At 43.7% G+C, this 72089-nt stretch overlaps 1 long non-coding RNA gene across 1 annotated transcript; it reads right to left on the bottom strand.

Annotated features, from left to right (window-relative positions):
- Positions 1-21716: 21716 nt before the first annotated feature.
- On the bottom strand, positions 21717-45984 carry LOC149863612 (uncharacterized). Its single transcript, XR_016442509.1, has 4 exons — positions 45916-45984; positions 26116-26245; positions 25057-25759; positions 21717-23671 (listed from the first exon to the last, which is right to left on the bottom strand). It is a non-coding gene; the product is annotated as an uncharacterized LOC149863612 (long non-coding RNA).
- Positions 45985-72089: the final 26105 nt, after the last annotated feature.

Here is a 72089-nt window from a genome sequence, read left to right as displayed (position 1 = left end):
GCCAGATGTTTTACTCACCACAAGCATCAACATTTTGTCTATGTAAGAGGAAATTTGAGACATTTGTCTGCCTACTATTGTTGGGTCAAGTTGGACCATCCTTTCTTAGACAAAATTTCCACTAAAGTTGAACTCTGACTGCAGGATTTGACTCACAACTAATTATGCTGCAGTGACTAAGAATAGAGTGACAAGTATTGTGTGAAGACAAGGCACCTTGTAACATGACTTGTCTCAAGGATCATTAGGAGTAGCAGCTTGGAAAATCAGATCAAAAGAGAAGCTGAAATTTCTGGAGATTTAGATCTTCCTTTACCAGCACAGATAATGGGTTTTTTTCTCTTCAAAAATAACATTCAGTGTCAATATAACTGTGCGTAATTAGACTTACGCCAACGGAGGTTAAGTTTAAAAGTACTGAGTCCTCGTGACATTTAGGCAATAGATAGGCAAATCCTACAGTGTGGAACAACTGAGGTATGTCCTTTTTCTCTTCTGTTGCATTCCTTTTGCTCCTCTGAAGTTTTTGCAGATCACTATAAAAAAGACAGGCACTGTTCATGCTGCCTAGTCCCTACTTTGGCCTAGTCACTGCTGTTTGGAGGCCAGAAATATATGAATCACACACTGGAGGTATTTCCTTTATTTGTACACACTGCCTACCTTCAGCGTTTAGCTTCAAGCCACCAAAAATAAAATAGTAAGCAAAAAGAAAATATTTATTTACATCATTTAAAAGAAAGGAACAGTTTGATCCTGAAATCTTCATTTAGGGAAGTAATCCAGGATTTAGGTACCACACTGGTAAATACACTGATAGTAATCCCATTGAAATAAATAGGGCTGGTACTGAGAGCAAATGAGTGCTCTTGGAAAACTGAAAAGTTTTTGTTTTACTTTGCATAATGGAAATGTTGCGTAAGAATTATTGAGCAATCTCCTGTAAGGAAATTCCTAATTATAAGAAGCCTTTCCCTAAAGAATTTTCTGTGTTCTGAAAGATGGTAAGTGCTTTGGTTAGGGTGGAGTTGAAATCCTTGGGACTTTGGTGGGGGGTGGAGGGCGGTTATTCTCCCTCTTCTTTGAAGCACAGTAAGGGAATCTCATCTTAAAACTGGAATTATGCAACTAGAGTTGTCCCAAAACAGAAATAGCTCCACCATACTTATCATATACCCAGCCACGCTGATGACCTGAAAACAGTCTAATGTAAATATCTGTTCAGTTCCAAATGTCAACCTTTCTTAGGATGCTCATTGGAATTGATCCAAAACTCAACAAAAAATCTTTTCACAGACTTTCATGGGCTCTAAATTCAGCCCATTAAGGTATTCTAGTTTGACTCCATCCTCCACACGCCTCAAAAATTTAATCTCAGTGTGCATATTGGCAGGAAGGTTGGAGATTACAGCTACTAAAATACGCTGCTTGGCTTGAGAATGATATTGCCAAAGTTAATAGCTTTAATGGTAAACCAACTAGCTCTTTTGGTTCAGGTCCATCTGAGCAAAGGCAGTACTTCTTAATTAGTTCACATAAAACAGGATGAAATTTAGATTTCATTGCTCTACCCCTTATTTTAAAGTGCTAATCATTTGGTTTCCTTTCAGTGACTTTTACTTCCATGTACAGCTTGTCTGATTTGTAAGTGTGCAATAAAGAATGCACATTTCAGAGTTGGTGTGGCCATCCACAAGACTAGGATAGTTTATTCTTCATCTACTGTATTTCAGAATGAGAGTCCTGTTTATTGTACTTTTATAAAAGACAATGTGGTGTGTACTTATGGTTGTATAAAAAATGACAAGCTATTTCTGGTCTCTATTTTATAAGTTCTTTCCCCTAAAAATAGCAAAAAAAGTTGGTTTAACTTCCTATATTATCAATCTCATGTAAATGGTACACCAGTTATTAGAGTGCTGCCACCTTTGGTAGACAAGATTCTTTGGGTAAATCTCATATCTTTTATTAGACCAACTCAGATTGTTGGAAAAAAGTCTTCTTTGCAAGCTTTTAGGCACAAATACCCTTCATCAGGCTGAAGAAGGCACCTTGGTTGATTTTTTGCCACAAAGTCTATTATTACCAATTGTTTTCAAAGGTTAGGACTAGGATTGTCTCTGCACATTGCAACAAAAACATGAATGTCTTAAGAATGAGGATTACCACTAGCAAACAACTTTTATACAAACTATAACAGTTCTCAAGCAGTTTTAGTGTGACTTTATAATAAATAGTCAATACGAAGTGTTGGTCTAGGAAGAAAAATATCAGAAGCTTTGAAAACATAGTAAATATCAACTTTTTAAGCTCATGACTCATCAATGAACGATTTGAAGGCTGTGTTAACATATATATTTAAAAGTCTTTGTCTTCCAGATGCTCATTTGTTAAATCTCATTGTTTCTATGAATACTTTTATATGTGTGTTTTTCAAAAATTCTAGAAATCCATCTTTAAACTGTTCCAGACAAACATGCATTTGCAATCTCGAAATCTGAACTGTCAAAACCTTGAGTTCTGTGGATCACCTAAGCTAACTGATAATGTGTAGCCTGCATTAGAGAATAAACAGACTTTTATTTTATTTTAGTAAAATAAATATTTTACTAAAATTGCAAAATTTTATCACTGCTTCAAGACACAGCCAGCCTTCTTGTACCCAATAGCCCCATACAATTTTGTTTAGAAAACCAGAACATACACTATGCACAGCATACTGCTTATAATCAATTTAGTGGCTGAATGAATATGGCTCCCATGTTATCTTCCCAGTTGGAGTGCCTCATAAAGCAGGTTACTGCAGGAAAAAGTAATACATACTTGCACATTTTTCTTCCTTTAGTTGATTATTCACTTCTTCCAGTTGAAATATTGGGAGAAAAATAAAGACAGCCACTTAATTCTTTCCCGTTCTTTAACAAGCAATAGATAAAAAGCTGGAATATCAAACCTTTGGCTACCAAGACTGCATGGTTGTACTCTACCGCAGTCCATCTGTAGTTAAAATGCGACAGCAGTGGTGATGAGAGAGTTCATATCCTCCTGCTCTTAAAAATAAAGATTATCTGTGCTTAAGATGACAAACTATCAAAAAATATATACCTATCAAAAAATACATCGGCATTTCTGATTCATCCCAAAAAGTACAGTGGCACATATACACGCTTGCCAGCCCATTAAAATAACAGTGGAAAATAATGTGTGGCCATTTCATGTCCTGTACACTGACTGAAGAGTTGAAAGGAAGAAAATGCACCTGGCAGGCAAGTGAACATCAACTGGGACATAAAGCCAAGGTATTATCTGCCCTGTTCATAAGAAGGTTTAGCACTGCCAGAGGCACATATATCTCCTTTTTAAAACAATGGGAGGATTGGAGAACTGTTAATGTTGCTATTCTCATTATTAAATGTATACGGTACAATAGTGCCCAAAGGCATCAGTCAGAAAGAGTGTACATGCTGGTGCTGTAGGAGCCCAGAAAGACAACCTATGCCCTGCCAGATTAACAGTCTGTTTATCAAGATATTCTTGTTTCATTCACCAGGCTACAAAATGTTATAAACCTACCAGTCCCTTATTCTATTATACATCTCTATTAAGGCTGTGCGAAGCTTCAGTAGCTGATTCAATTTGGGGGAGATTCGGCCCAATTCAGCAGCCGAGTCCCTGAATCCAAATCAAATTGGATGACCCATTAAAAGGTCCGAATCGAATCAGAAGCCTCCAAATTGATTTGGAGAGATTCAGAAATTTGGAAGGCTTGCAGCAAATAGAAACTGAGAAGAGGAAAGGGATGGGGTGATTTTCCATATATGGAAAAGGCTGCGGGGGTGGGGGGAACAGCTCTGATACTGACATCTACCTGCTCTGATATTGACATCTGTAGCTGGCCAGTGACTCTGATCTTTTCCCCCAACACACAACCAGCACTGGGAAGGCCCCCTGTTACAGGCTCTTTTCATCCCACTCTGCCTTAACACACACAAGTGATACCAGTTTTGCTTTCAACAGTTCTAGGTGCACTTTCACAGAAACCCCTGCACCTGAAACCAGAAACCTGGCAGGCTTCACGCTCTCAGAAAGGGGCTAACATCCCTGATGTTTTCAGACAAATCTGCAAAAAAATGATAGGTATAAGTATTTTAGTGATTCCCCATTATAGTCCCCATTATAGTCTATGGCCAAAACTCTGAATCGGCCCTGAATCTCCAAATCCGGATCACCAAATCGAATCACTGTCCCTCCAAATCTGAAGCAAATACTTGTTGCTTTGCACAGGCCTAATATCTATGGGGCTCCCTCACTGGTGCTTTTAGATGCCAGGTTCAAAAGATGTGACCTTTCCTAAGCACTTAGGATACCAGTGTGATGTCACAGTATAAATAGCTGAATAGAAGAAAGTAGAATAGGTGTTGTAGACACCAAAATAAGGTAACAGAAAATTATCTTATAGTTGCAGGAATACATATTTATAAATCTTATTACTCAGAATTCTATCCTCTGTCTTTAAAAAGTAGGTGAGTAGAATTAACTCAGCCAGTCCATTGAAACAAAAAAAGTCCATCTGAAGTTTCCAAGAATGCATCAGATTCTAGACCTGATAAATTTTATACGATCCACCTTCAAACCTCCAGATGCTAATTGCATTTAAATCAGGACATGATGTTGCTTATTTAAGAATACAAGAATATATATCTGAAGATATATTCGACTGCACCTGTGAAACACCCCAGATAGTTGCTTCCTTGCTTGCTTGTCAACATCCTCATCTATTTGGCTTGCAAATACTACAGTGCATTTGCAGAACTGGCAATTAGAAGGGAACATTTTTTACAGTTGTCATCTAGGCAAATGTTATATTCACTCACTGAGATACAATAAATAAGGATAAACATAATGGCACTTCCATAGCATCACCTCTCAGTGTACAACCACATTTTAAATAATTTAATAAGTTAAAAGTTCTGCAAGTGAAGCGAGTAGAAAGATTTGATATAGTAGCTAGTACAGAATATACACTCTGTTCTCGCTGTCAGACTGAGATATGTTATTACACTGTGTCACATTTAAAGAATACAAACCAGACCTATTAATTTTAATTCCACACAAGAACAAAAGAAGTTCTCTTCATAAGGAAAAAAAATGCTTACTTTTATTTTAAGGACCATATGTTTAAAGGGATTTAGACACCAGAAGAGGTAAATTGACACAAAAGCATTTTTTAGAAACACTGTAGGCTCCTAGCTATATTTTAGCACAAAGCACTTTTTAAAATGTGGCCCTGAGTTTAAAACACTGTTACTTTCTAGTGAAAGAGATGGAATTTGTTTTAATATAGAACAGGGTACATCTGAATTTATTTCAGCTAGACCCTCTCTCAAGCTTTGCAGATTCAAATCTCTGGCCACCATCAGTGGGAGTTCTCTGTCCATCTTGAGGGTGGTACTGAGCCTGAGTTATTTCTGAGACCAGAAATTGTGAAATACTCGGGCAACCACAACTTGTGACTGCTCAAGCACTGATTATAATAACTGCTCTTTACAGTTGTTTGACCTATAACTGCTAAAACAGCAAAGCAAAGCTCCTAGTTAGTGAGCCATTTCAGATCATATTATGCTTGACTATTGCTGTAGCTTAACATAGTGCTGGCCAAAGAATCCAGTAAGTGTAGCACAAACCTGAGTTTATATGGGGGGAACCAAAGGAGCCAAAACTGATGTACCCCACTGTTTAAAGCAGATCTTAAACCATATTTTCTTTGTATGGCCTCAAAAGGGGACTGGGCCTGGTGCAGCAGCCAGGGATTGTAGAGTGTACTACAATTCAGGCACATGCTTTTGGCCTTTCACTACACGTCTCTGGGAGGCTATGGGATGGAGATGGGATTGGTACTTATTACACCAAGTCTAAGCCATGTAGAAATTACCCACTCTGAAAGATCTGCCAGTGTTCCAGTCCCTCCATGGCAGTAGAGTGTCACATTTAACTTCACTCCTAAGAGACCTTGCTGTCCACACATCCTTACCATCAAAGCAATGGCCTTAGATATACTACCATCTCAGACTTTTCCTGACACTATTCTCCTTCATGTTATCTGATTAGTTAGCATTCCTTTTCATGCAGCCATACTTGGCATTTGCTGACTAGATCATGCGGAAGACCAATATCCTTGGCATTTCTTGTGTGTATTTCTCCTAAAACAAAAGCTCTGTCATTCAGAAATCAGAATCTCCCACTTTTTCAAGGAGTTAACTCTAACCTATGATGAGGGTCATAAAGGCAATAATGTCCTGCAATAAATCTTACACCTGCTCTATGTATTAACATTTTCTGTACAATGAAAAGCTTTCCTGTAAGAGGCATTTGAATCTCAGAAGCTTAGTTTCTTCGTGAAGTACTTTTTTCCCTAGAAGAAGGAAATTCAAGATGCCTGGGAAGAATGAGTTTCTGCTACAAAATGGGAAACTAATAGTGCTTTGTTTTAATGTTCACATACTTCACCAAATGTAGGCAAACCAAAACAAGCCACAAAGGAAAACTGTGCGCATAAAATGTCTCTGCTCACAGAAGTAAAGGACCATGAAGAAAAAAGGAAACTGCCCCCTAGAGCCAGGATGGTTCCAGTTAAATGCCCTTTTATACGGTTTCGTGTTTGGGGGGAGCTTCTGCCCAAATTAAATGTTTCCTTTTGCTAGTTACCTGTATAGTTTAATAAATATAAAGATTAAACTTTAGAAACTTGCTTTTGATGAATATTTAAAAACTCACATGCTTATTGTAAAATGGCAATACTTACAATTGCAGAAGAACAGAACATCTTAAAACTACAGAACTCTTTCCGAGTAGTGTTGAAAATCTCATCTCCTAAGATGACAGAGTGGTTATGTACTGGTGTTTATACCAGTGGATTACTCAACCCACTGCTTATCTAACTTAAAGTACTGAAAGAAGTACCTGGAAGCTGGTAAAATACAACCTCAACATTGCAACTGACACCCCTAAAGTCTGTGGCGAAGGTATTTCAGCGGCTGCAGATAGTCTTTTGACTTGAATTTTACATCTTACTGGGTGCATCTAAAGTGCACTTTACTGTGGAGTTGACCAATTAGCTCTGCAGTAAAGCATCACCATCCACATATGTGCACCTATTAGGGAACAGTAAATTAATTAACTCTGCTGTAGGATAGTACAGTCTGGGACAAGTTATTTACTGCACCAAAATGCACATGTAGACAGTGACAGGTGCTGGCTTGGGCATGAGGATGCTACAAAGTGGGGGCTGCCTGCCAAGCTAGCTGTGCAATTGAGCACCCTCATGCCCCAGCCAGCCCCTCCACAGCACGTTGAGCTGGGGCAGAGCAGCTCCAGGCTGGCAGGCTGGCCCCCAGGACCCTTTGCCAGCTGGGGCTGCTCCACCCCGGCTCAGTATGCGGCACATGTGTAAACGCTGTACCCAGGAGCAATAAACTCAAGCATGAACTGCACCAGAGTTTACTGCTATATGCTAGTTGCACTTGTGGATGCACCAATGAAATACAATGCATCTAGCTGAAGTTAGCCAAAGATGACACTGGGCTTGAGCTCAGTGCTGACTTGGAGAAATCCATGGCCACTAGCTAACTTTGTTCTTAAAGATCTCGCATCCAGATATTGATCAGTTCTGACTTTATTTCCTTTTGGAAATCCTAGCCTGAAGTGATACAGTATAAGAGGCAGAACTGTTACATCAAGCTGAATTCTGCATTGATTTATGCCCCAGGCAGCCTTACTAACTAAGTGGGCTTGGTCCTCAACTTTTTAAAGCTCTGTGGTCTGCCAAACCAAGCAAGTCAGTGATAAAAAAAGAAATATCAATGAGGCTGCTCAGGATGTTATTCAGTACAGAATTTAAACCCCACCGGGGATTTTTGTAATGGTGGTTACTGTTGTCATTGATGTTCTTGTTGTTCTGAAATTAATTTTGGAATGAAACCATAATGATGAATGTAGAGCATCACAAGTATCTCCATGGCAACTGGCAAACATCATTAACACAGGAATAGGACAAAAATATAAGAAAAAATCTGTGCTTCAACCAAGAAAATATAGGAAAAAAAGTTATTGTCAGAATATAACATATTTTGCATCAATGAGCCAACAAGGCAGTTTTTCTACATAAAGCGTCATTTCTTAACTTTCTCTCAAAAGCACCTTAAAGAGTTTTATTAATGGTTTCTGAATTCCCATTATGGTTCATTCAAGCTGCTTCAGTCCCCAGGATAAGAATATGGTGCAATGGAGCTGAATTCAAAAATTGGGACAACAGAAGAGGCGAACTTGAGGTAGGAAGTATAGCAACTATCATACCAGGCATTTGGAAATTCTGGGCTCCAGAATAACTCAAAGGTATTCAGACTGCCTTAATTAAAATTAATCTATTGTCCTGTTCTAAATAAGGCCAAAGGCTTAGGCAATAGTCCAGAGGCAGTTAACAACCTGAGAATCAAAAAAACAACTTAAAGACTACCTTAAGAGGCATAGCACTGGCCCTATACATTCCAAAGGTATTAGTGACAGCGTACAGAACAACTTAGTATTGATGGAAGAATTTGTTTTACCACTAATGCATGGAATGAGGAAAATGTTTTAAATACAAAGCATCTCATGAAAACTTTCCATTTTTGTGGTACTGATGAAATGCCAGTCTAATATTGTAACATCTTGAGAACATAAATCAGGCACACTGAGCTAAAATGACACAGCTTGTTCTACTAACATCTTCATATAAAAGAATCACAGAATCATGGAAAGTGAGGGTTTGAAGGGACCTCAGGAGGTAATCTAGTCCAACCCCCTGGTCAAAGCAGGACCACCCCAACTAGATCATCCCAGACGAAGCTTTGTCTAGCTGGATTTAGCAAACCTCCAAGGATGGAGCATCCACCAGCTTCCTGGGTCACCTGTTCCAGTGTTTTACTACCCTCCTAGTCAAAAAGATTTTCCTAATATCTAACCTAAACTTCCCTTGCTGCAACTTGAGACCCCTGCTCCTTGTTCTGTCATCTGCCACCACTGAGAACAGTCTAGCTCCAACCTCTTTCAAACCCCACTTCAGGTAGTTGAAGGCTGCTATTGAATCCCCTCTCGATCTTCTCATCTCTAAACTAAATAAGCCCAGTTCCCTTTTATACTGTCTGATATATAGCTATTATTGCTTCCTGAGGACCAATTCCTAGTGTTCTTACTCACAATCAATAGAACTTATCCCTACACACAGTGCCCTTGATTTCACAAAATACAACTCAACATGAGTTTGGGTGGCAGCATCTGAATATAATCTGAACTTTCTCCTTATCTGGATGCATGCTTCATCATTTTTCGTGAATGCAGTGGGAGGAAAAAATCAGGGGTCTAGTTCTTTCCCTGTTAACCCAATTTCAAACATAGAATTTACCATTAATTCCCTTCCTTTATGACAGCAGAGTCGCATTCAACCATAGAAAAGTCCCAATTCTTTGTTATTCTGCACAACATGCTATCTGTTACACTCAATGCAAACTGACCACAAAACTGGTATAAATTATGATCCAGTTGCATTTTACACACATGCTATTGTACACAATTGCACATTTTTAACATGTGTATATAACATGACAGGTATATAGATATTCAGGCCCCCAAATATCATGTAACTAATTAGGCAAGGATGCACAAAAAATAATTGTTTTTTTTTTAAAGGTTCATAATTTTCTCTTCATCATAATTTCATAATCATAGTTTCCAAGGGTTCACAGTCATGGACTCGTGGACTAAGGTCTGGATTCAAACTAATCAATTTCCTTAAATTTCACTTGAACCAATAAGCACAGTTTGTTTCTTTGCATCTGTCTTTATGTATATACATTCAGGGGTCAAGCTGGATTTGGATCAGCTGATCTGTGATACAGAAACCATACTATAGATTATATACAATATTCTAAGAAAGATAGAAGACTATGACTAAGCAGACTTCTATATACCTTTGCTAAAAATTTTGAGGATACCTCAAAATGACATACAAAAGCTGTCTTAGAAAAAAATTCTAATTCCATGTCTTGTTTTGAACACTCATGTCACTCATACTAAACATTCTGCCTGGTTCTTCCTATAGTCCGAAAAACACCCCAGGTCAAATGTTTTAAAAGGAGGTTTCTAAAGCAAAAATGTGGGAGCAATTACTTGCATATATTTGGTATGAAATGCCATGTAAAGAGAATGACTCCATATTCAAATAACTGGCTGCACATGTAACCAATAGGGGTGTATAAAATGGGCCCTATTCGATTTGGATTTGGCCCAAATCAGCAACAGTGATTCCATTAGTTGATTCGGATCACTGTCCCCGATTCGATTCGGCCAAATCTGAATCTGAAGATTCGATGCGGATTTAGAGAAGCAGTGATTCGGACCTATACGCAGCTTTAAGTGTTTTTTCTACATACCTCAAGGTACCAGGCGTGGCTCATGAATGCTGCAATGCTGGGGTGGATGGAGCATCCCACAGGAGTGTGGGGGGAGCTCCCATGTGCTTGGCGGCAGACTCAGAAGTGGACTGGAAGTATTTCTGGTCCACTTCCAGTCCACCTGGGAGCGCAGCCTCCCCCCCCCCCCGTGTCCCTCCAGCTCAGCGATTGGCCATGAGGGGACCCCAGGTGCTCCCTCAGACCCAGGAGGTACCAGTTGCCAAGACAGGGGGAACAGGGGACCCTCCTGCGCTCTCCCCAGTGTACCCAGAAGTGGACTGAAGTGCTTCTGGTCCATTTCTAGGTCTGCTGGCAAGCATGCTGGGGAGTCCCCTATGCTTCTGTGGGACACTCCATCAGCCTCACCATCACAGTATTGAGCTACCTGCTACCTAGAGGAATGTAGAAAAAACATTTGAAGTTGTGCCTATGTCTGAATAGCTGAATCTTTCCCAATCTCTCCGAATTGATTTGGAGGGTTCCAATTCAATTTGGAGAGATTAAAATGTCCTCTGATTCAGTAGAGATTTGGTGATTCAGCCATTGAATCAGGCCAAATCTCCACCAAATCAAATCAGGGACCGAAACTTCGCACAGCCCTAGTAACTAATCACTTGCATACATGATTGTGACAACTGTGTTTGCAGGAACAAATGAGATTTTGAGCATAATGCAAAAAAATTAAGCACTGGTCATGAAAGAGCAAGCTTCCCTTTTTGAGGTGATGATAGAAAAAGGCAAATGGGTCATGAAAAACAGTATTCACCACAAGCATAACCTCAAAACTTAAGATAAAATAAGTGACCGTTTTTGGAAATGAATGCAGCTTGGTGAGTCTGATACTTACAATAGTAAAACAGACATCAGACAGATTCTGCCTTACATCAAGAACCATGCGTCCCATCTGTTCACTGACAAAAAATCAATAGAAGTATTACATTAAGGTAAAGCAATTTGCTCTGTAAGTGAATAACTTGCACTCTAGGACTGAAACTGCCCTATTTTGTCAAAATACATCCCACCTGGAGAATCTCCAAGTGCAAATGAGGATAGATATTCTGCCCTCACATGTTTTATTAAACAACATCAGAACACCCTAGCAGAACAGTATTTCATACACAGAAGGCAATCTGTGCCACAAGATGACCTGCACTCTCAGACACCCATGAATTACCTACACCATACACAGTGATTGTGCGGTGGGCAGACTAATTAACAATGTCACTTATACGACATGCAGGACATGTTGGTTTTTAGCCAGACACTCTCTCTCCAACCAGAAGTGCTATGCAAGTCCACGCAACATGTACGTTTATGACACAGGAAGTTTATGAAAAAAGGAAGAAAGAGTCAACCTGTCACCATAAAAAAATAAAATTCCAAACTCTGCACATCGTCCATTCACAGATGCTGATGTTGCAGTTAAGAGTCTAGATGAAGATTTCATAGAGGTACACCTGGAAGAGGGCTCTGAAGAGACTCATTGTTCAATTCTCCTTTATACTTTCTACCACCCACTTGGCTTGATGTACTATTCTATTTCCTGCCCACCAAACCTGCCCCTCCAAAACCTCTCTGGATACTTCCTTCTTAACTTTTCCTCATTGTCAGTGCAATGTAAGATTGCCCACACTGACAGTCTGAAACTACCTAAATCAGCAAAAGTTGAACTGATCAGAAATGCCTTTTGCTAAGAGTAGAATGAATAAAAGATTAAACGGTATCCGAAAGCAGCCCTTTAAAAGATTTTTAAAATTTGTTTAATGTGTCTATTGTGCATTAAAAGATTCACTAATCATTCTGGATGGGTAATTTTCAGAATAAAAGTTCCAAACAAAGCTTTAATAAATAAACTGGATTTCTTTCATGGGGATATAGCCATCTTTTTGTTTCAATTCAAGCTTGTTTATACCCAGGAATTGTAAACTGAAATTTTGGTCAGAACAACCTAGAACTGAAAGAAATTATAACTGAAACAGTTAGATTTTAGTTTTCTGTCTAAAAAAATATTTTTTAAATCACATGAATCTACTAATTTACAAATTGTTTTTACTGGAAGTCAGAAAACACTATAGGTTCATTCAAAATTAGAACTAGACAAACCAGAATGTTTGTGAATCCTGGCCAGCCAGGCACTTGGTATATATTTATATTAGGCTCAGAGATTCTCAGCCTTTTCCATATTGTGTACTACAATTTGATAAAGAGACTGTCTTGACAATACTTCTGTTTCTCCTCAGTCTTGTTGCAGGTTCAGTGGCAACTTTTTTTTTTTATTGAAAAGTACTTCATATATATTTTATATGTCTTTTTAATGCTATTTAGCACTTAGAATCAAGGATAGGGAGTTAGTACCATATGTCCTGATGGCTCTCTGGGCAACCATTGAGGGAGCTGTTAGGTTCTGCTTTGTAGCAAAACCATAAAACAAGCAAGTTCTGACTGTTTTTGCAGTTTTATTTTATAAGTTTTGCATAGCATTAGGTTAAAAAAAATGTTGATACAGATCTTACAAATATTCTTATGCTCAGATGTCACAGAGTTTCTAAAAAAATGTTTATGAAAAAGTGACATTTAAGGCATAATAGGAACTGCTAAAATATCTGTGGGATCTATGTTGTGGACTATGAAGAAAAGTGACCTGAGAGTGCTAATAAAAATGGGCATAGGAGTTCAAATAAAAGCAGGAGCAGCACAAAACACTGTCAAAACTCAAATTTAAATCTGAAACAAAACCTTTTTGATGGTTTAAAAATCCATGTTTCTTACTATTCGGGTCTTCTATTTCTTCCTGGCTCTAGTCTAATCTACATCCCAAAACTGTATAAGGGAGATTGTCCTCATGGACTTTCTGGCTAGTAGCACTAAGTGAGATGTCACAGAAAAGCCTGTTACAATAAAAAAGCCAGTCCAGTTTGGTAGTAAGGTCCAGAGAAGATTTCAAATTTTGCCTGTGTGGTCCCTTCTTTAGGTCTCATTATCCATACTGACATGAGAAACAAAACTATTCATTTCTAAATTCTCATTCCAATCAGTTCATTCCATCAATTACAGGAAAAAACATATTAAGAACATTATTATTATTATTATTGTTCTTCCTTGCGGGCTGAAGAGAGGTCAGCACTTCTATACACACCAGCACTTCCACGATATACAGCAGGACGAATTCCTCCTGGGATGTTTGATTTTTTTTTTCCAATAACCAACTGAATCACCAAATAGGTACCACATTAAGTTTTCCAAGGAATGTTTCTCATGCTTTGAAATCATCATTTAATTGGTCGTGTAACCAAAGAAATATGAGGCCACCCAGATGTGGTGGCCTGAAACTGAGCAGTGCTAGAGGCCATTCCAAACAGATAAGAATGGTATGTCTGCACTGTGTCAAATGATGTTAAGGTGTCCCAAATGCTACAATGAAAACACTCTGCCCACTTGATCCCACTCCTTTCATATTGAATGGCAAAAAACCATCATGTAGCACACCCAAGACTCAGAGCAGCAGTGGCCAGTAGGGCTGTGCAAAGCTTCAGTAGCCAATTCAATTTGGAGGATATTTGACCCGATTCGGCACCCGAATCTCCAAAACAAATTGTGAGACCCAGCATCCAAATCAATTCAGAAAAGATTCGGAAAGATTCAGAGATTTGGAAGGCAGGCTTGCAGGAGGCAGAAACTGAGAAGATGGAAGGGGAAGATTGGGGGAAGGACTGCTCTAATGTTGACATCTGTAGCTGGCCAGCGACAGTGATCTTTCCCTGAGTTCCCTTTCAATCACGGTGCTCTGGGAGAGGAACATAGAAACAACACATAAGGCTATGTGTAAAGTGATCTGTGCCTTTTTTGAGCTATGTCTCTCTAGGACCTGCAGCACCTGAAAGGCTCCAGCTTGCTATCTAGTCTCTTCGTAGGTAGCTAGTCTCTTTTTCTGTGTTTTCCCTGACAGTGTGTCATCACTGTGCAGGAAAGCACAACATGTATTACAGACACACACACATTTTGCAGCACACCAAACATTATGAAGCGTGCTGGAAAGGCAGGAGTCAGGTCTTGTGGCAGGTGATGGAGAAGGGGCAGAGGGAGAGCTACAAGTCCCCCTCCTCCCCCAAACACATATTAACCTTCTTCCCTGGCAGCAATGAATCTTCTGCTGCTATTGGGAGCAAGAAGGTGGGAGCAGTGTCTGCATCTGCACCACCTCCACTAAAGCCAGTAATAACCACAAGCACCAGTATGACAGTTTCCACCCCAATTTCAGTTTCCAGTGTGAGCCTTCCAGTGCCAGAGGAGGAGCTGGATCTGGAAGCACCAGAGCTGAGTGCCATAACTAAGGAAATTCTGGGGAAGCAGAGGGAATCTGAGTTTGTTTTCCATACCCCTCAATGTTCCCCTAGAGGCAGGTCTCTTCTGGAAGGCACTTTGGAGGAGGTTGTGAGGGCAGGTGGCTCAATTCCTCCTGTTGTTGTGCCTCTGCCTGGTGAGGAGGTGGATAAGGCAGGGTCCCAACCCTCAACCCAGAAGTGGGTGGGTAGTGTAGTGTGAGATCATTTTGAGGTGACAGATATTCCCAGGTATACTACCTGCTAGCACTGCCAAAAGCAGATCAGCCGAGGCAAGGAGGTGAAACAATTCACCATCACAGCAATGCTGCTGCATCTGAGGAGGCAGCACCCCCTTGCCCTTGTTCTTCCTCAGCCTGGCACCAGTGGGAACATGCTCAAAAACAAGTCCCCCTCTTGCTCCAAAGCCCCAGTCCCCAAGAAACTGAAGCAGGCCACAGTGGAACAGCGGGGGAAAGTTGTATACAGGGGGATGCATTCCCAAGACAAGTAAGGTCACCCAGAGCATTAGAGAGATGCTTGCTCTGGATGGCCAGCCCTTTTCCTTTGCTGAGCTCCCAGGGTTCAGGTGGCTCATGGCGTTTGTGGCCCCATCCTACTAAGTGCTGGTACGCAACACCTTTAGCAAAACAGTGGTGCCCTCCCCATATGAGGTATGCAGAGAGTACTTGAGGGAGGAGCTGTGGCAGGCAAGATCACAGGTAGCTTTGCACTTCACCTTAGACATCTGGAGCACCCAGGATGGTGATTGTGCCTACCTCTCCCTCACAGGACACTGGTGCAATCAGTCAGGCCACCGGTGGGCTCTCCTTCAAGTGGAGTTGATGGATGAGTCCCACATGGCAAGGGAGGTCATGGTGTCCATGAACTGCATGGTGCAGAGATGGCTCACTGGGCAGGGCAAGCTCACCTGTGGGTTCAAGGTCACTGCCAGTGGCGCCAATATGGTCAAGGCCATGCATGATGCCAACTTCGTTGGCATCCACTGTGTGGCAGGCAAGTTCCACCTCATAGTCAGGGACACCTTGGAGGGGGACAGGGCTCCCAGTGACAGTGCCGTCACTACCACTACCAGCATTTCAAAATGCAGGAAGGTGGCATACTACGTCAAGGGGGACAAGGTGCTGCGAGACAAATAGGCAGAGCTGAGCATCCTGCAGCACAAAATCATGCAGGATGAGGAGACTTGGTGGAACTCCACATACCTGATGCTTGAAAGGTTGGTCAAGCAATAGAAGGCCATCCGTGAGTGGCCTTGGTCAAGGAGATTGGGATCAGTGGCCAACAAAAACAGAGTTTTGGTATCCTACTCTGTAACAAAACAGAGTAGGATACCATCTCCCAGATCTTGGTGATCCTCAAGCCATTCCAGTGCTGGTGATGCCCTCCTTAGCCAGGTGATCCCCATAGTGAAGGAGCTTGAGAACCAAATGGAGAAGTTCCAGGGGATCAATGTTCCTGGCTGGGGCAAGTCACTTTCACCAGAGGTGCAGCCCCAGGAAATGCCAGGACTGTGAACCTCCCTGGTGAAAGGTGGGTAGGGGGTGCCTGATAGCCTCCACATGCATGCACAGTCCTGGCTGGGGAAAGGCCAGACCTGTAAGATCTTGGAGAGGCCTGAGGCTTACTGGTTGCAGTGGAATTGTGAGGGTGAGAACAGGCAAGTGGCTCAGATGTAACCTGAGGTACCTTTGATTGGTCCATGCTGGGGCCAGGACCCAAAGTGGGGTTGAAGGGCCAGAGGCCCACCCACGAGGAGTGCTCAGAGCAAGAGGCTCAGGATTCTCACTGGCCTGAAGGTGGGGTCAGGGCCTAAGGGGAAGCCAAATGTCCCAGAGAGAAGACCACAGCTGGAGGGGGTAAAGGATGCAATGTGTGATGCATGGGTTGCAGTGTAGGAAGGTACGGAACTGTGGAATGGGTATCACCCCTAGATAACAGAGGCCTAAGTGGGCAGCCTCCCACCTGGGTAACATCTGAATCAGTTTTCCACCAAGGCATGGCAGGTGAAAGAGGGGTGGGTAGTTGGCCCAGAAACAGATGGGAGGGCCAAGATCTAACTGGCACCGGGAAGGCCTCATTACAGGCAACCATCCCTGCTGCATTCATCCCGCTCTGCCTTAACACACAAAAGGCAGACAAGGTTCTTTGGGTCAATCTGTTATCTTTTATTAGACTAACTGAATAGTTGAAGAAATATATCTTAGCAAGATTTTGGGTTTAAAAACCCTGCATCAGGTTGTAGAAGCATCTGCAGTTGGTGTGTGCTCTTCCTGGATGGAATAAATAGTAAATAAGACAGAGGCTCATATGCATGTAAGAAAGCCAGTCAGTGAAAATATAAAATTGATGAGTTAGGGGGTGAGAGACAAGCTGGTGGGCAGAGGGTAGGGGGATGTAGCAGGTATAGTAGAGAGGTACCTGGGGAGTCAGATGTCAGGCAGGTTATAGTGCGTCATAAATCCAATGTCTATATTGAATCCATTACTTTTTGTATCTAGGAGGTTGATGAAGTGAAGTTCTTAGGCTCATCTGTGAAAAGTGTTTTGTGGCAGGGAGCTGGTGGAAGTAGTTGGATCACTGACAGACACGCTCACTTGGGTAACTAGGGCCAGCTAGGGGCAAATTAGTCTGCCTGAAACCAGAGTCAGGGTGACAAAGTCCCAAGGCCTTTTTGCACCAAAAAGATACACTGATAACCCACTTGTGTTCTAAAAGGATACATATAGTCTCATTATACCATCACACTGGGCACATCTATATGTGCATTAAGGTGCTTTTTCTAATGTACATTAAATTTAGTACCTCCAATGTGAGATACAAAGGAAATGTGCATTATGCTGCCTTAATGCACAGTAATGAATGTGCATGGTCTTTAAGTGATGTGCAATGCGCAGTAGCCTATTTTACTAGGCATTAGTATAATTGCACTTTTTTATGATGCTTTAATATACAATAAAATAAGCTACTGTACATTAAAGTGCACATGTAGACATGTCCTTTGTTTGACAAATATCCTTTTGCATTGCTTTGCTATAAACTATATTATACAGATGAAATTAATGAAATAGGATTTTTTTTTATTAGGAAGCATGGAACTAATTTCAACTGAGAAAATATTAGCTTAGACAACAAAGTTAAAATCTGTATTTCAAAGGAATATTAAAACCAGGCAAAAGTTAGTTTTCTAAGAGGGCCTTAAAATGTCATTGAAAAACAAAGGCTCATCACTAAGATGTTTTACAAAGCATGATCTAGAAAGGCACTTAATCCATTGAAGTGATTTCCCTAGGACTTACCCTTTGTGAGTAACTAGTGGGGGGGCGTTATTCTTGAATCAGGACACTTATAGGCCCAAAGGCCAAATTCAACAAAAATAATCCTCTGCATCTTATGCCATGCAAAGCTGAAGAAGCTGAATTTCCATGGCTCTACAGATTGCATAAACAGAGAAGAGGATTTTTATTCCTGAATTCACCCTGTCATAAGAGAGATTTGTTTCTAAATCACAGGTATCAAGCTGTCACAAAGCTAAGTACAGACAGTCAAAAGCTCAAGGCTGAATCGATTCAATCTTCACTAAACTGCATAGACTGAACCAATAAGCAAGCAAACAGACATTCACTTTTATTTCCAGAAATGCATGCACATGCCTACTTTGGCCCAAGACAGAACCCAGGGGGTGCTAGAACATGCCTCCCTGCTTAGGTGGAGCAGACAGCTTGGGCCAAGGCCTGCCCACCCTTCAAGAAAATGTTGCAAGGGAGGTGTAAAGCATCTTGGGATGCTGGGGACTTTGAGTTAACTTGAATCTGAAGGGGATCTAAGACAGAAGTTCAATAAACCACTTTAACCTAAATCAGTTAAGTCTCATACTACATCCACCCTGGTTTATCTTAAACTGGTTTCAGCCATTTTGAAATCAGTTTATGTGCACTGAACTTCTGTTGTTACAGATTTGAACCAGTTTCCAACCACTTATACCAATGTATGTATAATTTCATTCCCCAGAAAGGAAAAATAAAATCATATGTTACACAACAACACATGATTATCTAAAAAATGTATTATCTGTCAGGGGACTTGATCCTGAATTCTCTTCATGGCAAGGCCCAGGACTCAGACTGGAGAGACCTGCATTCTGTAACTCCATTGACTAATAACTTATTTTGTGACCTAAGACAAATCACTTCTACTCCTCCAGGCATCAGTTTTTCTAGATGTAACATGCAGGTTCTCTGATACAATAATGACAGAAAAACTTAAACAGACAGATGGTCATTTGAGTAGTAAAGTTGTCTTTGCTGGTGCTTTTGTAAAATTAGGCACATAAATTGTGGAAGAGGCAGATATCAGAGAACTATGTAGTATGCAAAAGCATCAAGTTCAACATACAGGAAAAAACTGAACTTTATGCAATTTTTCTGTGAGGCTCGTATGATGCTGTAACAGGGGGGCCTTCTCAGGGCCAGTTTCCCTGCGGCCCGCCCACCTGTTTCTGGGCCAACCGCCCATCATGCCTTGTTGTTAATTGATTAATTGATGTTAATAAAGTGGGAGGTTGCCCATTTCTTGCCCTGATGCCAGGGGGTGCTATCTGTAGCTCCGTTCTTCCCCTATACTGCAGCCCAGGCCTCACAGATGGCATCCAGATGTTATCAATATCACTGGCCCACATTGGGGCCCAGAATCCTACTAGTTGAACCCCACTTAGATCCCTCCATTCAGGCAGCCTATTCTGCCTTCATTCCCGGCTGCATAGCTCCCTAAGCTGCTCCCCCTTACGGGTGTGGTCCCCCCCCAGGACCTTTGGTTACTAGCCCTGGCCCACCTCCAGGCCAGTCAGAACCCCAGGACCTCAGCTCTTGGGCATTCCTCATGGTAGACCCCTGGCCCTTTGACCCTTCCAGTCCTGGCCCCAGCACTGACCAGTCAGGGGATGTTCAGACAGGTTCTTGAGTCTATGGCCTCACACTCTCTTTGGGGTCCACCTTCCAGACCCTAGAAGGGAGTAACCCACCCAGTTGTGGGAGCTGGGGTTAAGGCGCCCTGACCCACCTTTCACTGGGGTGGTAATTGGCCTCCCATTTCCAGGGGGCTCCCGTGCCACTGAGAGCCCCACTGGGCCACCCACCCCTGTCAGGTGTAGTTTTAGGTCATGCCCAGGACCAGGAGCCTCCTGACCATCCCCTACAGCTCCTCCCTTACCTTCAGAGCAGCAGCTCTACAGCCAGGCAATGTTATTGCCTGGCCTCCCAGCAGCAAAATGCCCTGTTTATATGGGTAGCCCTGAATCTAAATTGGCTGTCCTAATCAGACACCTGCCAACTGCTGTCTTCTAGCCCTTAAAGTGGCAGGCACAAACAGTGCCAGAAACAAAAGAGAAAAGATCCTGTTGCCATGCCATAAAGCAAAAAAAAAAATCACATGTTGTCTTTACAGAATGAAGAGTCCAAAACAACTGTTTCTTATTTATTCAGGTTTCATGCATAAGTAGCCTTCCCCAAACTGGGGTCACCCAGAGGCCAGAGGGAAGGGAGAGAGCAGTGCAGCAATACCTTCCCCCCCAACCCATTCCCCAGGTTGGAATCACCAGCCTGAGAAACAGGGTGGAGGGAGCAACAAACAGCTGCTCTTTCCCTCCTTGCCCACAATTCACTCTGTGCCTTCTCCAAAAAAGTTGCTGGTCTTGACAAGGCTTGTGGGTGGCCATGACAACTCAATTCCATTACTGGAAGGAACTGAGCTGCAAGGAAATGCCCCAACTTCCCCCGAGCAGAGTCTTCTAGTCTGGGAAGCTGCTGCTTGACTCTTCCTGATCACAGGGGAGTCTAGCAGAAATGTGCAGGTCTTCCTTGTCACAAAAGAAACTCTCCTGCAGGGGAGATCTTCTTTCTCCGAGAGGAAGCATGTTTCCTCCAGGAGAAATTGAATGAAAGCTTATATGCTTCTAGTTTCTACTGGGAGAGTGGCAATTCTCCTGGGAGAACATAATGCCTATATGTGGCCTTAGCCTCTGAATTGAACAGTTATTCCCAGATGTGAATCCATGGTTATACAAAGAAGAGTAGGGGAACAGTGAACAGTGCTGCAGAAGTGGCTATACGCCCCATCCCAGACTTCATCCTCTCCCCACAACTTGGGTGGGCAAACTGCATCATGGTAGCAGTAGCCAGGGACTTCAAGTCTTCCAAAGCAGATAAGAATTCCCCACCTTTCCCTCCCCACTCAGAGACACATCACCTCCCTTCCCCTTTTCCCACCTGCCACTATCCCTGCTGTCCTGAGGGGAAAAGGAGCTCCAGAACCACTTCGGCCAGGCTGCACAAGGGCTGGGCTCAGCCTGGGACAGCAGCAGAAGTAGCAGGTTCACCCTCCCTGTGCCTGCTCCTGGGCTAGTAGGTAACAGGCAAGGAGGAGAAACCCACCCTCCTGCTGCTGCTGTCCCAGGATGAGCTCAACCCCCATGCAACCTGGCAGGAGCAGCTCTATAGCTTCCTTCAACCCCAGGAAAGTGAAGTCAGCGTCAGCAGCAGACAAAGAAGTGGGGAATGGGAAGGGAGGGAATAGGACTCTGAGCATGGTGGGAAAGGGAGATTGGGGGGAATTCTAACCTTCAGGGACTTAAAGTGCCTGGCTGCTGCTCCTGCTGCATGGTTAGAAAGGAGTATGCAAATCATACAACTGCACCCACTCTGGATCCTCCTCTAGTTATTCCCCATCTTATCTTTCACTAACCTTGGGAGGGGAGCCACTCCAGGTCCAGCAGGGTATAAAAGGAGACTCCCCAAGTGACCAAGGACCCTGCAAACAGGGGCAGCAAACAGGGTAAGGTGTCTGATTAGGGCAGCCAATTTAGATTCAGGGCTACCCATATAAACAGGGCATTTTGCTGCTGGGAGGCCAGGCAACAACATTGCCTGGCTGTAGGGCTGCTGGTCTGGAGGTAAGGGAGGAGCTGCAGGGGATGGTCAGGAGCACTTTGCAGGCAGTTTGCCAGTCAGTTCACAGGTCAGTTTGCCTCCCACATCCCTTTGAGGTGAAAGCCTTTCAGCTTTGTGTGAGGAAGCAGGAAAAAAGGAACCCTGGAGCCAAGGAACAGTAAACAGGCCAGCTTCAGGCGAGTTCACTAGGGAAGCTGTGCTTGGAAGTAGGGCAGTAAGAGAGAAGAAGCAGATTAAGAGATCCAGGGAAATGGCTGGAGGACATTGCAATGCCAGAGCCACTGCCTCTGCTTGCACCTATGAGGTTTCTGTCCAGGCAGGACCTTTCACCATCGAGGCTTCCACCCAGGTCCAGGTTTGGTGCTGTGGGGACTCTGGCTTGCAGTTTCCTTCCAGTGGCAGCCAGGTGGGGCAGTGCTTGCAGTGCCTTCTTTTGGTGTCTCTTAGGGAACAGGAGAGAGAGCTACAGGAGGAGGTGGTGAGGCTCCGAAGCATCCTCCGCCATAAGGAGCTCATCAATTCAATCTTCAGGACTGTGACGGAAGAACTGCCAGAGGCAGTGCTAGAAAAGGGAGAGGGCATGGACTGCCAAGAAGGTGGAAACTGGAAGCTTGTGACCTCTGGAAGCAAGCAGAAATCTTCATCTCTACCAGCAACAGTTCTTCTGGAGAATATATATGGAGCCCTAACAACAGAAGGAGAAGAGTGTGTTCCCACTGGATCCCCTGGGAAGCCAGTCTGAGGGGGAGAGGAATCCAGGAGAGCTGGCTTCTCTTTAAAGAATCCTTTCTGAGAGTGCAGGAGCAAACCATCCCAATGTGCAGGAAGACTAGCAAGTATGGCAGAAGACCAGCTTGGTTTAGCAGGAAACTCTTCAATAAAATAAGTCACAAAAAGGAAGCTTATAAAAAGTGGAAACTTGGACAAACAACTATGGAGGAGTATATCAGCACTGCTCGGGCATGCAGAGGTGAAGTGAAGAAGGTCAAAGCGCAATTGGAGTTGCAGCTAGCAAGGGATGTGAAGGGTAACCAAAAGGGTTTCTACAAGTAAGTCAGTAACAAGAGGAAGATTGTGAGTCCCTTACTGAATGAGGAAGGCTACTTAGTGACAGAGGATGCAGAAAAGACTGAAGTGCTCGATGCTTTTTTCATCCCAGTCGTCAACAGCAAGTTCAGTGTGGGGAGGAGATGAGCAGGCAGTGGTGAAAGAACATGTCCAGAAAAGCTGGACATACATAAGTCCATTGGGCCAGATGCAATGCACCTGAGGGTGCTGAGGGAGTTGGCTAATGTGATTGCAGAGCTGCTGGCCATAATCTTTGAAAACTCATGGCGGTCAGGAGAGGTCCCAGATGATTGGAAAAGGGCAAATATAGTGCCCATTTTTAAGGAAGGGGAATAGGAGGAACTACAAACTGGTTGGCCTTATCTCAGTGCCTGGAAAAATCATGAAGCAGGTCTTCAAGGAATCCAGTTCTAAGCACCTGGAGGAGAAGAAGGTGATTAGAAACAGTCAGCACAGATTCACCAAGGGCAAGTCATGCCTGGCCAAACTGATTGCCTTCTTTAATGAGATGATTGGCTCTGTGGATTTGGGGAGACTAGTGGATGTGGTATACCTTGATTTTAGCAAGGCTTTTGATATGGTATCCCACAACATTCTTGCAGACAAACTAAGGAAATACAGGGTGGATGAATGGACTGTAAGGTGGATAGAAAACTGGCTGGAGCATCAAGCTCAGAGGGCAGTAATCAATGGATCCATGTCTGGTTGGCAGCTGGTATCAATGGAGTGCCCCAGGGGTTGGTGCTGGAATCCAGTTTTGTTCAATATCTCCATCAACGACCTGGAAGATGGCATCGAGTGCACCTTCAGCAAGTCTCCAGATGACACCAAGCTGAGGGAATAGTAGATACGCTGGAGGTTAGGGCTAGGATTCAGAGTAAGCTAGACAAAATGGAGGATTGAGCCAAAAGATATCTCATGAGGTTCAACAAGGACAAGTGCAAAGTCCTACAACAATCCCCTACACTGGTACAAGCTGGAGACCAACCAGCTGGGCAGCAGCTCTGCAGAGAAGGATCTGGGGGTTACAGTGGACAATAAGCTGAATATGAGTCAGCAGTGTGCCCTTGTTGCCAAGAAGGCTAACGGCATACTGGGATGCATTAGTAGGAGTGTTACCAACAGGTCAAGGGAAGTGATTATTCCCCTCTATTCAGCACTGGTGAGGCCACATCTGGAGTACTGTGTTCAGTTTTGGGCCCCCACTACAGAAAGGATGTGGACAAATTGGAGGGTTCAGCAGAGGGCAACAAAAATGGTGAGAAGGCTGGGGAACATGTCTTCTGAGGAGAGGCTGAGAGAACTGGATTTATTTAGTTCTCTTCTAGAGAAGAGAAGACTGAGAGGCGATTTAATAACAGCCTTTGACTAACTGAAGGGGGATTTGAAAGAAGATGGAGCTAGACAGTTCTCAGTGGCAGCAGATGACAGAACAAGAAGTACCAGTTTCAAGTTGCAGGAAGGGAAGTTTAGGTTAGATATTAGGAAGAATTTTCTCACTAGGAGGATAGTAAAACACTGGAACAGGCTACCCAGAGAGGTTGTGGACTTTCCATCCTTGGAGGTTTTTAAGACCTGGCTAGACAAAGCCTTGGCTGGGATGACCTAATTGAGGATTGTCCTGCTTTGAGCAGGGGGTTGGACTAAACTCCTGCGGTTCCTTCCAACCCTAATTTTCTATGATTCTAAAATATTATAGTTATTCTTTTGTCCACACCTTAATTTAGAGTAATATATAAAAAAGGAAAGGGTGCTGAATATTTTGCCTGATCCTTGATCCTTCAGTTTTTGAGGATAAGCAGAATAGTTTACAGCTGCTGGAGGTCTGGATATGAATAATTCTCTGTCTAACTAGTGTCCTGAGCCACCCCCACTGTGAACAAACACTGTTATTTATATATTGGCCATTACTGCAGTATCTGGGTGCCATGCACAGTTATGAAAATCATAGAAAGCTCCATGCAGAGTGACAGCACAGCACATCAGAGTCTACATAGACTCTGTCAGATGGTTTATAGCATCGCTGCATTTTTCTGCTGCTGCTACTCTGGCAACTACTGCTGCAGCTTCAACATTTCCTTCTATGTCTCACTGTTTGAAAATGCATGCAAAGAAAATAGCCATATGGAGCTATGACCCCAGCCCAGGAGGCTACCAGAAATGAAGTCCCAGGACCAAATGCTAAGGCATGGTATTGATTTCACAGTTTCTACTTACTGGCATGGCATCATCTGCCATTCTTCTGTAAGAATCCACCAGTCAGCTTCCATCTCTCCTGTTTATAATTTAAAAAAATAGTAAAAGGAAATTAGTTTGGGGCCTTTGTTGTCAGTTGACAGCTGTTCACCTTTAACCAGAGATCCCGCTTGTTCTTTTGCTCTTTCACATGATTCTGTTAGTATTTGGATAGCTGCTCTTTTCCGGCTCTAAACAAACCCTTTTGCATTTCCTCTGCCAATTCTTCTTCCCTAAATAAACAGAGAAAATCACTTGGAGAACATTTTATTTATTTTGAAAAGACACCGAAAAGCAAGAATCTCATTCAGAAGACGATCCCAGTTAGATATTGTTAATCAATTTCTCTGATTTTTTGTTTCTTTTTAACTTTGCAACCTTTATTAGAGGTTCAGATCAGTGAGATGAATGGGTAAAAATATGGACAGTTTTCAAAAGGGTCTTATCACACCTGCAATTTTAGATGGAAATAATCCATAAAATAGTGATTTTGATAACATTTCTGATGCTATTTGCTTCCAGCCAAGTCAGAAACATATTGCTTTTGTGAAGTTTCACTACTTCATGATCTTGGGGTGCTTCAATATTAGAATATTCAGTCAGAAGTGAGTAAGGTTCAATTTCCAGAACTGCTGGACACCCGCATCTCCAGTTAACTTCAACAAGGAGCTTCGTGTGTGTCACTCTTAAAAGAAAAAAATCAAGCTGAAAATGTGGATCTGATCCTTACAACAAAAACCAAGTGAATACCAGAACTAGCCACATGAAAGACTCCTGTTCTTTCAGTGTTTCATCAGATCAATGATAGGTGGATAGCAAAATAAACTTTGCAATGACTTTCAGTTTGGAAAGCCAAGCAAACCATCCAGCTCCTTAAGCTACGCAAAAGCAAGCCCGGGCAACAAAATCCTGAAACAGCTCTCTGGATCTTATCCAACATTCAAGTTCACACCATTTCATTATTATTCCCTAGCCTTTGCATAACCACCTCCCACAACCTTTTTCTTTACATTGCTTCATGTCACTGATAATCCAGTTCACCTTTTGTTCTTGGTCCTGAAGCTTCATTTCTGATCACCTCCTACAGCTGGGGTCATCACTCCACATGGCAACTCCTGTGTTATTTATTGCTGATAAAAAGAAATACCACCTGCAGTAGGATTGCCAGCACCTTGGAAAGGGAAGACATAAGGCAGACAGATCCTTCAGAAAGACTCTTGTGGCCTGGTTCCCTGCCCACACACATCACAATTACTCCCCTCACCCCCAGCACCCAGGGGGACTACAGAAATTTGCCTAAGGGCAAATTTATACTGCCTCCTCACCACACTAAATAGCACCCCACTGAAGCACGGTACACTTGTTCCACGTGCTATATCCCAAGAAAATAATATCTAGGTATCCTTAGAGAAGTACTGGGCACATACTAGTAAATATGCTCCAAAGAGATTAGGACATTCACCCAGCACCTCTCTAAGGTAACATCCCTTCTAGGGTAACATACTTGTAGGATTGACATGTTGTTCTTTACTGCGGCATTCCCTAGTATAGCAAGGAGGTGGTATAGACATGCCCTAAAGGTAGGCCTTATGTGTATTAGCAATGGCCTTTATCTACATTTAGAACAGTTTTTTTGGCAAGAGAGCTCTTCCATTACTGTAGTAATTGTCCCCCTATGAGTCATTGCCATAGGAAGCAATAGAGATAAAAGCCATGTCCAGATAAGCACAGTTGCATGGTATGTGGTGCCACATACAGCATGTTCTGCTGTTCTCTGTGCTGCAAGGGAGTGGTGTGGAGGGTTTTTCTGAGCCCTGGATATCCAGGGGTCAAAAAGAAAACCATGGGGAAAAAAGCGGAGTAAAGCATGTGGCAACAGCATCCACAGCCTAAAGCCAGAGCCTGGACAGCCACAGCCACACTCTACTGCTGGTCAGGCTTCACATGGCAGGACTGCCACTACTGCAGCCCCAGAAGGCCCCCAGGACCCCAGGTAAGGCTGCTGCAGTCAGCCCAGTACTGGCCCCAGCCTCCCCTACCCCACCCACGCAACAGAGCATGCATTACACAGGCATTCACCATGGACAACTAGTAGCGGCACAAGGTGCACTGCCACTAGTTGTCCCTGGGAACCAAACGTCCACACGTCTGGACGTGGCTGAAGAGTCTTTCTGTATAAACTATAGAATAGTAGTTCAAAATGTGGAGAGTGCTAAAGAGTATCATTAAACTATGCAACCTTTTTTTTTATCAATTTCTCAATGCATCTGTAGTGCCCGTATCAAAGAAAGTTAAACAACACCACATACTGAGCACATAAAGTGCCTGATATGTAGTTTAAACTGTATCACTTTAGAATAGCCTGCTGTTGATAGCCAACTCATTTCAGCCAGCTAGAATTCTGATTTATTGTTAGACTTGGCCATCAAGGTAAGAATTATACCACTTCCACCAGATTAATGGCTATAAAAATGGCTGTTGTTCAACCCATTATTACTAAAGTAATTTGAACCCCCACCCAAAAACCCAGGAAAACTCAGTACACTCTCCTCTGCATGCACTTAACAGGCACAACCCTCCCGTTCACTAGCACTCCAAGACTGTGTGCAAAAAAAACATTCTTTATTAGGAGAAAAAGAGCACTCAAACTCAGGCAGGAAACACAGCAGAAGAACACATAAGGAAAGTATAGTAAAAGACCCTGTGCCTGACAGTTTCCAGTCACTCTAGCAGCAGTCCCTTCTCACCCACTGCTGAGAATAACCAAAAGGTGGAAGAGCCCTTTGGCCATAACATTTTGTCCGTCAGCTAACCCCAGTCCCAATCTGGCTCAGCAAACAGAAATATAGGCCAAGTTTCAAGGTCTGCTTCCAGTCAGGTCCAGCTGGGAGGTATCGCCACCTAATCCAACTTTATTTATTAAGCAGCTGGTTAGAATAGGTATGATCACTATCATATATCATCTCTTACAGCAAAATCCTCCAGGGAAGGGAATTAAGAACACTGAAGACTCTTGAGGAAGAGTCTTGAAAAATGAAAAAGTAAATGCTGGAAAATGTTCAAAGGGAACTCTATTTCAGGGGGCAATTATTTCAGGCAGAGGGCCGCTTACTGAGTTTTGGCAAGCTGTTGAGGGCCCCATAGGTAGCCCTGCCCCTTGACAGGTGCTCTGCCTCCTGGTCACCATCTTGTGAATACAAGTGCAAGTCCCACTCCCTAACCCCTGACCTTTGCCACCAAAAGTCCCTCCCCTTGCCCTGGGAAATACCCCTTTCAGCAAGAGGTTTTGCCATCTCAGAACCAGAAAAATAACAAATTATAGTCTAAAAATAGAACATCTACAACTTTCACTAATTAGGTTTCAAAAATACTTTTGTCCTGATTTACATGTGTTTGTTTAGTGTACATAGAAGTGATTGCATAATAGCTTAAAATGAAGTCTTACTCTTGTATATTGTGGGGGCATGCAGGGTGGATATAGGTTTGTGAGGGGCTGTTGGTGTGTGGGTAAGTGGGGTGTGGGGGAGGGTGTGGGGTGAGGGAGCATGTGGGTGTGTGTGTGGATACGTGGGGTGTGGGTGGGTATGGGGTTTGTGGGGAAAGGGGGTGCACATGTATGGTAGTGCGAGGGAGGGTGTGGGTGCATGTTTATGGTGGGGTGTGCATGTGGGACTCACCCTACAAACAAACACACACACGCAGGCATGTACACTTTGTCCCTCTCTCACTGTACACAGATGTACACTCTGTCCCTCCCTTACTGCACACACATGCTCACACACACAGTCTTTCCCTCCTTCACTGCACTCGCACGCACACACACACACACACACACACACACTCCCCCTCCTGCTCCTGGACCTGGAGTACCAGCACAGGCCTGCTCCTGCACTTCAGTGATGCAGCCAGGAGCCATGTGATGCTGGACTGAAAGTGGCAGCAGGCAAAGGCTTCCAGTTGGTGGGGGAGGGAGATAGGGGGGCCAAAGCCAGACTGAGATGGCCTTGCTGCCGAGTCTAGCCTACTGCCCCATGATCCTGTTACCTTTGACAGGCAGCCAGGAGCAGATAAATATACATTTTCTAGGGGCCCCACAGGCCAAATGGGCTGGTGGGCCAGATCCAACACACAGACCATATTTTGCCCACCCTTACTCTATCTCCATCTCAAGTTTCTCTGAGAATCTAATATTCCCCCAAATCCAAGCTCATATCTAATTCTATTGAATCCAAGTGCTATTAGTGCAAGGGCAGGCAATAATTTCAGGCAAAGGGCTGCTTAATAAGTTTGGTGAGCTGTTGGGGGCTGCACAGGTAGCCCCGCCCCTTGACTGTTGTCCTGCCCCCTAGACACCACATTGGGACCAGAAGTCCTGCCCCATAGCCCCTGACCTTTGCCACTGGAAGTCCCCCCCCTTGCTGCCCACACTCATACTCCTTTTTGGAGGGGAGATTGCCATCCTAGAACCAGAAAAAAAACAAATCATACACTAGAAGTCAAACACCTACTATAAAATATTTACACTTTATGACAAAAAATATTTGGCATGATTTATGATTGTTGACTGTATATAGAGGGAATTGTATAATGACTAAAAAATAAAGTGTCACTCTTTTATACCGTGTGTGTGTGGTGGGGTGTGGGAAAGTGTAGGGGGCTTGTGAGAGGGTGTGGCTGTGTAGAAAGGAATAAGGTATGTTGAGATGTATATATATGTCAGGGGAGATTGGGGGGGCAGCATGTGGGTGTGTGGGGTGTGACAGAGGGTGGTGGTGTAGGGGTCCCCACACACTCGTCCCATGGCATACAGCCCCCATTGCCCAGGAGGAGCAGCAGGCAGGGAGGTCAGGGAACTTGTGCTCAGTGTAGGCGCTTGGTGGGGGACAGCTCTGGCCAGCGCTGCACAGGAGAAGGGAGCAGAGCCTGCCCTATTGCCAGGGCTCTGTGCCACATGCCTGCAGCTCCAGTACTCACAGGGGAGAAGCCCCACACTGGAGCCTGTTGCCTCCCCTGCTCCCTGCTGTGCAGGTCCCCACACTCCACTGGGAGTGGAAGGAGCCCCACCCCCTGTTTCCCTGTGGTGTCCAGCATGAGGCTTCCCTATTGTCAGTACACAGCTGCAGGCATGCAGCACAGAGCCCCTGGAACAGAAACAGCTGGGCAGGCGCTCCTCACTCCCAGCACAGAGCTGGCCATGTCTATTGCACAGGCTCAGCACCACATGCCTGTAACTCTGGACTTGCACCAGGGAAGCCCCACACCGGACTCTGTGGAAAAGTAGGGGGCAGGGATCCCTCCACTGCCAGTACAGTGCAGGGATAGACACAGCAAGAAGCAGGGCAGGCAGTGGGCTCCAGCATGGGGTTTTCCCCTCTGTGAGAGCTGGGGATGCAGGCATGCAGCACAGAGCCCCAGCAATAGGGTGGGATTCGCTCCCTCCCCCCATGCAGTGCTGGCCAGTCAGGCCCTAATGGGCACCTGTGCTGGTCACAAGCACCCTGACCTCTCTGCCTGCTGCTGCTGCCAAACAATGGGGGCTGCATGCCATGGGGGGAGTGTGTGGAGGGTCCCTACACCACCCATCTTCACACCCTGTCTAGCTGAGGTCTGCACGCCTGCTGCCCCTCTGGGTGCAGGCTCTGTGCTACACTCCCACTTCCACCAAGCTAGAACTCCACCCCTCCACCAGCCCTGCCACTTCCCTACCTGCTGCCCCCAGCAAGCAGGTTCTGGCTGCAGCAGGAGCCTCACCCAGAGCTGCTGGCTGGGCAAAGCCCTTCCACCCAAGAGGGTGGGAGCGAGGCTTAATAGGGTATGTTGCGGGGTTATACACATAGGCGCTTCACTCCAACCTTTGTGGGCAGAAGGGCTGGGCAGGGTGCAATTTGTTGGGGAGTGCTGTGAGCCAGATAAAAATGCCTGGAGGGCCAGATCTGGCCCGCAGGCTGTATTCTGCCCACCCCCTATTAGTGGAATTGTGGGTATTCATCCTATGGAAATGAAGCTTTCTATTGCAGCACTTTTTTCTTCTCTCTAATAGAAAAGCTTTCTTATAGCCATAGATTTCACACTGCTCTATAGTTTTGACTTGAAATACCTGACGTGAAATGATAATTCCATTGTAATCAATAGCAAAATTTCCATGACTACAGGACCTTTCCTGTTTGTTCTGCCAAGCAGTAAATATCTGATTTTCTTATCTCATACATGATCTAGATTTTTTTCATTGGCTAGTTTTACACTAATTGGCAAAATCTTTTGTGTGATTTCCAACTTATCATGTATCACTTTTTTTTGTAATGTGATACAAAATAAAGTTAAGTGGAATTGCAGACACTCTGGAGGTAGGGCTTGGATCCAGAATGACCTCAATAGATTGGGATAATGGCCCACAATCAGGTGAAGTTCAACAAGGACAAGTGCAAAGTCCTGCACTTGGGACAGAATAATTGCATGTACAAAAAAAGACCAGGGAAAGACTGGCCCTGCTGCAGTACTGCAAAGAAGGACCTGGGGGTTACAGAGGACCATAAGATGAATGTAAGCCAAAAGCTGCTCTTGTTGCCCAAAAAAGCCAATAGCATCCTGGGTTGTATTAACAAGAAAGAATGTCACTTGCAAATCAAGGGAAATGACTCTTCTGCTCTATTCAGCACTGATGAGACCTCACCTGGAGTACAGTATCCAGTTTTGGGCCCCATGTTTCAAGAAAGATGTGGACAGTTTGCAAAGGGTCTAGCGCAGAGTAACAAAAATTATTAGAGGTATAGAAAGCATGAATTCTCAAGACAGGATGTAAGAACTACAGAAATTTAGCCTGGAGAAGAGAAGACAGAGGGAGATTTGATAAAGAAATGAAAAGAGACTTTTATCTGTGGTCATACAGGACAGAACTAGGAGCAGTGGCCTCAAACTGCAGCAGAGGACATTTAGTTCAGATATTACAAAGATCTTTCTCACGATCAGAGTTGTCAAGCATTGGAATGGCCTACTAGAGAGCCTGTGGAATCTCCAGCCTTGGTGATTTCCCAGAGCAGGTTGGACAAGCACTTGGCTGAGATGGTTTAATCTGGGGCAAACCTGCCCTGAGCAGGAGGCTGGACTAGATAACCTCATGAAGTCCCCTCCAGCGCTATGATCCTACATGATCTACATCAAATACTATTGCACATATACATCCTAAGAATTGGCATTCAATGGACTTGTACTTGTTTCTATCTGTTGAGAATCTGGCCAAAGATTTCAAAATTTATTTTTCATTTAGTTTCAAATGCAAGTCAACAACACCTGCCATTCTAGATACCTCAAATTAAATTTCCTGTTGGAAGGTTTCCCTGGGTAAATTAAAATATGCCAAGCTTTTATTAACTCCTCTATCCTTTCTGAGGAGTTTGGGGGAAAAATTGTTTAGTGTCATCTTACCACCATTTAGCAATGTCTTCTATTTGTCCTGACAACTGTTTGCAAAGAATTCATTCTGGCAACTTTAATCTAGTTCTATTATATAAAAGTGACTTCATAACAATGCATAACGCAACAAGAGACATGGGCCCAGCCATTCCTTTCAAAATAAACTCCTAATTAAAACAATGAATTGAAAAGTTTTCCAAATAGACAGAGAACAATTTTATTGATGGGTTCTTAAAAGAACTCAGTCAGGTGCCAAAGACAAGGAAAGCTGGTCTGTATATTTGTAAGCAGTATTTAAAACAGATGAGTAGAATCTGAGGAGCTCATTACCAAGTACCAGTACATATGAATTTTCAAATTGAAATGTATAAACCAGATCCTCAGGTGGTGCAAACTGGCATATGACCCACTGAAGTAAATTAATTTTTTATGGTCTCTTTTAAGAGTATGGCCAGAGCTGGAGAGAAAATGGATTTTTCTGTTGCAGAAAACTTTGAGATTTAAAAAAAAAATCATCCCAACTAAAAACAAAGTTGAAAAAAAAATCTTAATCTTTTTGAGAAATAACATTTTATAGATTTTTATGTTAATTGTTTATATTTCAATAGAAAAAACAATCTGTTTTTTAAATATTGAAATGGAATACTTTCACATTTTAAAAAAATTGTTAAGAAAAGGGAAATGATTTCATGGGGAGATCCGTCTGGCCAAATTGGCATTTTCTAATACAAAACTGTTCTTCTGAAAAAGATTGACCAACTGTCTAATGTGACCACAATATTTCTCTATTTAATACAGTATGTGTTCTTGCTAATAATTTACATTTGAAGGATTGAGTTTTGTTAGTATGCATAAAGTAAAACCTGACAGTTGGTCAAAGTATGCTTTTCTATATTTTTAAATAAGCTATTAAAATATATATATTTAAAATAATTTAAGGAGACTTCAGACCACCACAAAACTGTTCTTGGGTACCATGAGAAAATGGAAGGCACTAGCAATTAAGCAATAAACTTAGGTTTTATCAATTTGGGCCTTGTGGTGACAAAATATTTTATTATATTCATTATCTCTAACATTTCTTTTATTCCTTCCTAGGGTTACAGATAGCCTCCATTAATGTACATTTGGACTGGTATACCTGATTACTTCTCTTTATCCTTTACTAAAAATTACACAGAACTACATTTATCTTAATCATGCTTTCAGTTCAGGAAATATTTGTCACTTTTGTCTTATAAGAAATCTCTTCCTAGCCACAATAAAAGTTAAATATCTTTACTTCTTCATATGACAGTTAAAATAGCAGAAGCTTGCAGGGGGGAGGTTTGAAGGGGGGAGGGCATAAGGCTGCCCATTAAATTATCGCTCACCATGATCATGCAAATTAATGATGACCTGTTCAACATCCAGATGCTTTCACCTCCAGGCTCCGTGCAATCCAACTGGGAAAGGAAAATGCTTTGGTTGGTACTGCTAGGGAAGTTCTGTGACTAGTGCGACTAGGGAAGTCCCAGCTTTAGGGAAGCTATTGTAATTTTGAAGCAATTGACTGTAGGAGCCCAGCTGTATTATGGAAGCACAAGACAAATAATCTTTTCTTCTGGATGCTTTGCAGGTCTTTAGAAGCTGAGCCTCTGGTCTTTCTATTGTTGGCCAAACCCTGCCCCTTGCAAAGGAGGAATATGGAGAAAATTAATTGAGAATTCTTAGAATTTCCCAGCCCAGGGAACATCCATATAGAGAAGCATCAAAGCATTAGTAATTATTACTATTTCATCTACTAGTTCCTTTCCCTGTAGGTTGACAGGGCCAGGTCTTTACAGCAGGGTCTAGGCATATATGGGCATAAAATATATTCTTATTTGGTGTGCTTACATGTTATGTACAATGAATATGACTGCATATGAATTCATGGTAATTATGTATGGCAAAGGATTAAATCATTGGTTCATTGGTATGCACAGCCCCTGAACTACAAAACAAGATTCAAATTTCAAATAATAATACATGAACAATGCCCAGAAAACCTAGCCCTGAATACTTTACTGGTCTAGGCACTGTATGTACTGAAATCTAAGATTTTGTTGTATTCTTTTTCTTCTAAACATTATCTGTCCATTATGTCCCTATTACTCAATGTTCCCTTGTATCTTGTACTCATATTCATTACTGAGCCCTGTGCGCACTATTCCATTTGTCAACATCATATTTTATTTGTGTTGTCAACCTAGTTTTAAGGCAGATCTAGTTCTTTCATATTCAGTTCTTCTAATAATCCACAGCTTCATCCAACAGTATGTCATTATTAATATACCAATGTTAGCTTGCAGAATAGTCAGATATTAATATATTTTAAATGGGGATTTGAAAACTTTAGACTATATTTTAAAGACACAAAAATTAAGCAAGAGAGAAAGTTAAAGCACATTGTTAAAGTGAAAAAATAAAAAGTAAAAAACTATATTTTAATGTTACGGATAGTTAGAATATGTGGAAATGTGTTATTGGTATAATTTGAGAACTTTATGTTACATACTGCCAATTGATATGGTAAGATATCATTTTAGTTGTTTTTTGAAAGATAATTGTATCTCTTAATAATCTCTGCCCCTAGAATTTTTTTTATGAAAAAAAATAAAAATAGATATACTTTAGAACTGAAGACTGTTTCAATGCCCAGTGAAGTGGCATTTTAAAAGTTTGTGGTCCTCCTTTATTTTTTTATGGTGTGGGTGTGGTCATATTAGATGAAGCAAAACCCTACCATATGTGCTCAAATCCAAGACAGTTTTTTTCCCCCAGTCAGCATGATGGGAGGGGAGCCTCATCTTAGATTCCAGTACCAACCTGCAGCAGGTGGCATCTCAGCTCTGGCTTTGGCCCCAAGGCTGAAGCTGGACCTGAGCTGCCACCTCCCCCAGGATGGGGTGGTTCAGGAGGCTAAGGAGGGGGCTTATGGCAGGGGGAGATCATGTGATGGGGATGCATGGGGGAGACTGAAGGGAACATGGAGAAGACCCAAAGTGTGCAGCTTGGGGTTAGCATGGGAGAGACTGTGCAGCTTGCCTTCCCTGAAGCTAGCACTTACTTTCTGTTCCCACTCCAGCCCCTCTGGACTGGAGCTTCCACTTCTGTTTCTCCCTGGATGGGCTGGGCCAAGGTCAGAGCCACTGCAGACCGCCTCAGCCAGAGCAGAGCCACCCAGAAGATAAGCTGTGGGGAGATGTAGGCAACAGGGGGGGCAGGGCTGGGGCAGATGACAAGGGGGCAGGCATGTGGCAGGGGAAGTCTGGAGTCAGGTACAGGAATGGGGGAGTAGGGAGGGGCAGGTACCTGGGATAGGCAGCAGGGGAGTAGGCTCAGCCATGGGAAGGGTAAGGGATGGGGGGAAGGAGGTAGATGATGTGGGGCAGGTAACAGGTGGCATAGGGGTGGGCAGAGACACATAAAGGTGAAAAGGGGGACAGACAGAGAGGGAACAGGATAAGGGGGCAAGGGCTCCTTGACCCCCACCACTACTTTCTCTGTCACTGTATATTTTGTTTCTCCTATTTTTGGATAACAAATATTGGGTCCCTAATTATTACTTGATAATAAAAATGCTAAGTCTATGCAAATCCACTTGGAACACCTACTTACTCAGTGACACATTACTCATAAACAGCATGTCAAGAAGTAACCCAAGATGAAACACAACTATTCGGAAATAGTATAAAGCAGGTGTGCATCAATGATACTGTACCAGAGGCACAGCAGGGCAGCTCCATGCCCTGGACAATGCATGGGGCACTACAGCAGCAGCTATTTTTGTCATTCCCTCCCCCCCAAAGGCAGTGCCCCTCCCCGTTTACATGACTGCAGTGCACTTAGGATCAGATTGAGACCCCAAACAAAACAATGCTGAGAGTACTACATCAGCCATGTAGGTCTGTGCTGTCTAGACAGATCGAAACATTTATACATGCAGATAAACAAGTGAATGGGGCCATACACAAAAGTATACATGTATGTCAATATCTGTTTTAACTACTGTTGATAATAAAACCTAAATGGTCAGCAGTAACACTTATTATCAGGATATTTATGAGGGCTGCCTAGAGCTGGTTTTATAACTGAAGCAAGTCAAGGCAGTTAGACAAACATTTCTGATAAAGAAAATGAATACACTGCAAAAGCGTATGAAAACAAAATAGATTTATGAAATGTCACTAAGGCACTTGGTCCATTTCCCACCTTGCCCAGGAGAATTTATATCAAATGTAATTTTCAGAATTACTATTTTCTTGTATCTAAAAGGTTGTCACATACCCTGGGATGTTGTAGCCTACAGATACGTAGTCCCAGATCTTCATTACTTTTAGGATTTTAAAATATGAACCAGACTACAGGAACTGCAGAATGAAGGCCATTTGTCCACACATATTTACTCAAGTGTAAGACGACTCCCCAATAATTAGATTCTATATATGGAAAATTCATAAATTTGATATAGTTTTCCAGGTATAGAATCTAATTATTGGAGGTTTGTTTTGAATTTGTCATCTCCTCCTGCCACAGTTACAGCAAAGAAAATAAATCTGGGGTCCAGATAGCCCCTTTGCCCTCTGCTCTGACAGCTTCTTCCCCCTGTAGCTCCTTCCCCCTCCTTACTGTCAGATCCTGCTCACCCAGAACACATGGAAATAAGAAGCAAAATTGAAAACAATTACCTTAAAATAAACATAGCTGTAGTAATTTGCATATAGCACCCATAGACTTAGTTCATCCAGAACTTATGCATTTTGCCTTTTGGGAAACTGCTGCAAGTTTTAGCACAGGGACTCTATAAACACAATTTTAAGTAGTACTTTAGCACCTTCTTCTTTTTTATGTACTATATGTGTGTGTGTGTGTGTGTGTGTGTGTGTGTGTGTGTGTGTACATACACACACACACACACACACACACACACAGAAGTTATATATACATCTAGCAAGTTTCCTTCACATGCCACAATCAAAAACCCACACACCCATTACAATACATGCACCCACAGACCTGCGCTCCTGTGCACCCACCCACAGGCATTCCCTAACCCAATCACACTCTCCCTTAGTCTTAGCCCTGGTGTCAGGATTTTAAAATCTCAGTTCATTTGTTGTCACTGTCACTGTCTCTGTCACTGAAGGTTCCACTGCTGCTGTCCTCATCGCTGTCTCCAGGTCTTGTCACCTTGCTGCCCTCTTCACTATCACAGTCCACTCCCCCCTGGGGCGAGCAGGGGTTGAAGAGCCTGTGCCAAGTGTCCCTTTGCCAGGTGGCATTAGCTGCATTCTCCCCATCCTCTCCTACCGATTTCCAGTAGTAGGACTGAAGTTCATTCAGAAACATTTTAATACAGTCTGCCACCTTGAGGCTCATATGCCTGTATATCAGGAGATTCCTGGATTTCCACAGGGCACTCCTGATGCACGACACAAACTGATCAAAACGGGTCAACAAGTTCCCCTGGTGTTTAGTCAGGTGCCCATACAGCAGCACCTCTCTCATCAGCTGCCAAACCTATCACTGCTTCACAGAGCTGCTTTACCTTTTTCCACACCTCCTTGGTGTATGATCAGAGCCATAGGAGGTAGTCAATGGTTTCTGTGTCCCCTTGGCAGATTGCCCTTAGGCAGCTTGGTCTACCTTGCTGCCCCTCCCTGTGTTTCCATGCCTTCACTGGGAGGGCTCAGGGGGCTATCAGCCAGTTCAGGTGTCTGTGGTCTTTCCACAGGTCTTTGTGGAAGATCTACTCCTACACGGCTTGGCACTCGTTACCCAGGAGCAGGTCCACAGGCAACAGTATGTCCCTGGTACTCACCAACTCCTGTATCTTTCTGTGGTTAGCCGTCATCACAGGGCCTTTGTTCTGTAATCCATGCATACTGTGAAACTCATTCAGGATCTCATAGAACCATAACAGGTCCGTGAGTCACGCTCTTCCATTGGTCAGTGCAACCCCCCGCCCCCCCCCCCCTCCAGTCTCAGGAAGTGTCCTGCAAAATATCTTACGAGACCGGCTGTTTCGGACTCTGCGGTCCATTGCCAGCTTACAGATCTGGCTTGTGTACCTTGCCCACAGGACCAGGAGGATGTCTGGCATTCCCCTGCCCCTGGCTTGTTTAGTCTTATACAGGGTCTTTCTTGCTACCTTCTCCCATCTGGATCCCCAAAAGATCGATCAGTCTCTGGATTCTTAGAAGGAGGAAACACCAGTGCAGTGTACAACAGCACTGGTAGCACCACCTTCATAAGCACCATGCACCCCTGCCCATAGAGAGGCAGCATGAGTGCCACAGATCCAACTTCTACTTAACCTGAGTCTCTGTCTTCTCCCATGCTTTCCTTCCACTCACCTCAGGGTCAAACTCCACCCTGAGGATCTTGACCCCCTCACAGGGGACAGAGACCTACAGGGACACCAGATCCCCAAGCTCACACAAGGTTAGACAAGTGCTTTTACTCATGTTGAGCTTGGACCCTGCTGCCAGTTCATAGACCTGTGTGTGCCACTGACCACTTGCTTCAGCACAGGATGTTCAGATCATCCATGTAGGCTTGGACCCTTAATCTCTTCTCCGCTGCTACCTGGGATCCAGACTGCATATCCTGGGGTCCTACCTGATGAGCTGGGACAGGGGTTCAATCACGCAGATGAAAAGGATTGGGGAGAGTGGGCAGCCCTCATGGGCCCCAACTTTACCATGATCCATGTGCTCAGGAGCTTGGTGACTTGTACCTCACTGCTCACATTCTTGTACAGGGTCCTTATCCAGCCAGTGAAGGTCAGGGGGATTCCCATCTGCTTCAGCATATCAAAGAGGACCCAGTGGGATACTCTGTCATTGGCTTTCTCCAGGTCCAGGTTCAGCATGGTGATGCTCTGCTCTCTTTCTCAATTCAGCTGGAATCCATCCCTCAGTTGCCATCAGGGTGCTTCTTTATTGCCTTCATATATGTCATATTATTAACCCAAAGCCAAAAGGCTCATGATTTACCATATAGTTCATTGGTCTGTGCCCCACCAGTCAACAGCATTTCAAGCCATGGTGACCTCACCTCAGCACCGCTGATTATGTGTGTTGACTCGAGATACGCCCCCACAAAGGATCCATGTACTAATTAGCCCCCCATTCATGGCTGGAACTAGGTGTTCTTGTCATGAGTCCTGGGAACCTCCAAAAATTTATATGAAGATGAAGCACAGGGCAACCTGGTCTGGCTTCATCTCATGGAGGGCAAAGCCACACTAATCATGTGTGACAGGCTGAGACAGAAGGGGCAACACAGGGATTCTGGGTAAACTGTTGGGGTCCCATTTGGTGATGTTTGACAGACATTTAAGGCTGGTGAAGAAACAGGAATCATTGGAAATGGGAAAGAAAGGTGCATCTCAGCTATGGGAGCTATGGGAAGAGGAAGTAAAACTGTATTTGATGTATTGGCTCATCATGACTTGGAATAGAGTAGGTGCTGGGGCAGGGAGGTTGCACTCTATGGGCATTACCTGTCTTATTCAAATGGTTTGAACTAATTTATGCTTGTAGTAGGTTCTCACTGGTATGCTTGCCCAACATGGGTCATGTAGTCATGCTGAGTGTTGGCTGTATTTAGTCAGCTTCATAGTTTAGTTCCATTGCTGAGCACATGCTGCTTTAGCAGCAGTTCAAAGATAGACAATGTATTTAGTGAAGTTTCTTTGGAGTTCCTTAGTACTTGCACCCCAAATAAGATGTTGTAAGATTAGGGACTTTTTTCCCCACTGATCATTGTAGAGGACTTGTCTTATATTTAAGTAAATATGATAATCAGCGACATGTGCCTTTACACACGGTGACAACTGCTATTCTAACGAAGGATTCAGCAGTCATCACCCTTAAAAAGAATACCATTGAATATCACTGGACCACTGGATCTCTGCTTGCTATGCTGTTCTGCCCAAACTGCTGACATAATATCCTTGGTTTGTTGAAAAATTTAGTATGGTTGTAATCGCAAAGTGTTGGAGCATTTTAATAATCCATAGTAGTACGACATCCTAGGGGTACTAACAAACTAAAGAAGGGATATACAACCCAAAACAGTTTGAGAACTACTGGTCTAGCTCATGCCTAGAATTTTTGGTATCTCAAAAATGTATTTAAAATATTTATATTTGTGGCAGAGCACCTTTGGGGTGCTCGCCACTTGGCAGGGGCTGCAGTAGGCTGGGGCAGAGCCCAGCAGGGAAGGCAGCCAAGTGAAGCCCCCCAGATCTCATTTTAAGAGGGGAGGTGTGTGGCAGAGCACCTCTGTGGTTGCTTGCCACTTGAGGGCTCTCACAGGCTCCAAGGGGAGCCTGTTGTGGAGAAGCAGCAGGGAAAACCTTTCCCTGGTACCATTTAAAGGGGGAACATGTGTGGCAGGGCACTGTTTGTGCCTGCCACCTTAAGACCTAGGCCAAGCAGCCGGCAGGTGCCTGGTTGCGGCAGCCATTTTAGACCTCTGGCCACCCATATAAACAGCTCAGTTCCCTGCTGGCTGGGAAGACTGTGAGGCTTTGTATCATCCTGAAGGTAATGGAGGGTCTGTAGGGGATGAATTGGAGGCTCCTGGTCCTAGCCAGAAGTGGGTGGCCTGGTGGTGCTCTCAGTGGTGCAGGAGCCCCCAGGAAATGCCAGGCCAGGTATCACCTTGGTGAAAGGTGGGTAGGGGCACCTTAACCCTAGCCCTCACCTTTGGGTGGGTTAAGTAACAACGGAGGTAACTGGGGGCCAGGCATGAGGCCTGTGGGGTGCAAGACCCCAAGGAAGGAGAATGAGGCCACGCATGGCTACAGCTACTTGAGCCCTGTGGGGTACGAAACCCCGAGGAGGGAGAGTTGGGGCCAGGCATGGCTATGGCCACCTGAGCCCTGTGGGGTTCAAGACCCCAAAAGACCCCGAGAGGGGAGAATGAGGGCCAGGCACGGCTGCGGCCACCTGAGCTCTGTGGGGGTGCAAGACCCTGAGAGAGAAAATTGGGGCCAGGCATGGCTACAGCCACCTGAGCCCACCAGGGAGCAAAGCCCTGTGGCCCCAAGTGAGGGGGCAGTGTGGATCCCCAAGTGAGGGGGTAACAATGAGTAGCCCTGAGTGAAGGGGGCAGTGTGAGCCCTGAGTGAGAGGATAAGAACACCCTGGTGAGGGGTGGCCCAAAAAGGGAAGGAGATGAAGAGCCCCAGTTGGTGGGGAAGGAAAACCAGAAGGCCAAGAATCCAGTATGTTTATAGAGAGAGAGAGAGTTGACCCCAGTAGGGGCCCGAGTAAGCTTAGGTCCAGTCGGGGAATTGACTGACCACTACCCTGATGAGGGTTGTGGGACAGGCCCAAAAGACGGTACGTCTGCCACCCAAGGGATGGACTAGCTAAGCCTATGGCCTAAGGGGCCTGCTCCAAGAAGGAGAAAGGCAGAATAAGTTGTCGACGGACGAAAGAGACCCTGTGAGAGAGGGTGGGGTGTGTGAGGCCTGAGTGAGAGGTTGGTGGTGTGAATGTGTGTGTGACTGAGGCCTGACAGTGCAGCCTAAGCTTGCTCCAGCGGTAGACCGGGAGCACTGTAACAGCAGGGTGCCATCTGCAAGGCATGGGCTGCAGTGTAGGGAAGGCACAGAGCCGCAGATAGTGCCCCCTGGCATCAAGGCATAAAATGGGCAGCCTCCTACTTAATTGACATCTTCATTAATTAAGGACAAGGCATAACAGGAAAGTCAGGTGGGGGGTGTGCCCAAAGGCAAGTGGGGAACCTAACACTGGCTAAGTGGGGAGACCCACTTCGCCACAATATTTATTATGAAATCTATACTGCATTTTAAAAGTAGTAATCTAAAATGCTGAATACAATGGTAAAAAAGTCCCACAAAGTAGATGGAAATCACTCAGCTTCAGAAATGTTTTTAATGGAAGTATTTTTATTAGTGAGTGGTCATGTTTGTAAAAAGGCATCAATCCTAACTTACCATAACGAAAAGGCTCAATAGGAAAACCTCCCTCAGCTTTATTATTTTAATTGAAATTGAGCAGAATATATTTCAGAAACATATATTTATGGACAATTACAGATGAATCAATGTCCAGACATTTGCTAATGAAAATTGTTTCATATGTGTCTGCTACATTTTCTAACAACGTTTTGCTACAAGACAATACTTCTAATGAGTATTAGTGTCTAAATCATATTTCAAATGCACAGTTCCAATGTTCATTTATGGGCCTGCACTTGTGTTTCTTGACTTTAATGAGAGATGAGATTCTCCAAGCAATTTCTAATGAGAGGCTCTAGCATAAAGGGACAAGGAGATCTTCAACAGTTCCCACACTAGATATCCCGGCAAGTGTAGCTGCCACTATTCCTGCTCTGAGTACTGTGGAACTGTGCTGAGAATCAGGCCAAGTGCCAGAATCACAAATGAGTTTCAGTCTTGTACTTTGATTAAAAATAATTCATCTTGTTTACTTGGGGCAACGGTATAATGAGTTTTGTGACTGTAAGGGCTGGCTTTTGTCAAGTTGTACTGCTTTAACTAACCCAGCACAAAATCAGTTTAGTTAAACCAGATAAAATCCTTAATATAGATGCATTTAAACAGAATTAGCAGACAGCTGTCATTCCTTCTGAATCATGGTGTATGTGTGAGAGATCACCAGGACCTTCAACCCATAAGTCAGGCAGGAATATGGAAGAGTGGAGGCTGCCCAGACCTTCAATCTTCCCTTTAGACCATTGAGACAGTATCCAAAGGCCAGACCCAGTCCAAATGTTCGGTACCTCAGTGGTTGTAGTGATATGTGCTTCTGGGAATCAATCCCGGGCCTCCCATGTGGCAGATAAGGATTCTACCCCTGAACCACAACAGGAGGTATAAATTATATTGCCCTTACCTAAATCAGCTTCACCATTTCCAAAGTATTTTCTAGTACATACGTCACATGCTTTTTCACAGGAGATATGGGAACACTCTGTGCTGATATCCTGTCCCACAGAATAAAGTTCAGTTTTGGAATTAACATAAGCTTTTCAGTAGGAAAAAGTAGGGAGAGCTGAAAATAGCAAATCCTTGAGCCAAAATAAATATTGCCATTAAAAACACCTTATTTTCTTTTTATCCAAACATTTTTCTAATCCTTTAAATACATTGCTTAAATGAAGTTTTATATTCACTCATACCTGTGTATGAAAATCAAAAACCTCAAGTCAAGAAAATGAGGCTTTACATTCTTTTACGAAAGAATTCTGTATGTAATAGGCTAATGTATTAGAAACTAATTAAGCTTTTCATGAAAACCAATGATGTACTAAACAGTTTCTTTATGGATTTAATATCTATTGTACATTTACAAAAGGGATGGCATGATTTGTTGCTTAGGTTCTAAAAACAAAGAGAGTCAAAGTCAAAACAAAACAGATGGGTAAAAAGGGACTATGAGCAGATTTTCTGAGTATGTGTCTAGAAGTTGCACTTCTAGAATGAGATAAAACCATAAAATGAGATAAAACCAAAATTAAGCTCAAAACTGAATTTTAAATGGCAATATTAGCTGGCAATATGGACGCACTCATCTCTAATAAAGAAAATACATGAAATATTACAAATTTCTCCCTGCACATGTGGCAACTTAATGAAGAGCTCCATGTGGATCTCTAGCACCATGCTGAATGAAAAATATTCGTAAAATTGCACTTAACTAATCTACTTCTGTTAAATTTTGCTCCCTACTATATAAATCAAAAACTAATATATGAACATCAGAATAGAAACATGGCCATCAGACCAGAATTTTAGCCTGCAGCTTCTTGCTCCTGGTACCTCCCTCCCCCAGCACCCATGCAGAAGCTCCCACAGTGAGGAAGGCAAAAAAGTCACAGCAGCATGAGCCCAACGGTTCACTGTTGCAAGGTGAAATGTCACTGCCTCTTTTGCCACAGTAGGTCTAAGGAAAATGAGGACGCAATTGTAGCACGTGCTGACAACTTAATCTAGCCATAAAGACATATGGGCACAGGTCTTAACTATAACTACTGTTGCCTTTGTTGATATCTGTGGAACTAAGCTGATTTAGCTGCCGCAATTTATAGGCAGTTTGTCATACTTCTGCTTCAAGGTACTATCATTCAATACTTTCAAGTCTTCCTTTTTCCTTCTAGTAAAAATCCTTAGTCAACTCAAGTAAATGTTTTCATCAAACAGGAAAATTCCCTGTTCCTAAAGGTCAGTTTCTTCTGTCCCATTTAGATTTACAAAGTATTTGTTCCCAGTTGCAACTTACTGCAGACTGTCTGAGCTTTACCCTGCAATGTTTCAGACACTTTCAGCAGTACCTCTTTTTTTAGTCGTTTATACCTTTCTATCCTCTAATTCAATAAACAATATTTTAGTAGCATGTTTTACATTTTATCATTGAACATGCAGTCCTGATCCAAAAGTCACTTTGCAACAGGCAAATACATTATCTTACAGCTGCCAGACATACAAACTCACAACTGGCAGGCTTTCTTTGACCAGGATTCATCATCAGGAGTGAGTTGGGAGGACAAATGACCGGTTTGATCCTTGTCTCTATCCCATGCAATTCAGTACAAATGTATCTGTTGATTTAAAGGGGTGTTGGATCAGGCATGGACCTATACCACTTGTTTGTGAGATCTACCTGGGGCAGAATTTGTGCAATTGTACAGGTAGTCTGGTAACTAGAATTTAATGAATGATAGGACATGGAAGCCAAGAAATGTTCCATCTTGCTCTCTCATAGTTAGATTAGTTTTCTTGGAGCGAAGAGCCCATAGGAGCAAAAAGCATTTTTAAGTTACTTATTCCAAAATATCAGTTGATGTGACTCTGAATACACACTGGAAGTAGTCCTGCTAAATAAGATCCTCTTTTCACATAGACACATTTTCAGAGTATGAGCACACATGTGAACTTTACACTCCTTTTACCTCCACTTTCAAAATCAATAGAGCAAACATCAATACAATCTTGTTATCTCATCTAAATCCTGCCTCCTTCCTATAACAAATAAAGCCAGCATCAGAAGAAAACATAAGAAAGTTAATCACAGGGACAGAGATGGGTCTCAAGAGATTTGTTATTGTCAGTTATTTCATTCTGGACTCTCATTCACTGGATAACTAAGAAGATCTCTTTTTTATTATGCACATCTCTACTCAAATTATCCCAATTGTCTGATTTGTCTCTCTGTTTCTCAACTTCCTCCCCCATTCCAAATACAGCCCCAGCAACACACAATATTAAAGATCCCCTGCAGCGGATGCTCCATTTGCAAACTTTGTAGCGTGGGATGCCACTCAGCAGAAGTTCACATCTCTGGTTATTTCGGTTCATATCTGTGTACGGACATGGCAGAAACAGAGCCAAGGAGGAAAACTTACCTGAGGAGAAAGATGAATGGAGCCAGCGGGAAGCCATGCCAAGCCAGAGGAGTGGTGGGAGTGGAGCCGCAGCTGAGAGGAACGCTGCACTGGACAAAGAAAAAAGCAAAGAGCGCCTGATCTGGGAGAAGACAGGACCAGCTCCCACACTGGCATGGAAGTGTTTTATGGCAGTATGCCTATGCCGATTCGCTGGCTGGCCCCTTGAAAGGGAAATAAAAGCCCCAACAGACAGGGCAATAGGAACCCGAAGTGGGTTCCCCAGTGGGCACAGAGCAAAGCCCCACTGAGGGGAAGTGCTGGCAGCCCCAGGAAGGGGCCTTTGGGAATAACCTAAGCCCAGGAGGGCTACAATACTCACCTGAAACAGAGCCATGGACTCCCAATGTCCCCAGACTGGATTGGATCCAGGAGGAACCTGAGGAGAGAAGGAGACACAGCTGTCTACACTTCAATGACCATGAGCCAGTGAGAGAGGAAATGGCACCAGGAGGCAAAGCAGGATGAACTGACATTCTAATACATCTACCCCAATTCAAAAGGCCAAGATACATATAACTATACCAGAACCAAACCCAGAAGATCGGGGTTCAACATCGTTGGTTGGCATTAGGTGGGGTGTAGGGGAGGTGGAGAACCAAATGGGAAGATCAAAGAAGGGGACAAGGAGGGACAGGACATGCATCTTCCTCCCAACTAAACAAATGTATTACAGCAAGACATGGCAGGGGAGAACCCCTGAGGACCATCTGGAATCTGACCCAATAACAGGCTATCCCTTCCCCGAGCAACAGCAAAGTCTGAAAAACCCATACAGACCAGACACACCTGTGAATGGCATACAAGATTACAATGGACAATACTTTAAACTAACTCTAACTTGCTGCTGGTGGTTGGCAGTTCCCTGCTTTCTCCCTCCTGCAGATTCCTCTTTGCCTAACGATTATAACAGGAACAGCCAACCATAGGTTGCAAGCCACAAGTTGCTCATAAGGCAGTAAAATGGGGCTCATAAGAATCTACCAAAGACAAAGGCATTTATCCAAAATACACATTGCCTAGTATTAGTATGATGTGCACCTTGTATGTGTACCCTTTCCTTCCTCCTCCACTGAGCCTGTCTTGCCGGAAGCTCATGTGTCATAAAATAACACAGATGAATTTACTTCAGCAATGAGAAACACTAAAACTGCACCTGAATAAAGATGCTGAAAAAGCAGGATGCAGTGCTATCAAAGGCGATGCAACAAGTATGGGCAGAAAAACAGTCACCAGACAACTGACATATAAAGCTGTATAAACAAAAATTGTCCTTAGAAACAGAGAGCTGATTGCTCATGTATAAAGGAAATAGGGCATCAGTGTGGGTAATACCTAAGTTACATTTTTCATAATTTGCTTATTTAATTGTATGTCCCTCAAGATGCCTGCAGGGGACTAAAAAAATTTGGATGAGGTAATGTGCAAGCAGGGTCCTCCTCCTGAAGTAATGGGGAGCTACGTGCTACTTTCAGTTCCACCATTGCTGTTGGCTTCAAAGACACTTGGCATGGTGTAGTAAAACAACGTTCTTCCCTACTTGTAATATGTACCATATTCGGGCAATGCAACATACTTGGGCAAGGCCAGCCACCTTTCAGCAACTGAGCCAAATACATGCTTCTAGCCTAAGATGGTCATCAGACTTTCCAAAAACCTAAGACTTTCTTGACTTTTCCAGGAGTAACTATTTCTAGCTTATTTGCCTAGATTTACATAGATCCTATGGGTGCTAAAAGACATAATGACTGCAGGTGACAGCAGAATTCAATTCATGAATCAATTTCTCTCCCTGCCCACCTCCAAAAGCCATGACTTTTTGCAAAAGTAATAAATGTTTTCAGTTGCTTTGGTTTTTGTTTTTTTTAATTCCTAGCTTTTGAGCCATTAGGTTGTTTCTAGGGTTGATGGTTGTTGCTGTGTTGGTCTAAGGCAAACAAGGTTATTTTGGTAGATGTGATATTTTTCATTAGACTAGCTAAATAGTTGGGAAAATTGTTCTTTGCAAGCTTTTAGGCACGAACACCCTTCTTCAGGCATAGGGAAAGTCTGTTGGTGTTTGTGTGCTTTCTACCCAGGCAAGCACACAAACACTAGCAAACTTTCCCTATGCCTGAAGAAAGGCATTTGTGCCCAAAGCTTTGCAAGGAACAATTTTTTCCAACTTTTTAGCTGGTTAATAAATATATAACATCTATCCAAAGAACCTTGTCTGCCTAAGTTGTTTCTAGGCTTTTCTCTATAGCAAGATAAGCTAGAAACTTACTTTTAAAATATATGTTGAAATTAATCACATGATCCCCATGACTCCAGCACCTTCAGCTTTAAGAAAAAATACTAAATATGACAGGGGGCCCAATGAATCAATGCAAACAAACCAAAAACCAGAACTGGGTTTCTGCTGGCTTAAGCATCTCAGCAGTACTGGAGTTAACTAGCTGTTCTTCAAGTGTTCTTTATAGCACTTTGTTTTTGTCAGTCCCCATAAAGTCCCATCACCTTGGGCCCCTCTAGGAACCAGTGGGAGAGAAACAATCTCTGGCAACAATAGATTACTCCTAGAATTTTCTTATTTTACCTCCTAAATCTGACTAAATTTGAATATAGTACAGACTTCACCATAGAATCTCTTGTTGTGGCTTGCATTTGAAATTAATATGTGATTTGTGAGCCAAGAAAAGGTTAGACACTGATAGGCAGTGAGATAAAATTCAATGTTTATTTGCTTCCCCTGCTTCACTTTGAGTTGGTTTCATGAGAGAAACTAAAGTTTCCTTTAAACCCCTGATACTAGGCAAAATATTACCACTACAGAAGTTACTTCATCTTAGTTCTTACTAACTTTTTAAAGTCTTTTAAATGTCAACTCAGTTTGGCCTCTAAAAATTACTGTTTTGCCATGCTTCCTTGCTGCTGTTTCTGGCTGGATGCCAGCCAGGAAACTTTGTGCTGGAAATTTCTAGCTCTTTCTCAATGTCATCTTCTCCTAGGATAGCCTGCGTTGCCAGGAGAAGAAATTTCTGCCTACTTGACAAATGCCATTTATTCAATTGCATCTTTTACTCCATTTTGTCTTTACTTCCCAGCCAGAGCCAGAAAATGCATCCTTTTTTTTTTTTAATTAAATTACATCACTATAAATAAACCTGACATTTCAACCCAAATGTTTCTTCTCCTGTTTAAAGGATTTAAAGGCTCCATAAACAAGTAGCATGCTTCTATGGAAAAATTAAGGGTAAGGCAATGAATCCAAGTCCAACTCTTCCAAATTCTTCTCTGCATATGTGCTATCAAAGTATTAAAATTTATGCCGCTTCTCAGGTGGAATTTTTTACGCTTGCACCTTTTCTGGGTGAGTAGCCCAGGTTACTTTATTTCAAAAAGAAAGAATAGCAATGTCTTTTCTACAGCTGCAAAGCCACATCACTTATTTTTGAAAGGTAATTGTAAGATACTGATCAGTGTTGTGAATATCAGTCCTCTAGAAACTGGACTGATTACAAACTGATTTTTCCGTAAGCTATTGAAGATCCATTACACGTTATGACTTTCCATTGAGCATGATCTCGGTGGGTGAAGTGGAAGTTAAAGCCTATGATTGACTGCCAGTCAAAAAAAAAACTGCAGACTTCAAGTTTCCTGGATTTTGCAGAAAATCAAGCCCCAGTGATTCACTAAAAAGAAAAATCACTGAATTGACTCACTCCTTAAAATATTTAAAGAAAGTAACTATCCAAAGAAAAATAGCACGTTTACAAACCATGTGTTCAACAGCTGTAAATAACTTTTAACAAGTTTGTAGCAGACCTTCAAAAGCTCACAAAAATGTGATTCCAAGGATTTTATTAAAGGTGTGTAAAATATGGCTGTCTAACTGTAGAAGGGTACACGCAAGTCAGTTTCCAGTGCAGATGGTGGTGTGGCATTTGTCTTGATTTTAGGGTACAAATATAACATTTCAGAGCAAGAGTTTAAAAATTACAAGACTCCTGGCATTCCTGTGTTGTAACCAACCCAAATCATGAATTTTATATAATTTTCATGCAAATTATAAATTATTTAAAACTGGGTCCAGATTCACATTCCAGATTTCGGAAACTTTAGGAATATTCAAGTAAACAAGATTTGGAATTCATGAAGAAACAGAAAAAGAAACAGGAGGAAGAAGTGATTTTTTTTTTCCATGGCCTCTGATCTCATTGTGAATACTGGACACAGTTCATCCTAAAAGTACATGTCATACATTATGCAATTCATATGATGTCTTTATTAGCTTTTCAAGCCAATAGCAAAGGCCCATCCAAATGCAGTGAGAAGTCTATAAATAATTAAAAAGCAAAATATTTTTTAAAAGTTTTTGTAGTAAAAATGATTAGGGGTGTGCAAAACAGGCTGTACTTTATTCAGATTTGGCATGAATTGGGGACAGTGATTCAATTCGTTGATTGGGATCACTGTCCCCGATTCGATTCAGCCAAATCCGAATCTGAAGATTCAATGCTGATTTGGAGAATAGGCAATTTGGCCATAGAGACAGCTTTAAATGTTTTTTCTACATACCTCGAGTTACCAGGTGTGGCTCATGATTGTTGTGATGCTGGGCAGATGGAACATCCTACAGGAGTTGCGGGGGGAGGCCCCGTGTGCTCGGTGGCGAACCCGGAAGTGGATCAGAAATACTTCTGGTCCACTTCCGGATCTTTTGGGGAGTGTGCTGGGGGGCCCCCCCACAGTCTTCCAGCTCAGCAACTGGCCACGGGGGGACCCTGGGTGCCCCCCAAGACACAGGAGATACCAGTCACCGAACCAGGGTGGTGCAGGAGAGTCCCTCACACACTTCCCGGAGGACCCTCTGAAGGACTTCTGGTCCACTTCCGGGTCTGCTGCTGAACACGCTGGGTAGCCCCCCGCCCCCATGCTCCTGTGGGATGCTCCATTCACCTCACCATCACAGCATTCATGAGCCACTTGGTACCTTGAGGTATGTAGAAAAACATTTAAAGCTGTGCCTATATCTGAATCTCCAAATCTTTCCAACTCCCTCTGAATCAATTCGGAGGGTTCCAGTTTGATTCAGAGAGATTAAAGGGTTTCCTGATTTGATCTGGATTCAGAGATTCAGCCACCAAATTGGGCCAAATCTCCACTGAAGCAAATCAGGGACCAAAGTTTCACGCAGACCCAAAAGTCATGTCAATTAAAGTATCTGATCCTCATGCTACCAGCAGGCTCTCCATCATTCTTGAAAATCCCACACTGCACCACAAATCACAAAGCAAGCACCTCCAGCTAAAATTCTGGAGGAAGAAAAATGAGCTTATGTCATATCCATAAGATTAGCCAATCCACCCGGTCAATTTTGGCAAAAGGTCTCTCTGGAAAATGTTCAGCCAACATTTCTGTTTTAAAATAAGAGGGCTCCAAGTCTCAGTCTCCTGCAACCACTGGGACAACTGTGCCACTATTTCAATTAGATTACACAGTTTAAATATGGGAGACACTGTTCTGCATGCTTCCTAAATAAAACTCCTGGAGATCCCACTCTCACATGCTCCCACATCATCTTCTTCTAATGAATGCAAGACACTGGCCTCTCATCTCATAAAAATCAGCCTTAGCCACACCTGCCAGCTATTGCCCACTCTCTTCACTTTGTGTCCAAATTCACTAAATGCACCATTTATTTTTTTTCACTTTGAATTCATCTTGCCCCATATGCGACTGGTATGGGGTGCACGGGGCTGCATGTGCCCCCCCAACAGGGCCAGTGCCCCCCCAATGGCCAACACTGCTGTCAGTAGGGCTGATGCCCCCCTGACATGGTCAGCAGCTTCTGCAGGTGCCCTCACAGATTCAGGAGGCACCAGTCACTCATGTCTTGCCTATTTCTAACATGACTTTATTTCTTGGCTTCAGCTGGATCTCTCATTCCAGCCAAATCTCAGAGCCTGTACTCCATCCTTTTCTTTCTTAACTTCTCTGCTGCATCTGATTATTTCAATTAAGCCCTTTTTCTTTGTCATTCTTTTCTCCTCATGATTTTGTCCCCCCTTTTATCTTACCTTCCTGATGTTTCCCTACATACCTATTTCAATAGCTATTCCTCCTTGTTCTATTGTAGGTGTCCCACAAAGCTCCATCCTTGGCCCTTTCTTCTTACTCATGGGAATCTCATCTTTCACGGTTTGAACTCTTAAATAGAACAGTGTGTGGCAGGGCACTGTTTGTGCCTGCCACTTTAAGGGCCTGGAGTCTGCAAGGCTTGGGCTGCAGTGTAAGGGAGGAATGGAGATGCAGATAGCACCCCCTAGCATTGGGGCAGGAAATGGGCAGTCTCCTGCTTAATTACATCACTTAACTAATTAACAACAAGGTGTGGCAGATGAGAAGGTGGGCGGTTAGCCCAGAAACAGGTGGGCGGGCCACAGTTAAATCGGCCCTGAGAAGGCCCCCTGTTACACAGTGAATAGCTTGCTTTCTCTCACTAATGGTTATTTGCCTCCCTCAATCTCAGCCTGGTCTTGTTAACATGTCCTCCTGGATGGCTCATTGCCAACTTTAATGTAACATGTCCAGGACTAAATTTCCAGTCTGTCTTCTAACACCTACTACAGTCTCCTCATTCTTCTTCGCTGTTTACCATCAGTCTCTTGGTTACTCAGGCCTAGAGTTTGCTAGTCATCTCTGACTTACGTTCTCCATGTCTTTTATATCTAGAATATGGGTAAAACTTGCCAGTTTACCTAGCTTTCTCTTTTGGTCCTGATAGCCAACACTCATCTGAACTCTCACTATTATTTCAACATTCATCTTCATTATTGCAGTCATTTTTTCCATCTTTATTAACACCCACATCATTCCTCCAAGTAAGGACTTTTACATCGATTAAACAAGCAATTAATGTTCATGTATTATGTAGAAAATATTAATTAGTAACTGGTAACATGCAATGCTTAAGGCACATCTGATCTTGCACCGCCAGGAGTGACCAGGAATAACGGTCACAAGCTGGCAGAGGGTAGGTTTAGGTTAGATATCAGGAGGCGCTACTTCACAGTCAGGGTGGCTAGGGTCTGGAACCAGCTTCCAAAAGAAGTGGTGCACCCTGGGGGTGTTTAAGAGGAGGTTAGATGAACATCTTGCTGGGGTCATTTGACCCCAGTACTCTTTCCTGCCATGGCAGGGGGTCGGACTAGATGATCTGCTCAGGTCCCTTCCGACCCTAGAAACTATGAAACTATGAAACTATTTTTTATGTCAGTATAAAATTAAAATCAACATGCTCCTGATTTGCAATGGTGTCATTGAGATCAGAACTGGGCAGCATAAGTCTAGAACTGGCAAAATATGGATCAATATTTACTTAATATGTCACAGATGCTGATTTTGAAATGGATCACTGTGCTAAAAAACCTGATTCTCTGGCAGAAAGAGGTGACTTGAACCCACCTAATTCTTCTAATTTTGAGAAAAATCACAGCAAAATAACTCTTTGGATTTTACAGCTTCGTGAATTATTTCAATTTCAGTTTTATTGCTTCATTTTTGTGTAATGGCTTTTAGTTCCTATTAATAACAATAGAATAAGATAACTAGATAACTTGCTGATGTTAAAAACATAATTAAAAGCCATTAAAAAGCTCCCAATGGCTTTCTGCCCAGTCTTTGACTGTACATAATCATATTTTAATTATGAAAGTAATATATTGTCTGGTGTTCTGAAGAAATGACCTTCTAAAGTAAAATCAGTCACAAGGATTTCATAATAGCAGTTTAATTATGCATAATATATTTGTTACTTGCAAAACAAAACACCATTAAAATAATGGGTCTGTGTATTTCAAAGGAATCCAAATAATTTCTTCTATATGGTCACAATACTGGTTAGACTTTATTTAGTCTTGGTGCATATTTAAAAAAATGTGGGTATTTTTGCAATGATATATCTTTAGTTTGATTTTTTAAATCTATATGCCTTGAAAATATAGGAAATTGGCTTATAATAGGATATAAATGTTATGTTTACACTACCAGCAGAACACATCTTAGTTGTCCTAGAATTTATTCTTTGTGTTTTAGCAGGGCCTTGAGGCTCCAGACCATCCCTGTCTTGATGAGTTTACTATTTAAATAAGTAAATGATGAAAGGAAATGCTATTACCTCTATGTTATACACAGGGAGCTGAAGCAGAGAGAGACTACATGCCTTGCACAGGGCCAGATAGGAGATGTGCGTCAGGTCCAGCACATACCCCCTGATCTCCTTAGAACATTCCATTGCTTTTACCACAAAACCACCCCCTCCTATATTTCATTTGCCTAACACTTTCCATAACACTTGAATTTGCAATTGCTTGCATCTTGAACCTTTGGAGCCAACATTTTCCAACTTTTGTACCTGCCTCAGGCTGAATTTTTTCAGATATTTGATCAAAAACACTTACGTTATTATTTACACTGAAGTAGTGCCCAGTATATGGTATGTGCTTTCCAACACAAAGGAAGACAAACCTCTTCCAAACAACATACTACTACATCAGATAGAGAAACAACAAAAACATTATCAAAGACTTGCTGTAGAACAGATCCAGCTGCAGGGTTTTTCTTTAATAAACTTCTTTTACCTACTTAGATGCAAACAAACCAGGGTGCTGGCAAGAAATGTAATAACTTAATTGTATCTGTTGCTAATAAGTGATCTAATAGCACACTGAATGTTAACACAGAGATGGGCTTAGTGAAAAGGTATATAATACATAACTGTGAAGCTTAACATCTCAGGGTAATTTAAAACTGTTTATATTCACTGGAAGCAAATAGAAAAGCAATAATTGTAACTCCAAGGTTTATTTGTTTTGAATGTACAAATGACTGCCTAGAATTTCTAATGAGCGTCTTCCATGCATTATAAAAATTGTTATCCTTGTAGAAGGTCGGAAAGTTTGGGGGAAGCTGTGAGATTTAGGTCCATTATTTGTTTTGGTTTTTTTGATATAACAAACTGACTTTGGATTTGACCCCAAACTAGGAAATTTGAGCATCTTTACACATACTGGGGAGGCCTTAGAGTGGCTCCAAGCAGCATCTTGTGTATTCAGTGTCCCACATTTCAAAATGGCTGTGGGGACCCCAACCCCCAATTAAAGCACCCCCACCACCATTTTGAAGCATGGAGACACTGAATACACAAGACACGGAGGCTGCTGGAACACAGTAATGAACATGCTCCAGTCAACTCAATTATTCAAGTCTGCTCCAACATGCTGTCAGAGTAGCATCCCTGCACATGTACAGTCACCCTATGACTTACCTTGTTTTTTCCCAAGCCAGGCCAATCATGTATTGTGTGTGTCTTTGCTTGAAAGCTCTTATTTCATTAGTACCTCCTCACTAAACAGCCAATTTTAGTAGGAGTTTTCTTTTATTTACAGCTGGGGGAGGGACAGAATTTAAGAGGTTATGACTCCAAACCTAATGTGTGTGTGTATATATAACACTGTACATTAAATAAAATTAAACTTTAAGTCTAGCAACAATAGAGAATTAAACTGAACATTACACACAAAACAGTACCCTAAGAAAATATTATTAAAGTAATGAAATCAAATACTCAAGTTAGGAAGTGCCAAAATTAAACAGAGCTCAGAGCCAAAGGTAAGCAAAAAAATAATAATTTCAGGTTAACCAAAAATAAAATTTCTCTCCTTGAGAAAACAGAAACAAGAAAGCTATTTAAAAAACCAAGTCAACTAAAATATTTATTTTTTTCTAAATCTAAATTGTTTGCTTTCTATTTTTTTCATTATTAAATTCTGGAAATATATTTACATCAGAAGATCATTTCAAACTGAAGAATATAAACATTTCAAAAGGTCTTTTTTGGTTTTTTCAGCTGAAACTACTGGCCAAATTTGATCCAAATTTGTGAAGTTTTAAAACTATTTGCTAAAAAAACACTTCTAGAATCAAGATTGTGTGTTTAACCTCAATTTAGCTGTTAAGCATATACAGTATGATAGTCTTTAAGCTGAATACAGCTCTCATAAGTATATGTATTAAGATACAGCCTCTAATCATGTTATTACATATTATATTTTCTATAGGGAATACCCTCCCTCCATCAGGCATAGGATGAACTTGCTCTGGGTTTGAATCAGAGTTGCATAATGGAGAAGAGTGCTGGACCCCCTCCCTTGATCTGCTGCTAAGTGGAACATGTGTAGTGATGAGGAAAGGAATTGCTGAAAGAGCAAGGATAGTCTTATGCTGCAGGCAGCTGAAGGCTATCCTAAAGAAATAGATTACAGAAGCTAATAAATCCAGCATGCTTGGGACCTAGCACCTGCCAGAAATTTGAAAATTCTGGATTTTTGAATGAGTGAGGCTGGGGCTAGGGAAGGAGAGAGGGGAGAGGTGCAGCACAGCCCAGCAGCTGCAGGCAGGTGGCATCAGCCGCTTCTGAGGCTGCAGCAGGGAGCAACGTGGAGGGAACTGTAAGTGGGTGCGGGGCACAGGGCACAGCTCTTGCTGCTACATGCACCCCAAGACAGTTGCAGGCTGGGAGGCTCCACTGGGCTCTTCCCGTGTGCCCCCAGATCTGCATGTGCGATAAGAGCAGGATGTCACTGCAGGCTGGGTCCACCAGCAGCACCAGGCTCTTCCCAGTGCTCGAGGCAGGTGGCAGCCTGCTCTCATCCGGCACGCAGATCCGGGGCACACACCTCCTGAGAACAGCCCAGTGCAGACCCCCAGCCCACAGCCCTCCCATGAGTAGCAGCAAGAGCCATGCCCCGCCCATCCCACTCCCCCCAACCCACTTACCATTTCCTCCACTTTGCTCTCTGCTGCAGCCCCAGGAGCGGCCAATGCCACCTGCCCGCAGTACCAGATTTTTGAGAATTCTGGAAGTGTCAGATTTATGAGGTTATACTGTATTTCCTTGCCTCCATCATGTACCTCCATGGGAGGCTGGGTAAGTCATTTAAACTCCAGGCAGCCACTAATCATAGAATCACAGAAAGGACTGGAAGGGACTGTCCGGACCAAATTTTAAGTGTATGCTGGTAACACAAGAGTTAAGTTTGATCATGCGCAGACAAGCAGACGAGGCCTGTGGAAAATTCCACAGCGTGCCCAGCATGTGCCCCCTATACGACCTAGTGGCTTGTCAGTCACAGCTGACCTAGTTTTGTAACAACACGCATGCTCAGTTCTGCTCAGCAGATGACGTAATCTGACCAGACGCATGCTTAGTCTACAGACTGCTTGACGTAATCGGACTAGAAATTTCTTTAGAGAAGACAACCTGATTGGCTACCCAGTTGTCATAAAAAAGACTTGGGGGCCCCTCCCAAGGGGGTTAGCGAAAGGGAGAGCGAGAGAGAGTTTTTGGTTCTGTCAGCAGTGCTGACAGGGAAGATTCATCCTGAAAGCAGAGGCTGGCCTGACAGGGACTGCTCCTCAGGAGGGCTTTAAGCCCACTGGTCTCCTGAGAGCAGAGGCTGCTATTCGCAGGGACTGCTCCTCAGGGGGGAGACCACGCTTGACCTGTTCAACAGATACTGCCTTAGCAGAGACCGTCTCACAGGGAGAGATCGAACTGATCCTGAGAGCAGGGGCTGCGGCTGCAGGGACTGCTCCTGAGGAGGGCTTTGGGCCCACTGGTCTCCTCACAGCTACGATTTTGCGATTTATTCAATTCATCTTGATCTGATTATTCCGTATTGATCTCTGGCTAATGAACTAATTTCCGGCTTCGACCTCGACCACGATCCCGCATCTCGACCACTGGCTACAACATAGTAACTCCGGCCTCCACATCGACTTTGGCATCTTAACAACCACCCGTTTCATCCACTTTGGACTGGCGTCACACCGTTCTTCACGTTGCAGTTTGCTGTTCATCTCCCGATTAATGAGCTGTTGACCAGCCCTGGGACTATCGAGTTGGGCAGCCGCACCTAGCTTCGGCTAAAAAGCAAGGGCTCAGCTCGAGAACTCCGTGGGCCAACAGACCCCTTTGTCGTTCATTATCTAACTGTAACCAAAGCGAGCTTCTCTGCCTACACTCCAGAAGCGTAAGTAAAATAAAATCCATCTGTTTTGAAACTGCCCGAGTCCGTGTACTGCTCAGACTCCTTGCCGCTAATCCCGCCTGTTCCGTACCGAAACCGTTCGGCCCACCGTGACCTTGGGGCCCTGTTCCCCAACAGGGACCTGTAAAATTGTTAAGTCCAGTCTCCTGCCCTGGGCAGGAGGTAATTGGGCTCAGACAAGCTCAACAAGGTATTTGTCCAGCCTCCTCTTTAAGACCACCAGAGATGGTGACTGCATCACCCCTGCTGGAAGTGTGTTCCAGATTCTAGTTACTCATATGAAAAAGAAGTTTTTCCTTATATCCAACTGAAACTTTTCCTTGACTAGCTTGTGTCCATTGGTCCATGTCTTCCTAGGAGAGGGAGGTGAGGGGAGGTTTCTGAAAAGTTTTCCTAGAACCTGGTGTTCTCCCTTGACATATTTGTAGGCAGCTATCAAATCACCTCTCAGCCTTCTTTTGCTCAGGCTGAACAAACCCAGGTCTCAAAGTCTCTCCTCATAGGACCTGTCCCCCAGGCCCTTGATAATGTGGATGCTCCCTTTTAAGCTTGTCCACATCCTTGAAGTGCAGTGCCTAGAACTGGACACAGTACTCCAGCTGTGGCCTCATCAGCTCCAAATAGAGGGGAAGGAGCACCTCTCTGGATCTGTTGGTGACACATCTGCTGATGCATGGCAGAGTTCTATTTGCTCTTTTGGTGACTTTGTCACACTGGTGGCTCATATTCATCCTCTGGTCAATTGACCCCGCCCCCCGGTCCCTTTTGGATGAAGTGCCATCCAGTAGAGCACCACCCATTGTATAGATGTGGTGAGGGTTCTTCCTGCCCAGATGTCCCTGTTGAACCTCGTATTGTTTTGCTCAGCCCATGGGACCAGCCTGTCAAGCTCTTCCTGAATCCTTGACCTGTCCTCTGATGTGTCCACTTGTCCCCACAGCTCAGTATCTTCCGCAAACTTAATCATTGCACTTTTCACTTCCTCATCCAGGTCATTAATAAAGTTGTTAAAGAACACAGGCCCGAGCACTGACCCCTGGGGTACACCACCCTTTCCAGGATGAAACCACCCCTTCAATTATGACTAGTTAGGATCAGCCACTGAGCTAGTTCCCAATCCACCTCACAGTAACTTGGTCTAGGCCAGTACTCTCCAACTTAACTGAGAGGATTTCATGGGAAACAGTAACAAAGGCCTTGCTGAAATCTAAGTAGATGACATCCACCTCCTGTTCCATGTCCCAGGTGGTTAGTTACCCCTGGCCACTGACTAGCCAGTGGGGGGGGCACATGCCCCCCCGGCTCAGGAAGCAGCAGTCACCCATGCTTATTTCTCATCTCATCCCCATGCTCCTCACCCAGTTTGTTCCAGTCTTGGAGCCTCTGCCTTCTCAAATCCAATCCCAATCTGTTTAACAACTGATAGAATGATATGGCTAGAAGGGACCCTGAAGGATCATCGGGTCCAGCCCCCTACATATGCAGGAAAGACATCTGGGGTCAGATGGCCCCAGCCAGGTGACCGTACAGTCTTCTCTTGAAGATTTCTAGGGTACATGATTGCACCACCTCATCTTGTTCCATACATAGTCTGAGCACCCTAGTTGTAAAGATGTTTTTTCTAATGTTCAGCCTGAAACGATCTTCCAGGAGTTTGTGGCACTTGTTTCTAGTTTTCCCCCCAGGGCACCCTGGTGAACAGTTGTTCACATAGCCTCTGATGTATGCCTGTGATATAACGGTAAGCCACAATCAGGTCCCCTCTCAGCCTTCTTTTCTTTAGGCTGAGGAGTCCCCTCAGCCTCTCCTCATATGGCTTCCCATGAAAGTCCCTGATCAGGCAAGTGGCCTTTCTCTGGACCCTCTCGAGTTATAACACACCCTTGTTGAAGTGTGGAGCCCAGAACTGGACGCAATACTGCAGCTGTGGCCACACCAATGTTGAGTAAAGTGGGAGAATCACTTCTTTGGATTTACTGGAAATGCATTGATTGATGCATGCCAGAGTTTTATTGGCTCTAGTGGCTACTTCAATTCATTGCTGGCTCATATTCATGCTGGGGTCTATTGTTACACCCAGATCCCTTTCATATGTAGTGCTGGTCAGGTTACCGATACCCATCCTGTAGGTGTGCTGGGGGTTCTTCCTTTCCAGATGCAGCACTTTGCATTTCTCTACATTGAACCTCATCTGATTCCGTTCTGCCCAACATGTCAGCCTGTCTAGGTCTGCTTGTATCTGCAGGTGTGTCTGCACAACCCCATATCTTGGTGTCATCCGTGAACTTGGCCAGTGGGCTTTTCACCCCCTCATCCAGGTCGTTGATGAAGTTATTGAACAGCATAGGGCCAAGTACCAACCCCTGGGGTACACTGCTGCCTACATCTCACCAGGATGACACCAATCCATTCATTTGGACTCTCTGTGTCCTACCCCACAACCAGTTTTCAGTCTCACAGCTGAGCCCAATATCCTCCAGTTTTCTGATCAGTACCTCATGGGATACCAGGTCAAAGGCTTTCTGGAAGTCGAGTCAACCACTTTTCTCTTGTCCAGGTGATGAGTCACCCAATTATAGAAAGAAATGAGGTTGGTCAGACAAGACCTGCCAGACTTCTTATGCTTACTCCTCCTTTCTTCTCAAAATTTTTGCTTCCAGTCTTCTTGTCCAGCCAGTTCATTTTCTTCCCTAACTCCCTCTCCAACCTGGCCTCTAGGTGCTGCATCTACTCATGTATCCCATCCACATTGGGTCTCATCCACAGGCACCAACTTTTGTTTTTTTCTGGTGAGTGCTTGCAGATGTAAAAAAAAAAAAAAAAATCCCAAAACACAGTGCTTTATTTTAAACTAAGTGTGTTCCCATGCCAAGCCCCATGCATGCCCAGAAGAGCCAGCATGTTATTTCAACCCAGCTCTGCAGCATTTGTAAAGATCAGGCACTTTACTGGGACTTTTTTGGCACTTGTATCTAATTGTTGAATCAGCTTTAGCTAAAAGTGCCAAAAAGCCCCGCTGAAGCGCCTGATTTTTACAGATGCTGCAGAGCCAGGTTGAAGTAACATGCTGCTTCTTCTGGTAAAGCACAGGGGGGGTTGTTTTGTTTTGTTTTGTGTTGTGTTTTTTAACATCTGCAAGCAGCCATGGACCTGGCTCATGGGTGCTGAGCACCACTAAAGTTTTTAGTGGGTGTTGGAGCCCCAGAGCACCCACAGAGTCAGTACCTGTGCTCTCTTCCCTGGTTTCTCATTCAATCAAAATTTCTACACATCCTGCCAGGTGACTCTTTTTCTTAGTCTCTTTATCAGCAACTCTCAGGTCTCTCCTGTGAAAGAAACCTTCTATCACCAAACTGGGACAAAGGAGAGATTATTTTGTCAGATGGGGCCTTGGAATAAAGAGAGCCCAAACCTGTCTCTTCTCAAGGGAATCACTTTATTGGAAAGCTAAACAAAAGTTTAACTAGAATTTGGATCAAGCAATGGAAATGCAGAAAAACAAACTCATGCCTGGGAGCTCTTTTGCTCATTAGTTGTTCAGTCCCACAACAATTTAGGTCCATTTTTCCCCAAGCTCCTCAGAGTTTACAACTACATGCATTTATCTGCACTTTGATTGGAGATATTCAAATTTCTGTTTCATGGAAACTTTAGGGAACTGAACTGAACCAGTACTCCATGATCTTGCAAAAGATATACTTCTGGACGAAAAAGGTTTCTTATATTTTTCCTGCATCTGAATGGAAAGTTAAGTGCCACCAGTTTGTTTTGGTTAACATAATGGTGTTCATTGACAAGGCTGGTCTTTTTTTTTTTTTTTTTTTACAGCTTTTACAACATCTAATACATTTGGTTACATGAGTTATTCCTACTAACATGTATAAACTACAATATAATACATTTGGATTATCTAATTTAAGACCTTATGCTCATTTTAATCTGATCTGGTTGAAATGGACATGTTAATTGCTTTCTTTCCTTTACCAAGCTAATTGTTTGCAAAGGTTTATGTTATGCTTGGCTGGAAACAGGCTTTTAGGGCCTTCTGTTCTAATCACACTTCTGCAGCTTAAGCCAGAACTTCTATTAATTAAATGCACATTAACAGCAACAACTTACAATTCTGATCTTGATATTAGTAGCGGATGCATACAAAATGGAAGTGCTTATGCCAAGGTCTCTGCTGTGCTCCTTACACCCTGCACTCTACCTCCCTGTCAAATATGTCTTCCCGTCATCCCACATCCTTCTCCCCATCTCAGTTTCCTTTCCACGTCAGCCTCACTCTCTCTGCCAAGGTCCTAATACAATTGGTTTCCTCTCCATCCTGGCTCCCTCTTTCCATCTACATCATTTCAACCCTAGCTCCCAGATCCAGTCTCTTTTCCCAAACATTCCCAGTCTCCACCTGTGGTCCCTACCCATTTCCCTACCTTCCTCCAGTCCTACTATTCCCTATGCCTCATCTCCTTGTCCCAAGCTTCCCTATAATCAAATTTTTCCCTGATAAATTAGACCTCTATTTTTCTACACTTCTATGTGACAGCAGGAAGTTATGGAAAACCCAGAAATAGGTTATGTTACTCTCATTTTCAGTGTTTTCATACCTGTTCAGAATGGCTGATAGAAGCCATTACAGCCCAATACTGACTTCACCCCAAATACTTCCCTTAAGCATTAGGTCATTAGGCCTGTGCAAAGTGGCTAGCATTCACTTTGGATTCAGATTCGGCCAATTCAGGAGACAGTGATTCGATTCAGTGATTCGAATCACTGTCCCAAAGAGATTTCATAGACATTTGGGCTAGAAGGGACCTCAGAGGATCATTGACATCGAGTTCAGCCCCCTGCCCCAGGGGCAGGAAGTCAGCAACGATCATAGGATCCTAGCAAGATAAGCATCCAAATGTGTCTTGAAGGCGTTCAGAGTGGGTACTTGAACCACCTCCGGCAGCAGTCTATTCCAAACCTTGGGGGCTCAAACAGTAAAGAAGTTCTTTCTTATGTCCAGCCTGAATCGGTCACGGCAGAGTTTGTGACCGTTCAAACTTGTCATCCCTTGGGGTGCTCTGGTGAACAGACATTCCCCCAGATCCTGATGAGCACCCCTGATAAATTTATGGGTGGCCACCAGAACATCCCTGAGCCTGTGCTTTTCCAGGCTAAAGAGTCCCATGGCTCTCAGCCTCTCATCATAAGGTCTGTTTTCCTGACCCCTGATCATGCGCGTGGCTCTCCTCTGCACTCTCTCAAGCTTCTCCACATCCTTTTTGAATTGTGGAGCCCAAAACTGGACGCAGTACTCCAGCTGTGGCATCACCAAGGCTGAGCACAACAGGAGAATGACATCCCGGGATTTGCTTGAGAAGCATCTGTGGATGCAAGCCAACATTTTGCTCACTTTACTAGCCACAGCATCACACTGAAGGCTCATGCTCATCTTGTGGTCAATCATGACCCCCAAGTCCCTTTCATCTGTAGTGCTAACCAGTGTAGCACTGCCATGACTATAAGCATGCTGCAGATTTTTCCTCCCAAGGTGGAGAACCTTGCATTTCTTATTTTGGAGATTTGGCCTCCACCAAATCAGCCAAATCTCCAAATCAAACATGCCCCATCCCCCACCCCCTCTCCCTGCTCTGTCAATGGCTGCCCTACCCAGCCCCAGCCTCCTGGCTCTTTAAAAAAAAAAAAAAAAAAGCCCAGCACTCACCAGCTGCTGCTAGGCAGGGGGGGCAATCTCCACTGCTCCCCACTGCCCCATACTGAATGGGGGCCTCTGCCATGAGTCCCTAGAAGCCCTGAAGCAGCCAATGAGTGGGGGATTTTTTTTTTTAAAATTTTATGAAGAACCAGTAGCTGAGGCTGGGCGGGGAACTACAGAGGGACTGGGAGAGCAGGTGGGGGTCAGAGGGCTCTCAGGGGGTCTAAGGGAGCAGGCAGGGGATGGGGCCTGGTGGGGGTCACCCCATGGTCCCCTCGTCCCTCCTCCAGCACCCCACCACACCCCCTACTTACTGGCACAGCGTCTGGATCTGGATCCAGCTCCCTGCAGCAGCAAGCGGCAACTGCCCAAATCCCTGAAACACTCCAAATCTTTTCCAAATCAATCTGGAGAGCTTTGAATCAATTTGGACCTCTTTATTCATCTCCTGATTCAATTCAGATTCAGAGATTCAGCTGCTGAATCAGGGCAAATCTCTTCTGAATTGAATAAGCACCTGAAGCATCACACAGCCCTACTGCTCATCTTCTCTCTGTTAATGTACATGCAGTCTGGGCAGTGCTAAAAGTATTTGAGCTTGCTCAGGGAGATGCAGAGATTGTAATTAAAAACTAGCAAGAATTAATTTTGAAAACTGATTTTTCAAAGGCTTGTAGGCTTGGCCAAATTTGGGCAGATTTTTGCAGTGCCAAATTTCAAGTCCCTGCACCAAAACATGGCAGCACTAGAGTTTTCCAAAGAAAAGGTTGGCAGAATTTCAACAACATTGACAAGCAGCATATTTTCCCTTAGATCATTTTCAGAGGCAGCTGAATGTTTTTGTTAAAAAAATTCCGAACAATTCATACTGAGCCAAATCATTTCAGCCCAAAGAGTTAATGTTTGGCAAAGTTGTAAGCAAAAAGGTATTATATTGGGGAGCATCAGGAAACTTTAAATATAAGTAGCTCTACAAGCTCCAGCCCCTTATTTCTTCCCTATGTTTGAAGTAGGGTACTTTTTGCTTGTCTAAAATCTCTCCCAACTCTACAGTTGGTCTGATAAAAGTTATTACCAAAAAAAAATCTTAAATTACTTAGGCCTCCTAAGAGAAGCAGGTAACATTTTGAAAAATGTTACTTAATATAGGCTAGAAATACCATATTTACTCAAATACAAAGTGAGGTGTTGCCCTTCTACCCCACCCCCAGTCAGTATGTCGGGGAAAGCCCCTCACCTTACAAATGTACACACAGAAACCTCATTAAATACACTGTCTATCATTAAACTGCTGCCAAAAGCAACATGTGCTCAGTAATGGAAACCAGCTATGAAGCTGATCAAATGCAGTAAACGCTGAGCATGACTATAAAACATATGACCCATATGGGAACTTTTTGGGGGCAGAAAATTTTTTTGTATTCAAATTAGCTGGCAGTTCCAAATCCTTTCAACTGAGCAACACTCAATCGTTCAAACACCATACGTGACACTACAAACAGCAAGTATCCTCCACCCCAGACATTTCAGCCTGGGGCTTCAGATACTCCCAAATCCATTGGCAGCATCCTATGTGCCCAGAGGCTTGGGCTTCAGATGCCCCCAAGTCTAACTTGCCCTTTACCAAAGGCCACAGAAGCAAGCTAGGGAGGAGTCTCCCATTTCCATAAAGTAAGCGTGTAGCTGAGATCCTCCCACTTGAAACCATAGCTGAGGTGCACCTTTCTTTCCTATTTCCAATTATTCATACTTCTTCACCAGCCTTAAATGTCTGGAAAACATCATCAAATGCCACCCCAAACAGTTCACCTAGAATCCCTCTGTTGCCCCCTCTCTCAGCCTGTTGCACATGATTAATGTGGCCCTGCCCTCCATGAGGTGAAGCCAAACCAGGTTGCCCCACACCTCATCTCCATATACATCTTTGGAGGATCCCAGGACTCATGATAAGAACACCTAATTCCAGTCATGACTTTGAGGGGGCTGCAAATTTGCACATGGAGCCTTTGGAAGGGGGGTATCTGGGATACATACACATACTGAGCAGCACTAAGCTGGGGGGCACCATGGCTTGAAACGCTGATGACTCTGCTGGGCCCCAGCCCAAATAACTATATAGTAAATCATGAGCCTTTTGACTTTGGACTAATATAAGCTATGTATGATTGCACTGTATTTAAGTAGGTACAAGATCACCTCTCAGCCTTTTGGCTCAGATCAAGTGTTTTGGCCTCTATCAAGTAGAGGCATCCAAATCCCCAGACCTCTGGGCTTGGGCTGCACATAGGATGCCTGCCAATGGATTTGGGAGCATCTGAAATCCCAGGGTGAAAGCGTGGGATGAAGGATGATCTCTGGCTATAGCACCATACAGTGTTTAGAATGACTGAGTTCTGCCTGCTCAGTCGATATAGCTTTTGGAACAATTGAGTTCTGGTCAGTTGGAACTGACATGACCTAGAACACAAAATATATTAATAAAAAAATTAAGTAGATACAAAAAATCTGTTTAAAAATGTATTTCTGGAGTACCTTTGCTAAAACTTGCAGCGGTTTCAAAAAAGGCAAAATGCCTCAAATGAACTAAGTCTATGGGTACCTTTAATTTGCCTATATGCAAATGTTATCCCTCTCTTCCACGTGGTTAGGAAGAGCAGGGTCTGATAGTAAGGAGAAGAAGAAGGTGGTAAGGGGCAAAGGGCAAGGAGGCCATTCAACCCCCAGATTTATTTTCCCTGATGTAGCAGTAGGAGGGTTAAGAAATTCAAGGGAAACCTCCAATAATCAGTTTATATACCTGGAAAATTTTGACACATTTATAAATTGTCCATATAGAGAATGGAATAGAATAGGATCTAATTACTGGGGGTTCTTTTATAGTCAGGGTCATCTTACATTCAAGTAAATGCAATAATAATGTATGAATGGGCAGCACAAACTATTAGCAGAACCTTTTTTAAAAAAAATTATGCAACAAAACTAGATACTTGAAAACAAGCACTTAGTTTGCAATTTCCAACTACTCTCTACGGTATTTAGCCACTTTACCTTTAAAATCAACTGAAGCTAGAACACTAAATCCCCTGAACTGCTCTGAAAATTCCACCTTGATTTTGAAGATTACTATCCTTTACATAATTACTTCTCAGTTGTAATTCTCATCTATCAAGCTTTTTTGAACAAGTCAATATTTTAGAAACAAATTTGATGTTTAAAAAGCCTGTAACATCACATCTGTTTTACAACTAATTAAATTGTTGTGTTTTGTTTTTTAAATGGAGTGAGATGTGCTAGCAGTCTGTGATGAAACAAAACTGACTGTGAATTAAGCCAAAGACAAACAAAGATAAAGTATCAGATGGTACACAGAAGAATCTAGGAACAGATTTATCCCCACACAACAGGAAAGACCCTATACATCGTCATAAGCAAATTTACCCTGCACACCAATAAGCTTTGAGAGACATTCTGCTTTTTCAAGGTAGAAAGCTTCCCCACATTCTCCCTCAAGTAGCGCAGACCCCTACCATTAACTGTGCCCAAAAGGCACAATCTAGCACAAGTCAAAGATATGTGAAAGAACAGACTGGACAGAAAGTTTACATGAACATTAAAGGATGAATGGAGAGGTTCTACAGATATACTTGGCCTGTGTCGATGCATTTCTGTCAAACACAGGCAGATGCATTTCTGTCAAACGCCTGGGCATGGATAGACAAAAGGGAAGTACTTGCTGCTCAGAAGCATATATTAGCTAATCCAGTCTAACCATTCCATCTATCTGCTCCAATCCTGCCATAAAAGGAGCTAAAATGAGCTGACTTACTGCTAATGAAACAAGTAGTAAAATATTGCAATTTAGCTTACATGGAGCAGATAGAGGATTCCTCTGAACTGCAGTAAATCTGGGTGCGGCCCTTTTCAATGAACATAATTGTTTTGTCTGTCCAAACTCTTTGACTCCATTAAAATTATGATCTGTGAAAGTGCTATGTTCTTCAGGGCATATTATTAATGGTCCTTTTCCTGTTCTTATGTTTTAAAGTAAGAAGACTTTTTCTAGCAGATACAGTCTCCAGGAAATGGTATATTAGGGGATCACTGCATGGGTTATAATAAAAGTTGCAATGATGTAAGATAACATATTAAAAACAGGTTACCAATAAAACCAAACCCTGTGCCAGAATGCTGAGTTCAGCCTTGCTTATGTACAGATTTCAATCTTGACCCTGGGGTGAGAACCACAGAAAGAAATTCTATACTGCTTCCTTAGTGTGCCAGACATCGTAACAAATAAGCATGGCCCTGCCCTGCCTACTCCTGTTCTTCCCACACCAAATCCAAAAATAGACCAAAAAGCTGGCTTCACAGACCCCTTTTCCACAGCTCATGTATGCCTGAGAGTATACGGCAGGAGCATCCAGTGGGGCACCCACAGCATCACTTCCCACCTCATTTCCAGCTTTGGTTCATGCATCATGAAAGCAGGTAAGTGGAGCATGCTTTTCAGCAATGATCTCAAGAGTGCTGAAAAAGCAGGATAGAGGACACAAAGGAAATCAAAACCCGTATTTGAAAATGGAACAAATACACAGCATCTCTGGCACTGGAAATTCTAGCCATACTACAACCTTGCTACTTTTATTCTGCACTGAAAGATGCAAAACAAAGAAGTGAATTTAACTCTGAACATATTCTGCCTTCTAGATTATCATTCTCTCCATTGATGAAGAGATACAATGAGACTGGCAATACTTTGAGCTAAACTCTGAGGCTGGGACAGACATTCAAAATTCCTACAGCTGAATTGATTCAATCTTTGCAGGTTAGTCTAATCTGGATGGGCTGAATCAGTTTGTAACCACACAGACAACCCAGAAATGCAGGCACATGCCTGCGGTGGCTCACGCTAGAAGCTGGGGGATGCTACAGCAGTCCTCCCTTCCCTTCCACAGTGCTAAGCCAGCAGGATGCTCTGATTAGGGACAAGTTCCCCTCAGCCCAGCAGGGAATTCATTCAGTGTTTATCACCCCATTAAGAAAACAACAGAGGGACATCACCAGCTGCCTGTTGATTCTAACTTTGTCCCATCTGCCACAGCACATGGTCTGCTAGCTAATGCCACGAGGTGTAAGGCAGCAGGGATGGGAGAAATCCTGCTTAACAGGGAGGCGGGGGTGGGAAGAGCAGAGGGAACCCAGGCAGACACCTGTACTCTCTGCTGAGCTCTAGCCAGGGGGCAGAGGGGAGAGGCCAGTTCTGCTGTGGAGCAGAGAGTCCCACCCAGCCCAGACAGCATGCCAGGATGCTGGGGGAGTCTGATTTAACTTAAACCAGCAAGGGATATGGGAAAGACATTGCATAAACCAATTTGAGCCAAATCAGCTAAGTCTGATACTACATTCAACCAGGTTTATCTCAAACCAGTTTCAGCCATTTTCAAACTAGTTTATGTACACTGAACGTCTGGTTCTGTTACAGGTTTAAACCAGTTTCTGATCACTTAAGCAGGTTTATGTGTAATGTCTGTCCCTAACCTCAGGGTCTAGAAACATTGTTCTCAGTTGACAAAATAAGTACACCAATAGGCAAACTGAGCTTGACCCTTACTGTGCTCAAAGCAAAAATCAAGATCCACATCTTGGTACAGTGTTTCTGTCATTAGACAGGAGTCTAAACTAGCCAATCATAATCAATAATGTAATTATAATCAATCTATAATGAAAAAGGGTCCTCCACGAAAGCACCATACCCCCCAAAATATCGTCTTTACCGGACTGCAGTATAGCTTCTGATCATTTCTTGTAAAATGCATCCATTTTACTCTGTTAACATACTTGGACCACTGTAGTTCAACTGTAATTAAGACAAGGTCATAGCAAATGTAATTTATTACATTTAATAAAAATAATGAAGTTCTAATAATATACGCCTTTGCTACATTAGTATTATAAAACATATGGGTTAGCAAGTTATAAAAGAATATATTAACACCAAAAAATCTCCTCTCTGAGTAGAATATTATGATGTAAATATTCTCTAGTGATCTTGGGAACCTAAGATTTTAAACTGACGAACATTCTAACAGAGCCCGTAGAAAGTCTCAAACTGCATACCACAAAACTTAGTGGCCTCCCTTTTCTAATGTGACCTGATATTTTGGAGTCCTATATCCCTATATAGAAATTAGGAGCTACACAAACTAAACTGAATGTTACTGAAGCCATCTGCTACCGGCACCAATAAAAGCATGGCAGTCTACACACATGCAGGGAGGCTGCTCCGATGTGCTATGATTACAGTGCATTGGAGCAGACTCAATTAATCGAGTCTGTTTGAGCATGGTAATTACGATGCTCTGACAGACTCCAGCATCATGTGTATCAGCATCCCTGCACTAAAAAATGGCAGTGGGGGCACGCAACAGGGGACCTACTCAGGTCTCAATGTCAGCCTGCCCACCTGCCTAGGGCAGTCTGCCCTACCTTGCCTGCCATGACTTGCTGGTTAATACACTCGATGTAAAAATGTGGAAGGCTGCACATTTAAAGCCCCAATGCCTGAGGCAATATACATGGTTCTGACCTCTCCATACTGTGTCCCATGCCTTGCAGATGGCTTCATAAGTCATTTATAACTCCGGCCTGAAACCAGGCCAAACTCTACCTCTTGCTGGGCCTCTCACATTCTACTCTCACACTACCCCTTCTCCCAGGGCCCCATTCACTCCACCCCCTCTCACTGGGTATCATTCACTCTGCCCCTCACTCAACCCACCCTGCTCCATGAGCAGCCCACTTGGGCCATCAGGTTTATCTACTTGCACTTCAGCCAGTCCCCATGCACACCTTCAGGTCGCTCAAGCAACCCTACTGTACATGGCACTGGCCTTATACCTCACACTGGGCTGAACTCTGCCCACAACCACTCACTAGGCAATTCATCCAAGTTCTCATTCTAGTGGCGGTTGGCTCCTGTGCAGCCCTTCAGGTTGCCCAAGCAACTCTACTCTGCACATACCTGGTGTAGTCCTTCAGGTCCGCCTGTGCAGACACTACTCTATACCCAAACACACAGCCCTTCATGAGCTACCATGCACTCTACTCTTTGTGGGCCTCCATATGCTCTTTCATCTCTCACTGTTGCCCCTTTCTGCCCCCTCACTGGGCCTCGGGGTCCTACACCCCACAGGCTCAGGTGTTTGCAGATGTGCCCAACCCCCATTTTCTCACATTCTGATCTTAAAATACCCACCAGGTAGTGAGACCTGGGGTTATAAGGTCCCCCTATGCACCTTTCACTAGGGAACATAAGTGGAGAAAGAAAAAAAATTGTGAAGGGGCTAAGTACACACAGGTAAGTCTATGAGGGAAGGGGCAGGAGAAGGAGTGGGGCTGGGACTGGGGCAGGGCAGGGTGCAGGATGGAGCCACAGCTCATCAAGGGGGCACAGGAAGGGGGTGGCAGCTCTCACAGCTGCACAGGCCCCAGGAGGCCACATGATGGATCTACATGGGGCAGGGCAGGCTGCCACCGCAGGCTGGAGACAAGGCTAGGGATATGCCAGGGTGTTCCCAGAAACAGGGGCTGGGCTGGGCTGCACTTGTGGCAGGCACTAGTGCTGCTGGGGGGGAGGCTTGGGGGCTACAGTGAATTTTGGGGTGGCTGTAACCCCCTCCCAGCACTGCCCACCTCAAGCACAGCCTGGCCCAGCCCCCTCCGCCTAGAAGAACCTAACGCAGCCCCAGCCCCAGCCCATAGCCTGCCCTACCCCCCAGAGATCCAGGGGCACACACATCCCCATGCCTCCCCGGGTGCAGCAGGAGCTGCGCCCCCTGGACAAGCCACTGCCAGGGCCATCCCTTGCCCTGCCAGCTGTGCAGTGCCTGTCCCAGCCCCAGCCCAAGGTCCATTCCCTCCCTCACCACTGCCTGTGTACCCCTCCCCACCCCTGCTGCAGCTGCCGGAAGCCTGTGGCTGGGCTGCCTTGCAGCCCTAACACTACCATGCCTTTGGAGGGGCCATGCCCCATAGCGCGCTCCCCCCCTCCACTACCTATGCTGGGGAGGCAACTAGCCTGGCATTTCTGGGGAACTACCCTGCCTCGGGCAGTCCCAACAGGCCACCTTTCCCCAGCAGCTGCATTTTTCAGTCATACCCAGGACCAGGAGCCTCCTGCCATCCCCATAGCTCCTGCCCTTACCTGCAAAAATGTTCTAAACTGCAGCCCAGCTGAGTGGTATTCTTCCAGTTGCCAGCAGCAGACCGCTGGCTCAGCCCTGAGGGCCTGAGCTAAAATGGAGGCCACTCAGCCCTTCCCTCCAATCCTTTGGTCC

The sequence above is a fragment of the Crocodylus siamensis genome, chromosome 5 (assembly GCF_052110815.1).
Source record: "Crocodylus siamensis isolate JL-2025a chromosome 5, ASM5211081v1, whole genome shotgun sequence".
Classification (NCBI taxonomy): Eukaryota; Metazoa; Chordata; order Crocodylia; family Crocodylidae; genus Crocodylus; species Crocodylus siamensis.
This window is presented reverse-complemented; position numbering and strand designations above follow the sequence as displayed.